The sequence below is a fragment of the Anomalospiza imberbis genome, chromosome 2 (genome assembly GCF_031753505.1).
Source record: "Anomalospiza imberbis isolate Cuckoo-Finch-1a 21T00152 chromosome 2, ASM3175350v1, whole genome shotgun sequence".
NCBI classification, from domain to species: domain Eukaryota; kingdom Metazoa; phylum Chordata; class Aves; order Passeriformes; family Viduidae; genus Anomalospiza; species Anomalospiza imberbis.
The window spans coordinates 101035464-101107552 of record NC_089682.1 but is presented as its reverse complement, the minus strand read 5'-3'; the positions used below and the strand labels follow the sequence as shown (position 1 = coordinate 101107552).

At 35.5% G+C, this 72089-nt stretch overlaps 2 long non-coding RNA genes across 2 annotated transcripts; one reads left to right on the top strand and one right to left on the bottom strand.

Annotated features, from left to right (window-relative positions):
• Window positions 1–45339: 45339 nt before the first annotated feature.
• On the bottom strand, window positions 45340–53646 carry LOC137467182 (uncharacterized). The gene is made up of 2 exons (XR_010995434.1): window positions 53530–53646; window positions 45340–45711 (listed from the first exon to the last, which is right to left on the bottom strand). It is a non-coding gene; the product is annotated as an uncharacterized lncRNA (long non-coding RNA).
• Window positions 53647–58409: 4763 nt separating this feature from the next.
• LOC137467174 (uncharacterized) lies at window positions 58410–59691 on the top strand. The gene is made up of 2 exons (XR_010995433.1): window positions 58410–58770; window positions 59393–59691. It is a non-coding gene; the product is annotated as an uncharacterized lncRNA (long non-coding RNA).
• The last annotated feature ends 12398 nt before the right edge of the window (window positions 59692–72089 follow it).

Sequence of the window (72089 nt, the reverse complement as noted above, 5' to 3'; positions counted from 1 at the left end):
GAGTATGTGCTAGTGAAAAACTGCTACTAACTGAGAAGACCAGTTTCTTTATGTCCTTTATTGTCACTGGTAACTGAAATCACTAAAGAGAATTCAAGTAGAATCCTAATTTATTTGTTCTACAATCATTTTTTTCGCATGGTGCTCAGTGCATATGATGAAGTCTGGAGAGTTTAGGGTTAAGTTAGTATCTGCCTTGAGTTTGTGTGGCTGCCTTGATTTCATAGCTGGGGGCCTATAGGCTGGCTTCTGTGTGAAGCTACCAAAATCTTCCACCATGAGCAGCAGAGTCCCTGTCAGCTCCAAAATGAATGTGCTGCTGGCCAAGGCTGGGCCAACTAAAAATGACAGTAACTCCTCTGTGGTAACATATTTAAGAAAAAAAAAAGTTATTGAGCAGGTATAATCAGAGAAGAGCAGAATAAGAATGTGCAAGAGGAACAACTCTGCAGACACCAAGGTCAGTGAAGGAGGGACAGGACATGCTCCAGGTTCCAGAGCTGAGATTCACCTGCAGCCCCTGGGGCAGACTGTGGTGGAACAGCTGTATCTCTTCAGCCCACGGAGGGCCATGGGGATGCAGTGATCCACCTGCAGACCATGGAGGATACCCATGCCAGAGAAGGTGGGTGCTTGAGAGCAGGCTGCGATCCTGTGGGAGGCCCATACTGGAATAGGCTCCTGGCAGGGACCTGCAGACATGTGGAGATAGAAGCCCAAGCTGGAGTGATTTTCTGGTAGGACTTGTGACCCCATGGGGGACCCATGCTTTAAGGAGAAGCCTGTCCTTAAAGTGCTTCACCCCGTGAAAGAGTGACCCACACTGCAGAGGATTGAGGGGTACTCTTGTCCTTGGAATAGACTCATGCTGCAGGTGATTGCAGAGAGCAGTTACTCTGAGATGGACTCACATTGGAGAAGTCCGTGGAGGACTCTCTTCTGTGGGAGGAATCCCACATTGGAGCAGGGGAACTAATTGTCTCCCTGAGCAGGGGAAGGAACAACAGATGATTAACCATAATCCCAATTCCCTATCTCTCTGAACTGCTGGGGGAGGAGGTAGAGCTGGGAAGGATGGAGGAATGGGAGGAAAGGTGTTTTTAATGTCTGTTTTTACTTCTCATTATCCTGCTCTTATTTTGTTAGTAATGAATTCACTTCATCTCTCTAATTTAAGCCTGTTTTGTCTGTGACTATATTTGATGAGTGATCTCTCCTAGTCCTTATCTCAACCCATGAAAATTCTGTTATATTTTCTCTCTCCTGTCCAGTTGTGGAGAGGAATGAGAGAGAGGTGGATGGGTGCCTGATATCCAGCCAGGGTCAACCCACTACATTATCTCTTATTATCGTCTATAAATCTAATTGGTGCAATAATTGAAGTAGCATGAAATGGGGAAAGGAAGCTTGAGAGAAAGAATTCCCTTTCTGTGCTCATGATCCAACATTTAGCATATGTGGTATAAACTTGAGAGGCTTAATATCTTTTGAATAACTGGGGTTTAGTTTACAATTTTGTACTGCATATCTTCTCAGTGTTCTGAATGTATACTATTAAAAAAATAATGCTAGTAAATGAATAAGGAGACAAAGCTGCTACATCAGTGCATCCATAGTGGTGGAACAATTCAGATGACAAAGCAAATACGTACATCTTGCTTTGAAACTGTGCATTTCTTTAATTACAAAAAATTAAGTAGCTTTGTGAGTTCTTCAGAAACATCATTTTCTATACATTATTCATGCAATTTTTATTTGGAACATTGCAGTAAATTTCTTTCATAATAGACAAAAAAATATTCTTAATTGGGAGATTACTATTTCTTTGAGGCTTTAGGTCTGTGTTTCAGATGAAACCACACTGAAATTAAAGACCTATGTGCAAAGAAATTAACTGCCTATTTTTAATTCTTAACAGTTAAAGGAATTCTAATAAGTTTACATCTAAACTACTAGATAGTACCCTTTGTGCTTTGACCAATAATCCTGGTCTCATAATCATGCTGATCAAATGCCCTTTTGTTGTGAACCCTTTCTCTCTCCTTCCTTGGTCTAGTTTTTCTTCTGATGAGTTTTATGTACAATAAGAATATGTAAGTGTTTTTATGTCAATCATGAAATTTACAACTGGTCAAGATGCAGACCTGGATTTACAAGATGGGAACTGCTCCATCAGGTCAAAGTCTTGTGTCTTCCAGCAATTACTTTGCCTATATCAAACTTCTCTTTAATAATAATAAAAAAATTCTGTTATTCTGAGAAGAAATTGTCACTAATATGATATATATATATATAGAAGAGGTACTTCAGAATCTTACAGGAGAAAATGTTGTTTGTATTCATGGATAGATTGGTTATACTGAAAATATATTCAGCCATTTCTAGAGGGAACCAGAAAACGGTAATCAAAGCCACTGTTGAAGACAGTTTGTATATAAAAAACAGAAGAATCTGGTGGAGCAATGGAAGTCAAAGGAAATCTTGATATGGGTGAATTTAATTTTATATTTAGAAATAAAAGTAAGTTTAAAGCTTTGTTTTTGAAAATATCTTTCCATCATAGATAATTGACTTAGAGTTTTAGTTAATTTTTAATGCAGAATTTATTTGCTACATTTTTATTGTTTGGGGTTTTTTTTCCTAATTTACCATATTTTTTTAGAATACTTTGAAGATTCTAGTCAAGCTGTTCAGGTTTTAGGGGACTGTGAGTGTAACCTTCAAAAAGATTTTGAAGTGTCCATTAAAATCAATGTTAAAAAATGTTGTGACATTATATTCTAAAGAGAAGACATTCTATGTAACAACATCACTAAGTTTAAAATTGGCTAAATGACACATTCTTTTCTTAATGATTCATTCACTTCACAGAATCTCCCAGAAATCTTTATGTTCTCTTTAGCTTCAGAATTAAATGAATCACAGGTTTTGCCACATAAGACTGCAGGCATTTATAGAATGCAGTCATTTATAAATATTTATTTCTGAAAAAAGAAGGAAAATCTTTTAATGAATATCTCTCAAATAGGTGTTATTTTGGGAAAGAAAGCTCTTGGGTTTTTTTTAACCAATATTAAATAGAGAAAATCCAAAATGTTATCTTGTCATTTTTCTTCTATAATTCACACCAGCAGTGATGAGACCTTAGTCTTCAGTAGTCCTCTTACCTGTGTAAACTGCAATGAATTCAAAAGAGAAATTTTGGAGAAATTTTTAAAGTTTGTGCAAACAAACATAAAGTCATGCATTATGATGAAACTATGATTACTGTTTACAAGGAGAATTGAATGAGACAAATAACAGTAAAAAAGTTTAAAGAAGGAAGGCTGATATTGAGCAACAATGCTGAAAGATACAAGTGCCTTTTAGAAGCATGGATAAGTGGGAAGAAGTTGACTTATGAGTAATTCTGCACTGACTATTTAATATCAACAAGCCTTGCTACAGATGTTCACTGGAAGGTCAAAATTTCAATATTGCATAATGCTGAACATTGGTAGGAGTGCAGGACTAAATCTGCCAACATGTAAAGTGAGGCAATTCTGCACTTTAAGTTGCCTACCTCCACTTTATACCACCACCTTCTGGAAGTCCTTAAAGCCAGACTGGTGACTTGGAAAACAACTTGTGAGAACACATAGTGTGGAAAGAGAAACAAACCAAAGCTGTGGGAATACTGAATAAATCAGGAAAGAAACGAATGTTTAAGAGTGATCTCATGCTTGGAGAGGATTCATGCTTGGTTAGAAGTAGGCTGTCTCTTGGCCATAAGAAGGAGTGCAATACAGAGACAGGAGCAGAGCCTACATTCACATTCCTGAGAAAAACTGTATCATAAAGCTATTCTTGGTCAACAGGCCAAGATTTTCAGAGTAGATTGTGCACCCTGAACATCATCCTGTTTAGGTCATCTCTGCGAGATTTTCAGTTCTATTCTACAAGCTTAAAATACTCTGAGAGTCATGTTGGGCTTTACCATGGTAGTGATTTCACGGTATGATGGCAAAGCTATTTGTTGCATGTCACAGCAGTGTGTCAGTGCTCAGTGGTCCACAGTCTGAGTGTGCACTGTGGTGGAGGGCTGTGAAAGCCAGAGTCAGTCAAGTCTGACGCATGATATGTACACTGTGGCTGAAAGAACATGTAATACCCAAAACTGCGACCAGATTTAGACTTGAAGGAAGTCAATTGCTTCATCCAAAGAGCAGACCTGTAATGAAGTAGTACACATGATTTTTCAGAATGGAATTTCAGTTCACTAATTAAATTATTTTCAAGATATTGGTAGGTTTCAAACACACAGTTTACCTACATTTTCTCAACTCTATTTTTATTTCCTTACAACTTCTACTTCAGCTCACCCAGCCTGAAGATATTTGAGCTTCAGAACTTTTTTCCCTAATTTCCTTTTCTTCTTCATATTTATTTTGAAGAATAAATGTCTAACTAAAAATGTTCAAAATTTGCATTAGCATTCAGAATACATGTATAAATGTTACTCCACATTTATACTGAATAGATTAATCTCACTTCCAAAACAGTTAAAACTGGTGAGAATAAGTAACTTAACAGTAACAAAAACATGCATAACTAATCTTTTTACAGCACGGAATGTAAGAGAATGAAAACAACAGAAGCAACAGTCATGTAATCCAGTTTTGAATTTTTGATTTATTGAGAAGTTTGGGATTAGCTGAAAAAAATACCTATTAATTTAAAGGGAAAAAAAATTAATCTGTTAATAAATGCCAGGGTATTGAATCAGAATAGCATATCGACACCAATTACAAATGGTATCTTAGTTATGGTGAGAGACACACAGTTTGCTACATATGAGTAAGAACAAATTCCTGCATTTTAAAAAGTGAACAAATATTTTGTGCAGTTAATATGTCATCTTTCCTTTGAAAGTATTGGGTTTGAAAGTGTTCTTTTGGGATAGCTTCAATTTCAGTGAAAGAGACAATCGTATCACATTCTAAAATGTAAATACTTAGTACAGAGCAAATTAATTTAGTTTCTTTTACATTAACTTTTTTCCCATAGATATACTCTGAAGTAAAATGTCAGATTACTTGACTTGGATTGCATGAACACCCTCAGAAACCCACTATAGCCTGCTCAGTTCAGAGTTGTTAACTTGAGAAGGTGGCAGAACTAAGAACAGTTCTAACACTGTGGTTCATGTGTCCAAACTTAAGCAGAAGGAAACCCAAATTCCCTAAAAAAGTTTAGGTATCACTGAACATGCTTTCCAGAGCTTGACATGAAATGACTTACTTCACCATATGCTATTATTGAGGTATTGCAACTGTTTCTGCATTTGTCAATACATGATGATAAAAAGAGGCAAAAAAATGCTGTCTTTATGCTATATTACATTTAAATATACTGTAAATTAATTATATGCTCATTTGTATATAAATGTAATGCTTTATATTTATATAATATCTGCTTTGCAATGTAGTCAAACCCAAAGGTTTCGGACTCACAGAAACACAGAATGGTTGAGGTTTGAAGGGACTTCTAGAAATCTTTTGGTCCAAGCACACTGCTGGAACAGGGACACCTAGATCCAGTTATTCAGGAGCATATCCAGATGGCTTTTGAATATCTCCAAGTAGAGACATTTCCCAACCTCTTTATGAAACCTGTGCCAATGCTCAGCTACCACAGAGTAAAGTTCCCCCTCTTATCTACTGGCAGCACCTTCCTTAAGGCAGCCCAGGATAGCATCCACAGTCTTTGCTGCACACACTTTCTTGTTTGTCTTTGAATCGGGAATCAGGGAAAAAAGTAGTAAACCTTGTGAGTTGGTATAAGAACAGTTTAATAATTGAAACAAAGTAAATAATAATATTGATAATACTAATTATAGTAACACCACCAATATTAATCTTAGTAATGAAAAGGAAAGAGAGAGAAGAAGAACCCAAGAAAAACAAGTGATGCATAATACAATTGCTCACCACCTGCCAACCAGTGCCCAGCTTGCCTCCAAACAGTGATCAGTGACTCCTGCCCAACTCCCCCAGTTTATATACTGAGCACAATATTCTGTGGTGTGGAATATACCTTTGACCAGTTCAGGTGAGCTGTCCTGTCCATGTTCACCCTCCAAATTCCTCTGCACCTGCTCAGTGGCAGAGCATGGGAAACTACAAAGTCCTTGATTTAGGGTAAGAGCAGCTTAGCAACAACCCAAGCACCAGTATGTTATCAACATTATTCTCACCCTAAATCCAAAACACAGCACTGTACCAACTACAAGGAAGAAAATTATTCCATCTGAAACCAGGACACAAGATCAAAATCACAGAATCACAGAACAGAATATGCTGAGTTGGAAGGGACCCACAAGAATCATCAAGTCCAACTCCTGGTCCTGCACAGCATCATAGCCAAGAGCCACGCCATGTGCCTGAGAGTACTGTCCAAATGTTTCTTGAACTCTGTCAGGCTTGATGTTGTGAACACTTCCCTGGGGATCCCATTCCAGTCATCAACCACCCTCTGGGTGAAGAACCTTTTTCTAATATCCAAACCTACTCTATCACAGTTTCAGTCCTTTTCCTCAGGTCCTGTCACTTGTCACCACAGAAGAGAAGCGATCAGTGTCTGCCTCTCCTCTTCCCCTCACAAGGAAATTGTAGACTGCAATGAGGTCTGTCCCCAATCTCTTCCAGGCTGAGCAGACCAAGTGACCCCAACTACTACTCACACATCTTCCCCTCAAGGCTCTGTATCTATGTTGATCATTGGAAGAAAAATCTGCTTCAGTAGGCAGGACAAAATAGCATCTCCACTTTTCATCAAAGGTCTGTTGTTCTTTGTTGTGGAAAGAACATACATGGAAAATCTGTTCACCAGAGTGAGATCTTGGAGTTTTCATTAACCTCACAAAGAACACCCTCATTCACAGTTCCCTCAAACATCAGTACACCTCTGCCCAGCACCCCTGCCTAGATGGTGGGTCTTCTTAACTACTGCACAGGTTCCCTACCTGCCAAGTGGTCTAGCTTGGTGCTCTCTTGGAACAAATAGCACTCGCATGCTTGCCACACATGCCCTTTACATACAAGTCCGCCTGGCACACCAGCATGAAACCTTGCCTTTCTGAATACTCCATGACGGACCCAGGCCCACCACTACTTGCTGGCTGTTCTGGCTTGAAGCTTGCTGCCAGATAAACATGCACACCCAATGCACACCAGGTGTGGGGAAAGTACAGACATTTTCCCCTACCAGTCAGCACCAGGCCTATGGGCTTTTACACATGGTCCTACCTATTCCCCCAGCAGTAAATGAGCACCTCACTAGCCTTGCTCATCCTGGTCCCTCTCAGTAGCTGAACCTGAGACCTCCACTCATTCCAGCAGTTGATAGTACAGTCCAGGGGCACCTATAGTGTTAATGGATGTTATACTGTTAATATACTTTCTGTTACAACACATATTAGCGCTCTGTAGTTAGTGCATTTATCACTGGCAATCCTGAACCTACTCCCCTGTTGTTTCAATAAACTGTGCTATACATTACTCTGGATGTGTAAATTTTTATTGAACTTGGTCAGACCTATAGTATTGGCTTGGCAAATCACACTGTTCATCATCACTATTCAATCTGGGATCACACAAGTATGTATTGAATGCCACCAGATCTATAGTGTTGAAACTGCATTATTTGTGGATCTGTTCTCATGGAACTTCTTATTGAACATGGCCAGACTTATATTGCTGAATTGGCTATAATCAGAATTAAGCCCAGCCACAGCCTATCCCTCTCATTTCCTAGGACTAGCTGGAATGCAACAAGGCTTATCTCCTGCCAAAGTTCTATGCCCTTAATGCAACAATGTCCAGGGAGAAGCTTTGGCATCTCCAACTACAGAAGCTGAGAACCACTTTGTTCCTGTTGCATGCGCCACAGGCCTGGGATTACCTACATTTCCTGTCTGACTCCTGTTGATGTTCCATATCCACTCACATTGGTCTCCTACGTGGCTAGCACTTAGTCCAAAAAGCACTCCCACACAAACCAAGTAGAGAATGAGATTATACAGACAGCTAAGAGATGTAATAAGAAGACAGGAAAGACTGCAGTGATTATGTGGAAGACTAAAAGACAAACTGACTGGCTACAGTGTGACTGGCATGTTATACCCCTTTTTGCCTTTTCCCCAATTTGATTTTTCCCCAGTCCCATTAATCTAAACATTCACTTTTAAGTTTTGCACAGGCCCACAGCTGCCCCCATCAAGTATCCTCATGTTTATTTTTTTTTTTTCCTTCCTTCATTCTTATCAATTGCAAAATCACCTTTGTCCCCTCCAAAGCTGTGTCTGCAGTTTCTTTACAGCTCATCAATTACTGGGTGGAGACTTTTGGCCTTTCATATTGTCTACATTATCCCTTGTCTTTCAGCTCTCTATCTCTCCATGGTTTTGCTTATCCATTTACTTATTATCCCCTTTGTATTGAATGGTCCTTGATTGGATAATCTCAGTGAAGCAGACAGTCTCACTTTCCACACATCCTTATGGATCACGGCCTCTGACATTGCCAGCTCTCTCAGCACCTGTGTGTGACCAAAAGCAGGTCTCCTGGACTTGTGCACATCCAGTCTGTAGAGACGTATGCTGTCTTGAACCTTCTTGATTGAGAAGCAATGTTTTCATTACTTCAGGATTTTCTACAGCAAAGATGAATTTTATCAGTGAAGACCAAGGAAAAGAAGGCATTGACTGCTTTGGCACTGGTCTTTGTCACCAGATCCCTCATCCTATTCAGCAGGAGGCCCATATTTTCCTTTGTCTTCTTTTTTCTACTGATTTACTTGCAAAAGCTGTTGCTGCCTTTCACATTCTTTGCCAGATTCAGCTTCACATGGGTTTTGGCTTTTCTTACCCCCTCCTTGTGCATGCAAACTGTCTACACCTATCCCAGGTCACTTGGCCCTTCTACCTTTTTCATGTTTCCTTTTTTCCTAGTTTTTATATGCTGAATGCTGACATGTTGAGCATCCCCAATTACAAGGAAGGAATCTGTGGGTTGAAGCCAGCTCAAGTCCTTTGCTTTTTTCAGAGTTGATTTTGATTTTGCTGTTTAGATAATCTGTGTTGGGCTGGGATGTATACGCATTTTCCCAATGCTGGTATAACCAGCTCAGGAAGACAATCAAACGTTTTTGGTTTTGGTTCAGGAAGATAATCAAACATTTCCTCAGGGAAGGCCATTTAAAAAACCAGCAAATCCACACTTCTGATATAGCAGGCTATCTGAAATATAGGCCACCATCTCTTTTGTGTTGGGAAGAATTAAATTTTCTTTGCAATGGTCAGTCATTCCCTACTTCCCTGAGTTTCATGAGTACATGTCTTTTGTCCTCTGCCTTCTTGTTTGTTCATATTCACTTGACAAATCTTCTCCATCATTAGAAAGGCTTCTGAAAGAAGAAAGGTTTTTCTTCTTCAAGTGTTTTCACAGCCTTTCATAAAGAAGGTGAAATTTTTTGAGAGTTTGAGAAATACTGCCTTGGAGAGGGGAAGATACATGACACGCAGTAAGCTGTTCCGAGTAGCCTGCTGAGTCTAAGATGTTCTAAGATGTTTTTCTCATAAAAAGAGTAAGCAATTTTGTTTTTTAGCAATTTCCCACTTTTTTTTCTTTTTCTTTTTTTTTTTTTTTGTGGAATAAATTTATATTTTTGTGGAATATATTTCAGCCATGCCTTCCTGTGCTGTGAAAGCAGCTCTGTCAAGTGGTGAACTATGATGCATGGAAGACACCTTGTAATACTACTTTTGTAGCAGTGATGTCTGCCTATTAGAGGATAAATATTACATATAAAAATTAAGGGAATAATTTTGTTATACTTCTTTTAAGTAAAAACCATCCTGATTAAAAATTTCTTATTTTCTTTCTCAGCATGTCAAGAGTAATTATAATGAACACAACACTAATGATGAACAATATAAGGAAAAATGAGGTCAGGAACATGGAACTTAAAAATGAACTTGCTTTGCAAAATGAAAGAATATGTCTGTGCAGGCTATAATATTTTTGGCTGTTTTTTACCAAATATTTTAAATTAATATAGTTATAAACTTTTTACATCTTTTCTGTTTGGGTTTTTACCCCAAGCATGACCAAGGCATACCAAATCCATTAATACTTTGACCAAATGAAATTCCACAATATATATATGACCATTTTTGAATTGTTTTTGTGTGAACATGAATTCAACTGTCTCTACCAATTAGAAAACTGAAAGAGAAAATTTTAAAAAAATTAAAAATTACACTAGACAAAAAAAATGCTAACAACAAAATACCAAAGGCAAAGACAGACCAAAATAACCAAACCAAATAAAAAGGAAAAATGTCTCAAATATTCAATTCAATGTTAGTTATTGTAAGACAATATTTGGAGCTTTTTTCTATGATGATTAGTCACATATTGAAATGCATTTCTGTATTGAAACAGAAATTTGAATTTATATATTTTTCTTAATTTTATTTTCATTTACATATTTTTAAGGATAGTTCCTACACAATATTTTACATTTTTACTGAAAAGACTTTACATTTTTACAAAACTTCATTCGTATTCATGGATAAGAGATAAACCCATGCAAATGAAATTTAATCTTTCGCTGATTTAATCTTGTGCTGGTCTAATTCCATATAGCAGCATTTCTATACAGCCTGAAGTCTCACATGGATTGATAAAAATGTCTTGCTGACAAAGGATTACAGTAGAAATACTTTATAAGATGGAGACCTGAACTAAAGGTTCTGTATGTGTTAGGGATGATAATAATAGGGCTGCCTCGATACAGATGTAGAAGAAAGGAGAGAAAAAACAAAGCAACAAACAGGCAATCTTTCCTTAAAATGCTAGCAGTGGATCATTGCAAACACTAAGAAGTACATGAATATACATGCACTTCTGCCTTTGATATTAAATAACAAAATACTACCCTTACAATTCTCAATGGAACTTATTATGCACACAGGAAAACAATTAAAAGCTGTGCATCAAAACAGATCCAAAAATTTGCTAGGTTGCTCTTTGACAACTTTGCAAATAGTGTTACTTAGGTGAAAGAAATATAATACCTGTGATGCCAATTATATGCAGTGTTTATTTTGCCTTACCACATATTAAAATAATATAGATGAGAATAATTAAGGTCAATGGAAAAGCAGTGAGATGAAGATCACAGGTAGAACTCACTTAGAAGTTTAAGTTAGCATCCAAAAGAAAGGGTTATCTCACAATTTCCAGGGCACTGAGGACAACACATATCATTCTCCCTGATGAATCTCAGCTGGGGCACCTCTTCTGCTCAAGGCCAGGACCCTGCTTTGTCTCTCTAGAACCAGAGTCTGGCCCTGGTGATGATGTGATGGCACTTGTTCCTGTCCCTTGTGAGGAGTTAATTTCTGGATAAGCCTGTCAAGGGCAGCTTCCCCCTTGATAAAACAATCAATGGACCCTGTAGCTGGCAGAAGCCCTGCTCAACTCATTGAGCAGTGGGGGAACAGGCCTAACCTCCACAGCATGAATGACCTTGGAGGTTGTTCTGAACATCCTAGTTAGTAGTCCTCATAGAGTTTTTAAAATCTGCCTCAAGAAGTTAATGGAAATTCAGTGGATTTCAGCAATTTTGAAAATGTTATCTATTAATATGAAAATGTTTCAATTGCATTTGCATTCAAAGTAGGGAGAACAACTGGGGTCTTACAAGTTTACAACAGAGAATGTTGCAAAATTGTAGCTCTTGATACATGGCAGTATGTTTGGGGACTTTTTCCCCCTCATATAGCATGTTTATTAATTTCGTAATACCCTGTACTCAAAGTAATAATTTTATATTCTGAGATAGTTTGCTTCGCCATCCTCCACGTTTTCCTCTGCTTTAGAGCCAAAGTTGGAGAACTTTTCCTGCTCCTAGTACGAGGCTAACAAGTCATCAGACCAGAAATTTCAAATTAACAAAACAAGTCATTTTAGACAGAATTCATAGAGTCTGCCTGGACCCAAATGAAGTACCCAGGCTAGTTGCTCTCAGAATTCCAGTTAAATGCTGCAGAACCAGGGAAAATATGACTGTTATTAGGTGACCAAAAGATCACAACTATTAAATAACTGTTAAAGCTTTTCTGTTTTCCTCTTGAAGTTTGTGTGGGAGTTTAATCAAAAATTGCTGCTTAATGCTTTCCTCCTCAAATTTTCCCAGAAACTTAAAAAAAAAAAAAAATTGGAATCAGTATTCCCAGAATTTTCATCATGTTTATTTCTCACATTTCACCTGCTGAAATAAAACAAAATAAATAACACCTAATTTCGGGGTTGTTTTCTCTAACAATTAGTTTCCTTCTCTTTTTTTTTCCCTTCCTTAATTAGTTTTTCACAACATTATTACTAAGAAAATGGAATATGCAATAAAAAAATGTACAAAGACCCCTTTTCCATTTTTTTGATGACATTCATTTTAATTGCAGCAGGAACAAAGTTTCTAAATTTATGTAATACCTAAGCAATAAATAAAGATGCTGATTTGCTATTTTAGAAAAAATAAAGATGTACACCAATTACTACTACTATCTCTGGAAGATTAATAAGCATAATTTTCATACTAAAAATACATACACGATCAAATTATTTTTGGAATCTTTGACAACATTTTGTATAATGGGAAACAGCAGAAAAAAAAATGGCGTTTTTAGATTTTGGATTATTTATACACTTTTTGCATATTTTTTAGTGAAGAGAGAAACTGATTTACAGACAAAGCTGGTACTAGGCTCCTTTTCTTTTTTTCCTTCTTCTTTGAATTGTTGATTCCAGGTGTGGTTGCCTCAGGTTAGAATGAACTTCACATTGTTTCTGTTAATGTTTTACTTTTGTGCTTCTTCTACATATGAGATATGTTAGAAATAGGATTCATTTACAAGAAAAATAAAAGTAATCTAGTTACCTCACTCCTTGTTTTCATAAGTATTCTTAATAATCTTCCAAAGATTACTTTTTCCCAATAGGCCACATTGCAAGATTGCTTTGATATGTTGTCAGTAACTTTATGTTTTGATTCTCTTATGTTACGAGAAGGAAGCTTCTGATCATACACAGTCTTCTTTGATACTGCCCTAAGGAACTGGGGGATTTTAAAGGAGCTCAATAACCAAGAAAAAGAAATAAAAGTGGGTTGTGGTGTGGAGGGGGTGGCAGGAATTCAGCAGCAATGTTGTTTGTATAGAAAATAAAGGGGGATATAGATAGTAAAATGATAATGGCAGAACAGTTCCAACACTGGTGAAATTAAAATCCAGGGAAGCGCAGACATTTCTAGTTTACCTTGAATATCATTAAGGGAATATCATGTTAGTAAGGAAGAAGAAAATAGAAATAAAAAAAAATTAAAACCCTTTAGAATGGGAATGGTCAACTGTCCACAGGAAGATTTGAAAAAGGCACCAGAAAGCACTGCAAAGTCTTGGCATAAATATAACCAAAGGAAAAAATGGGGAAGAAAGAAATTATATTTTTTTTACAACCAATATAACAGCTTGTCTGTTGCAAAGAGTTAGTGAGAAACAGCATGTTTCTTTTCTTTTTAAGCAAGCCTCTTAAAATAATTAGAATAGTTATTCAGAGTAATCAAATAGTGAAAGGTTATTTAGAATGATTAAGCAATTTTAAAAGTGAGAGTGTGTCTAGTGAAAAAACCTAGTGAAAGCATTAAAATATCTATTTTAAAATATCTGGGAACATATCTGTAAAATGAGTCTAATTAATGAATATGTAAATCTGAGACAAGAATTAACATACTTTGCATAGGAGTTAACTCTCCCATGCCTTCTGGAGTTGAGCAAGAACAGATGCTGGTTAGCATCTCCCCATAAATGTAAATGTGCTTGTATTTATATAATTAAGAATATACATATATATGGGTTGGGGTTTTTTTCAGGTCTAGAAAGGCTAATTCTTTTGAAAAGGTCAATTCATTTCTATCAATGATTCCAACAGGGACAATATTTTACTTCTAATAACCTACCACTGAGCAACCAAAGTCTTGGCTCAGAGAAAGCACATGAAATTGCATTTCTGACCTCCAACCTTCTGTCTACAATAGTGGAATTCTTGTGTGTTATCAAGCAGTCATGCACATTTTGTAAAAATCTTTGAAAAATTTCTCCCTGAAAAAAAAAGATGAAATCTTCTTTAAGAGAAAGAGACAGATATTTTTCATATATACAAAAGGGGAGAAAACTCAAAATATAAATACTAAGCAAAGATGACTTGAGTGAATTTCCTGCTGATAGGTAAATACAATTATGCAACATTATGAACTGTAAATGATTCTGCAGTGGAACACCTAGAATCAAAAAAGGAGAAATTCTTTTATTATCATGCCTAAGAAAAAGGACATCATACTTTTTACATTAAGAAAAAAGATGAGAAAATTAATTCCAAATTATTTGCATAAAATAGTGCAATATATAAGTATCTTACAGTATGCATTGTGTGCATAAAGTAGTTGGTAAGAGAAAGATAACATACATTAACAAAAAGACTTTTAGTCTTCATATGAAAACTTCTGAGCGAGAATCTTGTGATTATGATATAAGTAAATTAACAGAAGATTTTAAAAATATATAATTATTATATTACATACCAATAAGAAATTATGTACATTCTTCCCCCACTTAGTGATGAATTAATAATTGAGGAGAAATGGTCTTTTAGGAAGTGCTGATGGTTACATAGAAATAACATATGCATTCTTTTCCACATTAAAAAGACAGAAAAGAAAAAGTCACATTAACATGTTCGATATCCTGAAGGAAAAGGAGGTGTGTGAGTGTTAAATAGATAGCAGAAATATCACACTGATAAAGCAAAGCATGATAATTCTCAGAAAAGGTTTAGTTTAGTAACATCAAGCAAAGTCCTTCCCATCTGCAACACATTAAGAGATCCCTGAGGATAGTTTAATGTTCAGCTATCACACAGAAGACATGCATGAACTGGAAGGGTACAAAACCTGAGGCCCTTCTGCTTTAGGATCACAGTTTTCTGCCCACCCCAGCTTCCCCCATAATAATAGCTGACTGGAATGATAAATGTCATCTTAAAAGGGGAATGATCATGTTTATAAACATATATTTCCATGTCTACTGCATCGCTGTTGCACAGGAATTTGACCATGAAATACAACATATTAGCTATGAAATTTGAAATTGTTTGTATTTTGAACAACTTTTGATGATATTGTGATATCAATAATTATTCCTTGAAGAATCAATATCTTGAAAACTTGATTAATTGATGACTATCATTTCCTCTGTTTTATTTTCCAAAATATTCCATGTTGTAAAGAATAGCAAAAACAAAGTAGTGTTTTATTTCTACTACAGATTTCACCTAAAATAAGGTGTGGTATCAATGAAAATTTAAAATATACAGTCTGTTTTACCCAAAACAAAATTTTTCTTATGTTTTTAGAAAAAAACCCCAGTAATACATACGGTAATATTAAGCCCCAGCTCAGGTGAGTTTAAGGGGAAGATAATTAGATTGACTCTGGCAGTGCATGAGAGAAGCAGCAAAATTCTCAAGGTGTTGAATAACAATTTTTAACTTGTAAAATTTAGAACATTAACATAGTATAAGGTGCTTGGAAAATCTTAAACCAATAACCAGATGCAGTGAGGCGCTTACCAAACTTCATCTTAGCAAACTTAAACTTATCCAACTTTAAATTATCCAGACACAACAAGGCACTTCCTAAGGCACTGACCGAGATATTTTAGTCTGGTTTACAAGATATTTCAGGAAGAGGAAGCTAGGAGGAGAAAGAGAGAGAGAAAAAAGATATGTATGTGTAGTCACTGTCTCAGATCCAGCATGGTCTCAGCTGGTTTTAATTCCAAGGCAGTGAAATGCACTGTCCAACACTTGTATTGCTGTCTTTTTACCTGCTCTGGTGTCTTGGGGTTCTCTCTCAGGTGTGTGCCTGCAATTTAATATTTCCCCCAGGACCCATGCAGTCAGCTGGCAATATAATATGGCTTTCAGTGCACCACATGCTTGGCAGCTGTTCTGGGATAAGACCATAGGCTCCACGAGGCAGGATGTGGAGCAGTGCACTGTCTCACCTACACAGAAATTGCCCTACAATACCCCTCTCCCCAGACTTTCCACCTGGTTGTTTGGAACCAGTCAGCCATTCTTACAGTCTCCTACAAGCATAATATTAAGCTTATTTTGGCACATATGTATTTGCAACAGAAGTGTACATTAATAATAATTGAACTCTTAGAAATATTGAAAAATACCAATTCAACAATCCACAAAAAATATTCCACTCTCTTTATCACTGGTAAAGCACACTTAAGTGCAGCTTTTACCCGCTATGGCCTCAAGCAGCTGGAAAGCCCAGCTAGAGCTGCCCTTGCAGAGACCGTAGCTGCCACGTGGACGGGCACTCCAGGGCTATGGCATTTGCCTCCCTGCTAGTGCTGAGTGCTCCGGCGCGAGTATGCAGCTTCGGTAGCTTCACACTGACAGGAAGTGAAGGCACGAGAGAGGCGCACTTTGCCGGCGAGCCTGAGAACTTTTATTTCCTGCGTGGTCGCCGCGGTGGTTGGAGTGGCCGTTCTCAGCGCGGTGCAAGGCAAAATGGTGCTGGGACAAAGAAAGCATTGGGTTAAATAGGGGGTGGGTGGACAGGGGTGGAAAAACCCCTCGCCCAATGGGGACACACAACAGGGGAGTGACATAGAACATAACAACCTATGGGAACATAACAGAGGTGGGTACAGTGTTTTGGGACAAATAGCATTGCAAAGGTAGGGTGATTGACACAGAACTTTCTGTGAGGAAGCAGGGAGTGGTTACAAGATTGACATGTAAGAGCTCCCGTGGTACACAGCCTGGAGCAGACCATTGTGAGGGGAAATAGGGTTGGTTGCAGAGAACCAACCTAACTAACATTTATTAAAATTCCTAACTAAACCAACCCAACCTACAACATTCAAGCATCTCTCAAGCCTCTATCATCTAAGTACCTTCTATAGTGAAGCAGAATTTGCCAAATAGAGGTAATTACAAATGATATAAGATACAGAAGAGATGGCAAAGTGCTGACTTCTTATAGTGGATTCTCTACCCATTTGTTTGGTTTTTAACATTGATTGATTTTCAATTGCAGACAGATCTCTCCCTGACAAGGTATGAGGTAAGACCTTGATTTCACATTCTGTCTTCAAAGGAGAGATTCAACATCACATTCTTCATCAATATGATTTTCCATCATTCAGCCAAAACCAGCTTATTCAAGATACATTCGTAAATATCAATGTAAAAAAAATCTTACCAGATTTTCTACAAAACGAGAGGTTAGAATAACATTAACTTCTAACTCAAATACACAAACCCAAAGATAAATTTAATTTCACAGAAGACCCATTTGCATAATCCCTGTGAATAAAAGAATCATCAAATGGATTTTACTTTTTCAGGTGGAATGAAAAGTAACTGTATGGAGAGGAGGGTGTTTAATTTTTTTTTTTTTTATTTTCTGTGGCATACCTCTTCTACAGACTGAAGTACCCTCCCTATGGCTGGTAATTAACCAGACTTCTTTCAGATCATAACATATGGCTGACATGACAACTGACATCTGAACTGATTCGTTTCCTAAATCATTTGAAGCATAAATTAATTAGTTTAGTTCTATGCCTTTGGAATTTGGTTCAATGATTGCATAGGATGTTTCACCATAACAAGCCTTGCAAGATGAAAGAGCAACTGTTCTGTTTGTCATTTTAATCCTACAGTATGAATGAAAAGATTACTTCCATAAAAGTTATTTTATATCAAACTGTCCTAGCAACATGGACCAATAAGTCATTTTGAGGACTAGTAAAGTATTATACAATCATTCATGTAAATCTTTATATTATGTTTATTACAGGTCTTTAACTCTTGTATCCTTCTGTGCTAAAACTCGAGTTACCTATCATGAACCTTGCAAAGAGAAAGCACAACTTCAATTTTTTTTCTTCTTAACGAGTATCTAATCAGAGGACACTTACTTATTTGTGGAAAGACAGGGCAAGATTTCTAGTTTCCTTAAGATCTAATATGTTTTATCTATGTTACAAAATTGGTCATTCAATAATGACCAGGTGGCTGCTGTCCAGGTGACTAGTTTAAACTTAACTGTGTGAATATGTAAGTAAAATAAGCAGGATCCATATGTCCAGATGTCATTTGATATGTACCCTGTTGTTAACTACGCTATACACAAGCAGTAGCTGGGATTCAACACCAAGAAAATATATTAGGAGAAAGAGAAATAAAAATAAAAAATAAATTAGGAGAAGCTATTTCCTGGAGAAAGGAGATGGCATTCTTAAAACATTCTGCATTCTACATATGTACAGGTAGGATTTGTTTTGAATTTTTCTCAATGCCTGTTTTGCAGAGAATGGAATCCAGGTCATACAGTAGTAGCTGGAGCACCACCTGAATGTAAGCTTACATCCAAGTCTTAAACCAGAGAAATCCTTGATAACTTTCTCATAATTTGTCACATTCAACACAGGAAAGGAGGTGTTCTTCGTTCTTATGTCCTATAATCTAGAAGTTAGGATGCTGTAATGCTAAGTGGAAATTTTTAGTAGGATAAAAACAAAGAAACCTGGTGACTCATTTTCTGTCTTTGCTTTGGGAAGCTTAAAGTGTAGAATATTATTTAAAAAGAAAAATAAATTTTATATAAGTCTTAATATATTTGTATGAAGTAATATAATACTTGATTTATTTAGCTGATAGAAGAACACAAAAATATAGTCAAAACTTTGTTAAGACATGTTGTGTTGTGAAACATTTCTTACCTAAAGTAATGTGTGAACATGTTTATGTAGTCAATTTGGTTAGAAATTCTAATGACACTTTATGTATTGCAAATTTGAATTACTTTTCTAGCACTGTATTGAGGATTTCCTACCTGTAAAATGTGTCCTTTCACTCTATCCATGCCTATTTTGCACTTTTTCACATCCATTCTAGTAATTTTTATTTTCTTGTAAATTATTATTCAGATATGATCCAAAAACAAATAACAGGTCTCCAAGAAAATCAGATGTTCTGTCAAATAACTGAAATTTCACAGCCAAAAGGTCATTTAGCAGAAATTACTATATACTTTTTGCATTATGTTCAATACACTTCTTTTTTTAGCTGAAGTCAAATTAGATTAGATATTATTTTATTTACCTAGAAAGAGGCAAAACATTAGCATGGTATTTTCTTTAGCATTAACAATTGCTAGACAGACAATTTTCACAATATCTTTAAAATGTTTTGTTGCAGCCTTTTTTTTCCAGTCTCAATTTATTGTCTCATTTGATCTATGTTATTACTAATGCATATGGTTTACAGAAGGAACATGCAGTAGAATTAAGTGTTCATACAAATCATTAGCAAAATATTTACTTCAGCTCTCAGGAGACTTCACAAAGCACATAATGACTGTTTCTGGGAAAAGTCTGGAGAACCTTTAGTAAAAAGAAGCATCTTTAAGGTAGATACTCTCTTTTGTTTGTTTTTTTTTTTTCCTCTCCTCTCCTCTCCTCTCCTCTCCTCTCCTCTCCTCTCCTCTCCTCTCCTCTCCTCTCCTCTCCTCTCCTCTCCTCGCCTCGCCTCGCCTCGCCTCGCCTCGCCTCGCCTCGCCTCTCCTCGCCTCGCCTCTCCTCGCCTCTCCTCTCCCCTTCCCCCTGTTACTGGTAATTGTACACCGTGATTTATCTTATATTCCATTATACAATTAAAATTAAATTGTTTTCTTCATTGTACATTTGCTCTTTTAAAGATATTGACATTTGTGAAGTCAATATTTTTGTTGTGTTGATACATGCCTCTTCATGAGCATCTAATGCATATGATGAAATTATTATTTAGCTATTATTCAGTTATTTAAAAAATAGGAAATTGTTTCTAGTGAATTAAAACTTTGAGATAAGTAGAAGCAATATCTCTACAGATAGACTGCTCATAAATAGTGGAAACCATCTTTCTGATGGGCACAGTATCTATGTATTTGAAAAATATTTGTAGCTAGATATTCACCCTCTGACTTCCCAAGAAGAACAGAGAAGATTATTGAGCTTATTCACATAGCAACCTAGTCTAAAAAAGCATCTTGCTGATTAGTCCTGCTTTCTTCACAGCACTTTGAATAGCAGAGGAACACTGCTGGGTTCTCCTTCCCATTAAAGAAAAGTCCTACATTTCTTTTTATCTATTACAGATTAGATTTTACACTGATCTAGCCAATTACTTTCTAAAATGAACACTAAAAATCTTTCCTCACTAGGCTTATGTTATATAAGTTAGTGCAAGAGAAATATAAATAGTCCTTTTTCTCCCCTGATATCTTTTGTTGTGCTTAGAAACTGAGCTGCAGAAATTTCAACTGTGGCTCCTAGATAATATTTTATCTCTTAATTTATTTATTTATTTGAAAGTTGATGTTATATATAGTTATGGGCATATAGAAAGTTATGGTTCATATATATAAAAAACAAAACAGAATATGTCTGAAAAGTCATTAAAATGGTATTGAATAACTTACCACTCTAAAATTAAATTTTGAGGTGAAGGAATTTTACTTTTTTCTAAAATTTATATACTTTGATTAGATATGTGCCCATTTTTTCTTATATTTTATAATTTTTTTTTTTTTTTTTTTTTTTTTTTTTTTTTTTTTTTTTTTTTTGGTGCTTAGGAATGAGAGGAACATCAATGAAATTGATTCAGGAGTCCTCCACTGCACACACAGACATATATGCACTATGTTAATTATGTACTTTTATAAGCTATAGAACACTGCAAAAATAGTACATCAGAGATAGAATTCACCTCACAGACCTCCACTATCCTACAGTATAGAATCCCCATCTGAGTTGGCAGTTTAGCCCTCCATTTAATTTGGCCTATTTTTGTTATCTATTTTAAGACAATATGAACTAAGTCAGTTACCTTGAAGAACATATTAGAGGTACACAGGAAAGCAGACATTCAGCTGAGGCAAACCAGCCAAAAATTAGGGAAAGAAAAATGAGGGGCAAGTGCATGCATTGCCTTAAAAGAGCTAGGATGTTTGCCACACAGGATGACTTAGGAAATATCTTGCTTAGTTTTACATTAAAAAATGAATTAAATATGCCTCTCTCTGTCCCCTCAAATTTGCATTTTAATAAAATCTTATGCAGGTTCTGTAACTTTAATTAGGATAGTTAGTTTTCTGTCTGTATTTTGGACAGGTTTGTTTTTCAGATTTTTTTTTTTTAATATACATAATAGAAAAATGTTGCAATCAATGCTGTCCAGGGTAACTGGGGAATACAGGAGTTCTTATGATATCCCAGAGAAGACTCTTCAAGGAGCGTTTTTGTCCTGAATTTTTCATCTCAGGAAGATGTTAAATGCCTCTACTTTCCTTATGTGTGCTCAATCCTGCTTCTAGCTCCAATCTTTTAGTCCATCTTTGATCATTGCAAAAAGCAAAAAACATTTAATGTCTTCTTCATTGTGCTTGAAGATGTAACATAATCCTCAGTAGTCAGCCCTAGGTGGCACATATCTGACACTTAACAGAAGAATGTATATGCTTATTATATATTTTTTATATAAGAGATCTATCCATGGCGATGGATTAGTTGAATAATAAATACATATCATCACTTTGGTCTGTTTCCTCTCCTTTTGTTAACTGTAGATATATTTTCTAGCATTTATGTAAAGTTCCTACCCAAGAGAACATGAATTTAGCAAAATATTGATGATGATATATTACTATTGGTGTTCATGTCACACTTATCTTTGGAAAAAAGTCTCATTTGAGGGGTGGGAGGATTAGTTTAGCTGACTTTCACTGCTGAAGGTGGATGACTTTTATAGAAGTCATTTAGAGTGGGTTGAATTACTTTCCAAAGGTAGTTATATTTCTTTATCACCTATAAAGACGTCTAAAGTGACTTGCATTATCCAGACTCCGACCTTTTAGGTCATTAAAATTTGCTTTAAATGAGTTTCACTTAAACACTGCTCTTATGTAGGCAATAATTGTTCCTGCTTATGTTTAGTAAGTTTCAAGTATGATTTTAATGCAACTGCTGAATGAAATAAATAATGTGATAGCTCATTTTTATATTTATTGTTATTATTATAAAATATAAATATAAATTTGGACAAGTTTCAGTAGTGCATAAAATACATATTTAAAAAAAGTGTTGAATGACGGGTATATTTGATGTAAATAAAAAAAGTTTTGTAATTAATTGTGTATTTTTATTCATCGGTTAATATACAGGGATTTCACAGATGACCTATCATTTTTGTATACAAAAAAACCCAGAGAAACTTTAACTGTTTGTGGTGGTCTTAGCTTTGGCCAACAGACACATTTCCACCCAGTTTCTCCTTCCTTTCCTCTCCTCAGTATGGCAGATGGAGAAAATCAAATAGCAAAGGTCATATGTTGACTTTTACAATTGCCCTCATAGGTAAAACAGAATAAAAATGGGGAAAATAAATTTAATTTATTGTCTATTACAATATCTTTAGGTAGGGGGAGACAAAAGGAGATATATCAATGACACATTTCCCCTTTCCCTTTCCCATTCTTGACTTTTCTTCCAACACCTCTTCCAACAGAGGCTACTCCTGCAGACCCCCACTGAAAACATCTTGACATCTCCACCCAATTTATTGGTTTTTTTCAATCCCTGTTTTGTTTCCCTACTTTTATTCTTCTCAATCTATAAAAAGTTAAAGATCTTCTGGCAAATAGGAGTAGATGCTTCTATTTTAATATGTATAGTATATAGAAATGCAAAAAAAATCTGAAAATAACAGTAGTAGAAAATCACTTCTCTTGTTTTATAATTTTGGCTCAGCACTGTGAATTTTATGAAGATTAATACGAGCTCCTGATAGTGTCTTTGATGTGCATGTGCAGCTTCAGGAAATCCTTGAGCACTTACAAGAAAAGATATTTTATTCCTAAGAAGGAATAAAAAAGTAATAGAGATATTTCTGTATTTATATTCAAGCATGAGGGATGTATGACAAGTTCACTAACGAAGACCAGTATTCTGAATATTATTCCCCAAAGTATTGAGAAAGTATTTTTATACTGCATGCATGGAAAGCATCATCAGATTGAGACCATTCTCATGTTTTCTTACTTTGGTCTCCTTAGTATTTGAGAGTTGTTGACTTTTCTTTCCATTAGCCTCACGCCTTTTATTTATTTATTGTTCTGATGTTATATGTCATCAGAAGTCTTTATTATTCCCAGGATGATGATGCAGTAAACTGAACTTGAAATAAAAGCTCTAACTTTGAATTCCAAAGTTTAGACTGATCTAGTAATATAGCTTTTATTTCTAAAGCTTAAAATTTTACTGTGTGTTTTGTAGGGATGTTGAGGCTACTTACTTTAGACAAAAAGTCAGGCCTGTTATTCAAATGTCATATATCATTTCCCAGCATGGGTTTAAAGAAAGAGAAATACAAAAACAGTCAATACTGTCTTAATTTTGGAAATTTGAAAAATTTCAACTGCAGTTATTACCAATAATATTTTCAAATGTAAAACTTCCATTGGGGGTTCATTCATTCAAAAGGGCCAATCAAGGAATGCCACGTAGCCTACGTCATATCCACCTACTTCACATGCGCTTCTGGGTCACGTACGTCACGCTGGGTCACGTGACTTCCGGTTCCACTTACGTCATCAATACGCATCTCCACAGTGACTACATATGCCTAAGTGGCGGCCACATGTGTAAGCTTTATAATGTTGCAATGTCACAATTCTAATGTATTTGACAGAATTTTTTATGGGGAAAAGGGGTTTTTCCCTGCCTAAATTACACAACAACATAAGAGTGCATAGTTATTTAAATGCTTAATGCTTTATCAAAATAATACTGAAATCAAATAAAATATATGAGGAAATGGAGATAAGTTTAAAAGGAATTTGCAAAGAGGGTACATAGTAAACATCTTGTGGCGTTGGGATTTTCACTGCCCAGGTTCCGGGCAGCTGGGGGTGCCTGGCTGGCACACTGCTTTTTGGCGAGACCAGGGCCACCGCGTGTGTGCGGAGCTCTAGGGCTGAGCCTCTGTGTGGGTCTGCCGCACCATAGCCTTACACTGAGGCGAGACAAAGGGTTAGAGAGAAGGCGCACCCTGCCCGTGTGGATGAGAACTGTTTATTTCTCGCGTGGCTGCAGCGGTGGACAAAGCAGCTGTTCCCAAGCCTGCATGGGCAAAATGGCACTTTGGACACAGGGAGCATGGGGTTAAATAGGGGGCAGGCCGACAGGGGTGGAACCCCCCTCACCCAATGGGGACAGACAACAGGGGAGTGACACGGACCATGGCAACCTATGGAAACATAACAGGGATGTGTACAGCATTCTGGGACAAATGGGATTACAGAGGTGGGGTGATTGATGCAGAACTTTCTGTGGGGAAGAAGGGAGTGCTTACAAGATTGCCAGGTGAAAGCTTCTATAGCAGACAGCCTGGAGCAAACCATTTTAAGGGAAAAATGGGGGTACATAAAACTGACCTAACTAACATTTGCTAAAACCCCTAACTGAACCAACCCAGCATGCAACACATATACAGAAAAATGTTCATAAAAATATACTCTTAAAATATGTTATTCAGTCATGAAAAAATTTGATTTAATTGTTAAACTGATGTGATGTAGGTTTTCAGATTCTAACTAAATGTTGATACATTTTTTCTAAATAAAAATTAGTGATAGAAAATAAAGTCCTTTGATATCTGTAAAAATGAACTTTTTTTAATATTCCAAACCTAAAAGGAAAATATTTTGTACATGCAATATTTCTGGATTGTTGGCTCAGGATTTCAGATAATCCTCATCATTATGTATCACATTTATTTAGCCTGATTTAAAATTTCCTTTGAAACTAAACTTCTAGTAGAGGTAATCAAATTGGAGCTTGAGTAAGTTGTTCAGGACTGGGATGATCACAGTTTACTGCCAGAGGTTTTAAATTGTGCAAGCAATAGAATGATAAAATATAATCTGTACCAGAGAATGAATGTGTGCTGCTTCCTTTTACCTGTCTCCAAGATAAACCTTCAAATGCAAGGAAAAAGGCACAGCTCCCTGAGGACTGCAGTGAGTTATAAGTAGCAAGACTGAAAGAGGAAAACAATCCGTTTGGAATACAAAAGTTTAAAGACCTTATTATGTCACCCTTCAAGGTGGGAAAATAATTTGCACATAAAAATAAGGACATATCAGGAACTAAGTTAATTTAAGTGTGATAAAACTCAAGTGAACAAGTAGGAAAAAAAAAACATCAAGGAGAAACTGAAAGAATTTTTTTATTAGTTTATATAGAGTGATCGATTATATCTGCATTTTACATGAAAATCATCTTGAGTTTATCTCCCTGAACAGATTCACTTTGCATTTTCACAGCCTAGCTTTAGGCATTCAAGCACACTACCTGGAGTATTTTAAAGTTCTCTTAGGCAAACAGACTTCTCAGGATAGCATACCATTGAACATACCAGATGGATTGTCCCCAGGCTGCCTATGAGTAGTGTACTGATGAGAAACAGTCATTGAGATAGGATGTGATCACAAGGCAGGTGGAAATACTTGAAATTCTTACTGCTGTTGGTTTGAAAAATACTATTCAACTGAGCACAATTGTGTACCTGCTCCTGAGGTTGCCATAACAGGACACAAAATAATTGTATTTTGACTTTGATCTTAAAAGAAATGAACTAAGAGAATTTTTGTTACTTTGGAAAAAATGGAATTTGGATTTCAATTTGTACACAATTTATGACAGTATAACAGCATATCATAGGGATTAACTGCATCATTGCATAACAGCTAGATGATAATTAATTTAGAATTGTGAAATGCAAAGCTCACATAACCTGGAGTGTCATCAGCTGATGCCTTACTTGCCTTATCTCTTTGCTTTCCAAAGAATGTACACTGATTTCTGAAAACACTTTCAGACATATTGTGTTGGTGTTGTTTATGCCCTTTGTCAGCTTATGATATTCCCTGAGTGTTTGCTATCATTGCTGCAATTTTGTTTGACAGCAGTGATGTGTGCTTCTCATGGAGCACGCAGCCGGTCCAGGAAGATGTACCACAGGTCAAATCCCCAGTGCTCTCACTTAGCTCTAGTTTTAGATGTAATCCAAGAAAAATTTGTCTCAGTCAAGATTTACTAAAATACTGAACACTAAGTTTTAGTTTGTGGTGGTCAGTTCTTCAACAGCTTCTTACCTTAAACTTACCTGATGATATTTTCATAAGAGCACTGAAAAATGGCAATATTTTAGAAGTAGCTATAGATGGATTCATTTTACCTCTTCTTAAAAAATTATTTATGGAATAATCACCTATCTTCAGTATAAAAATCCCATTAAAAATCTCTCATTAATAGACAGCATAGTCCAGCTTCACTAATGAAAATAGAAAGTATTTTCTGTACTGTTTTTCTGTCTTATCTACCCTAGATAACCAAAGGTTTACCCACACCATATGTATGATGTCCTGCTCAGGAAGAAAATCTGGGGAAAGTGGGGACATTTGGAGATATGGTCTTTGTTAGCACAGATTGCCACTATTCATGAAGGAGTCTTGATTTACTGAAAATTCATGAACACCTGTCTACTGATGGGGAGTAATTAATTCATTTCCTTTTTTTTTTTCTTCTTGCATGTGCACCTTTTGCTTTACTTATCATATTGTCTTTATCTCAACTCACAAGTTTTTCCACTTTCTCCCCTCTAATTCTCTCTTCCATCCTGCTTTGGGACAATGACTGGGTAACTGTGAGGGTCTTAACTGCCTACTGGGATTAAACCACAACAACTAAAAAAGGGTTTTGTTCAGTTGCATAAAAATAGTTTAGCACTGGCAGGGTTTAATGTGGTGAAGGACAATATTTGAGATTCTCTGTAGTAATAAGATGGATATATTGATTATTGCCATAAGGTTATACATTTGCTTTAGCTGAAATGTCATTGCCCTCTGCAAGATGCCTGCCTTTGAGCAACTTGTCAGAATGCATGACATGAAAATGTTATTTATATATTCAAATAGAGACTTGTTTTAGTCTGTAATATGCTCAAAGAGTTCTGTTGAAATAAGAACTTTAAAAAATGCGCAGTGACCAAAAGTAAACACCTCAGACTGTTACAGCTCTTGCTATAGATGGAGGAGTTTACACGACCATGTCTTGGCACTACAAACTTGCCAGAGGCAAATTTGGATTCAGCAGTTATTATAATGTCTGAAAAGGGAGCTATGACAATTGCCAAGTAACCAGTGCTTGCCTGGAAATGTGCAAATGTAATGTCTAAAAGTAGTATGAAAAAGCAAATAACTGGAGATTAGGACCTGAAAATAACAGGAGAAAGGAACAAGAACAGAAGATGAATGGGGTATTGAAATAATTCAAAGTAATATTTAATTGCAAAGCCCACATAGCTCTCAGACCAAAACACCAAGGAAATTAAACTGTCATGGTAAATCAGAGTTGATGTATGCATTAAGGATGTTTGTGAGAGAGAAAAAGATGGTGAGTGAGATGTGTGACAGTAAATTGGGATTCTCCAAAAGGCCTGTAGAATCAGGTGCCAACATTCTGAGTCCTTTGCAGAATGACTGCACCAGAGAAGGAGAACTTACCCCACATGAAGAGCCCCATGTGTTCTGTTGTTATTCATAAGTTGCTTTTTGCGGTTTCTGTTTGCTCAGAAAATTAGTGACTTTCTACAAAAGGGTTACAGCATTGGTGGATGAAGAGGGACACCATATACCTGGACTTGTGCAAAGCATTATACACTGTTCCATGCAACATGGTTGTCTCTAAAATTGAGACACAGGACTTTACAGGTCAACCATTTCATGTACAGTGAATCTTCTGGGCAGTGATATGCAAAGATTTGTAGTCAGTAGCCTGATATCTGGCTGGAGAATTGTGACAAGCATCATCCCTTGGGTTTGGCATTGGGACCAGTATTATTTAATGTCTTTGTCAGGGATGTGAACAGTGAGATTGGGTGCACCCTCAGCAAGTTTGATGATGACATGAAGCTTGGTGCTGCAATTAATGAACTTGAGTGAAGAGATGCTATCCATTGAGATCTTGACAAGCTTGAGAAGTGGGCCCATGGGAGCCTCATGAGGTTCAACAGGGCCAAGTGCAGGTCCTGCTCCTGAGTAAAGGCAATCAAAAACAGGTTATATGATGAGTGGATTGAAAGCAGCGCTGCAAAAAAGCACTTGGGAGTATTGATGGGTGAGGAGCTCAAGATGTCCCGGCAAAGTGTTCTTGCAGCCCAGAAAGCCCACTGCATACTGGGCTGCACCAAAAGCAGTGTGGCTGACAGGTTGAAGGCAGTGATTCTCTCCCTCTATACTCTGTTCTTGTGAGAGTCCTGGAGTTCTGTGTCCAATTCTGTGGTCTCCAACATAAGAAAGACATGGAACTGCTAGGGCAGGTCCGGAGGAGGGCCATTAAAATGGAGCACCTCTGCTATGAAGACAGGTTGATCAGCCTGAGAAGACCTTCTAGCAACCTTTAGGTACCTAAATGGGGTTGATAGGGTTGATAGGAATGGGGAAGAACTCCTTATCAGGGAGTGTAGTAGCAGGATGAGGGGTTAAAGTTTTAAACTGAAAGATTTCAATTAGAAATCAGATATAAGGAAAAAATTCTTTACTGTGAGGGAGGTAAGACACTGGAATGGGTTACCCAGAGAAATTGTGGATTGCCCATTTGGGGAAGTGTTTAAGGCCAGTTTGAACAGGGCCCTGATCGACCTGATCTCATGAAAGGCATCTCTGCCCGTGGCAGGCAATTAGGGCTCATCTATTTTCCTACAATAAGCATACCCACAGTAACTGATGAAACATCACAGCCCCTATGCGACAGAAAAAGACATTGGAGGGATTGATAGACAGCATCATGGCTATCATGGACAGGGTCACTATAAACAAAAATATCTTTTAAGTAAAAAGAGCATAAGGGTACAAGTATGCTGTTTCTTCAGACAAGTCTACTGTGTAATCTAAGATAGGCTTGAGTGTCTAAGAACTTCAAGGTAATAGAGAAAAAACCTTTTTCATTTTCACTCCATAGTTCAAAAGCTGGAATTTGCTGGTTATCTTCATCATCTGCTCTTTATATTGTTGCAAGACAGACTCAGCAATAAGGATATTTTTCAGAAAAAAACCAGAAGCTGGCATCATGAATTCTGGTTCAGATTTCTTGGCATGCAGGAAGGAAAAACAGTAAGTTATGAAACAAATATATTATGAATCAAGGACAGCTGCTATGCAACTGACTATCACAGTTGCTAAAACCTTCTGTAGGTGCAGAGTGACAAAGCTCATCACTGACGTAGTAAGGCAGAGCCAGTATTAATGAAAAAAACAGCACTAACTTGAAAATCTTTAAAATGGTTGCAAAAATATGCCTACAGCTCAAGTGCATAGTGCAAAGCCTTGTGAAAGTGTTGTAGAAGCCTTTTACTTTGCACCAGTGTTCCAGGCTATGAAATGGATCATCTAAGATAAAAATAATGGGATTTTTACTTGGGTCTTTTTTATTTTTTCAGTCTGCACTGTACAATTTGCTCTCTATACAAGAAAGATGAAGCAGATGGTGGCAGAAGTATCTTAGATCACCACAGTTTCATTTTTTTTGGGCTTAAGATACTACTATTACCATGTGTAATCTTCCTTCCCTTGTGGTAAGTTTGGCTTAAATTTCAGTTGTTGTGGTTCTGTAGTTTCATGCAAGTAATAAAAATTTAATCAGTAAGGATGATAAATTCCATTGTTTTTTCAGCATTTCTGCAAAGCCAAATTATCATCATAATTTTATGATCATGTCCTCTTGCAGTCATGTTTATTAGATAATTTTAATATTTCAAACTACAGTATGGCACACATAAAACTCAGACCTTCCAACATACTATCCAAGTCTTAATTCTATTGTCTCACTGGAATTTTTTTGATTGATAGCATGTTATTCGTAACATATAGACCCAGAAGTGTGGTGCAGGACTATGGCTTCTATTCTGGGTAACTTCTCAAGAATACATACATGCTTTCGATCATATACTAAGCCCAGGGTCTACTTATATTTGCAACTAGTGAAAGACCCAGATTCTTATTGTCTGATCAGTGCTTCAGCTTTCCTCTTGTTTTCTGAATCTGTGACATGAAACAGAGCTAGAGGTGAGTTCTCAGGACACACCAAGGAAAAGAGATAAATTGCCAGTGTTACAAAGGGGGAATGGTCAACAGATCTATACTACCTGCAGAGGAATCTCTTCCAGGTCTGTTCAAAAATTGTAAGCATTTTGGGGCTTTCTAGCTTTAATTACAATTACATCTGTCAGCAGTTCCCATAATTAATAAACCTTAATTAAAAGACAAATATACTTTAGAAGTGTGTAATCCACCTTACAAAAAATGGGTATCTCCAATTAAATGTATAGATCGGTGCTGGATACCTTAGACACCACTTGTCCCCCTTCTTTAAGCAACTGTATGTTCATGAAGCTTTAATATATTTTCTATGAAAAATTGTAATTTTTTTTTTACTTTTAAAAGCCTACCAGTAAGCAAAACTGCCTAAAACCCCATAAAACCAGAACATTTACAATGAGAAGCATTTATGCTTGAAAGTATTTCTGTATCAGTATATGGTCACAATTTTCTGCATGTTTTCTGATGGTGGTAAACTTACTTTTTCATTTGGCAATGGTATTTTCCTCTCACATGAGTAGTGCAACTGAGAAAGTTATGAGCCATCCATTTTGGCTCAATACCAAGACTTGCGTCTTTGTGCTGTATGTCTGACAGCTTTTAATAGAAGTTGGATTTAATCCAATTTTATAGACTAAAAAGAAAAATGGATTTTTTTTTTGCTAGAGTTAGCAATCACAAAAGCACTGTGTGAGCATTATGGTCGACATTATTGGCCAGTGACTTCTTAATTTTAGCCATACATCCAAGAGCCAGCAGCAATTCCAGTTTTGCTATTTGGCCCAGAGTCTATTCTGGAGACAAAAATAAAAAGTTCATACAACCCAGTGATGCTGATCTATCTCAAGGGTATTGAACACATGGTCTCTTTTATGAAATTGTTAATAGGAAGATGCTGTATCAACAACTCAAATAAATTTCAGGTTATATAGCTCCACCAATAACACTTCCTTCATTGCCAACTCCCAATTTTAATCTAAAAATTAACCATGTTGGCTTTTTTTTTTTTTGGTGGCAGCTCACTCTTCGACAGGTGGTTTGTAAGAAATAAATGTGATGCAAGATCCAGAGAGCAAAAGTATTTCTGCACATGATACAGCAAATTAACAGAATGTTAATATTGTTTCAAGCTTCTGTACAACTTTTAAACATTGCACTGTATTAAGGTGATGGAGAGGCAAGGAGTGCATGGAAAATAATGACAGAATTATGAAAAATACTCAGAAATAAATGTCTATTTAAAATAAATATATAGGTTACAGATTTTTTCAAAACAGATTTATAGAAACTGCACCTCTGTCTTTGAGTCTTCGTGTCAAATAGAAATGTATTTCATTCAAATACAAACACCAGTTCATCGTTTTCCCCTCCCTTCTGGTATCTGTCTAATTTGTATCAACTACTTCAGTCTTTTCAGTTTCCAAACTTGATTGAGAAATAAGGACCAGACATTTAAAGACATTTGAATGGGAGCTGAACTATCACAATAAATTTTATAATCTGACCTAAGAGCAATAAGAAAAAAAAGATGATTATGACAGAGTAATGATCACAAGATTAACTCCTTAGCTGAAAATGACATTCAACAACAAAGTCATAAACATTCTCTTTTACTTAGTAAAAAGTTGTCATTCCCACATGATATCCTTATCTCCAAGTTGGAGAAGCATGAGTTTGAAGGGTGGACTACTGGATGGATAAAGAATTTAGTAGATGGGAACAACCAGAGAGTTATGATCAATTTCCAGTGTCTCGGTGGTGAATGGTGTTCTTAAGGGCTCTGTCTTGGGACCAGTGCTGTCTAGTATCTTTATCAATTACTAGAACAGCACAGCAAGATTAAGTGCACTGCCATCAAATTTGCAGATGACACCAAGCTGAGGGGTGAATTTAAATGTGAGCAACAGGTGGAAGGAGGTGATAAAACAAAGGTTAATGGCTTTAAACTAGAAGAGGGTAGGTTTAGTTTAGGTATTATGATGAAATTCTTTGCAATGAGGCTGGTGACAGGCTGGAACAGGTTGCCCAGAGACATTGTAGATGCCCCTTTTGCAGAAATACTTACTTAAAGGCCAGATTGAATGGGGCATTAAGCAGTCTGGTCTAGTGAAATGTGCCCCTTCCTACAGGAAGGTTGGAACTAGATGATTTTTAAGGTCTCTTCCATCCTGAGCTGTTTTATGATCCTACGATTCTGTGATTAGTCTCTCCTTTCTCATTATACTCTTTTCTTTTCCCTTTCTTAACTTTCCATTTTCCTTTCCACTTTCTCCTGTTAAGTTGTACTATGGGATGGATTAAAAAGGAATTCAAATTATAACTGCACAGCTTGTGATTGAGGACTTATATGGCACAACGGACAAGAAGTCCCAACTATAGAAAGAGTTAAACTGTCAGACAGCAGGAATGCCAGACAAAGTAGGCCTTCCTGAAAAGAAGGGTAATTTCCCTTGGTGATGGGGTAAGTAACACCCCAAACATTGTCTTGTAGCCAAAGTGGAATGGAATGACTCAGAGGCCACCTTTGGGTAGTAGAGCTGGTGCTGAGGTGTGGACTTCTAATGGAACACTCACTGTATCAGTGCTGGTGTAACTTTATAAGGAATTGGCTCTTGGCACATCTTTGCAGACTCCTTGAAGAGCTGCTTATGGAAGTAGGACTGCATGCAATCCACTGGGGGGTTTTGTTTATTTTGTTAAATATACAGTTAACCACAAACCTGTGCTTAATTTACCTCAAGAGGTACAATAAAATTCCTCTGATATGTGTCTTTTTTTCCTCTGTCTCCCTGATTCTTCCTATTTCCTCTCTGTTTTTCTGTTAGATTGTTATTCTGAACCAGGATGCTAGAAGTAAATAATAGCTCTCCCTTCAAATTTTATCAAAGCCTGTGTTTGTCCCAAAGTTAGTTCTGTCTTTGAAAAGGTCTAATATTGATCACAATCATAATAAAAAGTGTTTTTCATAGTGATGTTTGATTTCAGACATAAAAATTTACTTATTTGTATTGGGCTTCAAAACCATTTAATTATGACATATTATTAGTTAACTCACTTTGTGGATTTTTTTTTTCTTAATTTAAGATTATTTGATTGAAAATGTTATGAAATTATAAAAGGATTGCATTGAGAACAGATAAATAATTTGTTATGGTTTATGCTACAGAAATACAAAAAACTCCTAAAAACACCCTGAAATGTGTTTACTGTGTCATATGTTCTCCCTCTGTTCTTTCCTGTAGTTGTAATTCTAGAGAATTTTAATATCATTGAATCTGAATACTCTGATCCTCAGATTTTAATGATTTACTCTACATTATTTAGATATCTACCTATTTTTTTGTAATTTTCATATGATGTTAAAAAAACCCCAAAAAATGCCCAAAAAACTCCAAAACATTCTGTATGCAGATACAACATTTTTCCTGCAGTTGACCAGTGAAATACTGATCTGTTTTCCTCAGGAAACCAACTGTTATAGCATGATGTGTTAAGAATGTTATGGGCTAACTGTTAATCTCTTTTCTTTTCTTCTTTTTTTTTTCACTTTTTTGTGTATGAGTGATGTTCTTCCATAATTTTTAGCTGTGTTTGTCTATACATCTGGGTGATAATGACTCAATTCATCAGTCATTCTCGAAGTAAAATTATATATTCTGAAAATATCCTTTTTATTATACCTGTTATTCAAAAGATAGACTTGGTTTAGTCTATTGCACTTATAAATAGGAAAATTTAACTAATAAATGTTTAATTTGGTAGTACTGAGTTTAATCTTATTACTTCAAAAGCAATTTAAAAAATCTAGATATTGCTCATTGTTTGCACAGTGGATAAACCAGAAAGATTGAGATTTCTAAAGTTATGCAAACAACATGCTTTATCACATTTATTATGTTTGTGCTGTCCAATCATGCGTGCACATTTGTTCAAGCCTTCTGAACACTCACAAATTACAAATCAAAGTGCTATACCAGGGCACACAAACTGTGGGGACTAAGCACTTCAGTTCTTGCTTCTTTTCACAGCTGTCTACTCCAAAATAAGTTCATACATGCAGGTTCAGAATAATGACACTTATCTCATGTTTTATTTTCTTTAGTCATTTTCCAGTTCTATATTTTCACCTGAGCTTTAAGATATCGCTGAAAAAAATATACTTTTTAAAATTTATTATAACCTTGATCTGGATGGTTTGTTTGCATAGCATCTTAATATGTATGACAATAGCATTACCAACAGTGACTTCATCTTCTTTTCTGCTGTTAGTCATAAATACAGTGGGAAAATAATAGTTGCACATTTCTTTTGGTTACATAAGGTGGCTGGAAGAGCAGAGATTTATACTCAGTGTTATGAAGTTACAATGATGAACAATAGTGAATTTAGTGGTATTGGAATTCTTTAAAATCTTAAAGGCATTTAATTCCTTGCAATTATGCAAATGCAAACTTTTGTATGTGTATATCATAATTATCAGAGTGAGTATAGTTTATCATAATTTGCTTATGATGCTGCAGTTCTTGTGGACAGGAGAAAGGTATGGGCTGGTCAATAAAGGGTTCTTCTGTTAATTTGGTGAGTTTAAAATAGTAATTTAAGCTTCAGCTGTTCATATTCTCCAGCAAATATGACAGATAACAGAAAGTCATATTCAGCAGATTTAGCTTTTATTTTTGATTCAGCATTTTAAATCTCTGTGAATGACTACACCATAGCTTCCTAAAAATTCTTTCATTTGTTCCAATTTATGACAATTAAGGAAAGGGCTTTATAGCTTACAACATTATCTGAAAGCTGCATTTGGATCCATAGTAATCTGCCTTGGCATTTTAAAGTTTCATAGTTGTAGAGAATTTCTTTTGTGTTGAAGTGGTAAAACTGTATGGTAATTGGTCATTGTTTGCACTGCTGTACTTAGAAACATTTCACTGCTGCCATTATAATCTTAGTATTTCTAAGGCTGTATAATTTATCCATGAAAATTTGCTTTGGGTTAAAACTTGGCATGCAAATTGTGTATCCATTTTTAGATTACATGAGCTTCAAATAAATTACAGCTGTTATACACTTTTTTTTTTCCTTTTACTTCATGACTAAAAATTAGTCAAATCCTGACATTTAGAAAACTGAAATGAAGTTGTGGCTCTGGGATCAAATCCCATGAAGGGATGCAACTGAAGCTCTATATTTGCAAGAAGACATGCATATGCAAGTTTACACCCATTATTAAATACAGTTCCAATTGGGCGAAAAATAGACTCAGTCCACACATGATGCTGCATGCAAATATGACTGGTAAGTGTATAAACAGTCCTCTGGCTATTTGAATACTTGAGTCTTTATTTGCAGCACTCTATAATACTAGCTAAAGATTTCTAGTACTATTGCTATAAAAGTGCATAATAACAAAGAAATCAGCAAGGTACTGGTGTTAAAAATCAGTTATGGCAGAGTTGCAACATTAGAAAACTCATTTCATACTGATGCTAAATCAGCAACTTCCTAACACCACATCAGCTCGTATTTTATGTCAAATATTCTAGTTTTCTAGAAAACGTCACAGTATCTTCTAAATCCATATCACAATGAAGAAAGTGGAAAACAAAAAAGCGTTTGAATAGTGAAATCAACCATTTGTTAAACTACTGCAGAAATTTCTGTACTCAGTTGTCCTCCAAACATCAGTGCTACCAATGCAGGACCACTCTGTCCTGCAGCTACTTCAAGAGCAAAATATCAAATTTACCTGATTAGATAATATCCTTCAAATTGGTCTTTTATCTCAAACAGTAACCATAAGCAGATGGCTAAGGAAGAACAATGATGAAACAAGCAAATATTGTTGTGATCATTCTTCCAGTCTCATATCAAGCCCAGTATCCTGGGCTGCAGATCAAGGGAGGTGACTCTTCCCCTCTCCTCAGACCTTGTGAGACCTCACTTGAAATACCCTGTTTATATTTGTGTTTCCCGGCATAAGAAAGGCATAGACCTGCTCAGTCAGGTCCAGAGGAGGAAGACATGAAGGTCACCAGAGGGCTGAAGCATCTCTCCTATGAGAATGCCTGAGACAATTGGGGTTGCTCAGCCTGAGGAAGAGAAGACTCTAAGGACACCTTACAGCAGCCTTACTGTATTTAAAGAATGCCTAAAGAATATATGGGAAGGGACTTTTATGTGGGAGTGTAGAAATAGGACAATGAGGGATGGTTTTAAACTGAAAGAAGGAAGGTTTAAATTAGATGTTAGAGTAAACTCTTTTCTGTGAGCCTGGTGAGACACTGGAACAACTTGCCCAGAGAAGCTGTGGATGCCCCATTCCTGGAAGTGCTGATAGGCAATTTGGATGGAGCTTTGAGCAACCTGATGTACTGGAAAGTGTCCCTACCCATGACAGGTGGGTTGGAATGAATCCTTAAGATTTCTTCCAGTGTAAATCATTCTACAGTTCTATGATTCTACATACCACTATAAGGATTAGGTCATTTTTCAGTTATCTGCTGGAATTATTTTGACAATTCAGTAAATTGAATCCTTCAAAAGTACTTGAGGACAGTTCCTTTAACATCTACTAATTTATAAGCATGTACTTTTATTCTTTGATTGTTTAATATTTCTTCCCAATCTGAAAATTAATTAATTAAATATATAGCTGAAAAGTGCTCCAATAATTGAAAAAAAAAATTAAGAGACAATTTAAAAGTACTGAAGCACCTTATAAACTCTTTATTTTTGAAGTGATCACTTTTAGGAAAAAGAAGTGAGATTAAATTGAATTATGCTACTTTACATTTATAGGAGTATAGTGAAAATTAAATACACATAATATTACACAGAATCACTGAATCCATGAACAGGTGAAGCAAGGTCACTAGAACTAGTTGCCCAGGTCCATGTATTTTGAATATGTCCAGGGAGGGAGACTCTACAAGCCCTCTGAGGAATCTGTTCCAGTACTCAGTCACCCTTACAGTAAAAAAGCTTTCCTGATGTTCAGATGAAGCCTCCGTTGCTTTACTGTGTGACCATTGTCTCAGATCCTGTCATTGGCAACCTCTGAAAAGAGCTTGGCTCCATCTTCTTTGAACCCTATGTTAACATACTGATAGACATTTATAAGATCCCTCTAAACCTTGTCTAGGCTAAACAGTTCCAGCTTCTCAGCCTTTCCTCAAAGAGGTGTACCTTTCCCTTTGTCATTTTTGTGGCCATTTGCTGGACTTTCTCCTGTACATGCATGTCTCTCTTGTACTGAGGAGTCAAGAGACTGACATAGGACCAGGCCAGACATTTCATCACAGAAGTTTACCAAGTTGGTCAGGCATGACCTCCCCTTGCTGAAGCAGTGCTGGCTACTCCTGATGACTTTCTTGTTTTTACCATCCTTGGAAGTGTTTTCCAGGATTAGATGCTCAATCACCTTCCCAGGGATTGAGATAAGGCTGACTGGCTTGTAGTTGCCTGGGTTTTCATTCCTGTATATCTTGAAGAGAGGAGTGGTATTTGCCCTCAGCATTACTTGACAGTAGCTGTACAATGACATGTATCATCTCCCTCGATACTTGTGTGTGTTTCTCTATAGGGTTTGGCTGGCCTGCTAGGGCCCATGGACACATTTATGTCCAGGATGTTCAAGTATCCTGTGACTTGATCCTCCTTTACTAAGGGTACATCTTCCTTACATCAGTAATTCCATATGGCCATTGGGATCTATGATTCCTGAAGACTGGTCTGCTAGTAAAGACCACCAAAGAAGACATTCTGTAAGTCAGCCTTTTCTATATTCCATGTGACCAGGTCCTCCACTTTTCTGGGCAATGGACCTGCATTTTCCTCAGTTTCCTCTTCTCTCCTATGTACTTGCAGAAACACTTCCCGTTTCTATATCACTGTTTATATAGAAGTACTGTATTTCACTCCTGGTAAAAAAAAAAGAATGAAATGTAGACCAGAAACTCATTGGAAATTAGCCATAACTCTAATTGTATTGTCACAATAACAACTACAATCCCTACAAAAGATTGAAAGTAGCTGTTATTACTCATACAAGTTAGGTTGTGAATCTGTAATTTTAAAAAAATATTTTAAATGTTACTCAAATTTCACCTTCTTTTATTGTGGGATAAAAACAGTACAGAGGATGAAATAAGTAGTTTATCCTTTAGTCTGAGTGACGTATGTCATATAAGGTGGTGATCAGAGAGTATCCTGTGTAATTTGTGCTATCCTGGAAATACTCAGTATATTATTTTATTGTCAGGACGAACAAAAAAACCCCAAACCCACCACTACAACCATAACCACTAAAAACTTTTAATTTTAACATCATAGCATATTGTAGTTGTAACAATTTTTTTAATATGTCTTCAATGTAAGAGATATTTTAAAGACCAATTAAGTCAAGGATTTGTTCAAAACCCCATGTGAATCCATTATTAACAAAATATATATAATCATTACTCTTTTACAATACAACACAAATTGGGAAAATACATCATTAGAAAGATGGTAATTTTAGCAAGTTAGAAGCAATGAAGGTTTCTGTATTCCTAGATCAGCTTTACCGACAAAAGACCAGATATACTTCAACAATTCAGCCTACATTTTATGCTCTAGTCTTGTTAAAAGATCTGATAGTGGTTCAAAATGCTTATATTCTTTTGTTCATAACTGTATATTCTATATAGTCCATTCAAAAATGGATTAAAAAATATTTGTGCATCTCCTGTAAGATATCTGGTTCAGAGGAGACCAAACTGTTTTTGCTGTTTTATGGGTGAAAATAGAAAATGAATCCAGAGTGTCCCACTACATCACCTAGCTTCGAGACTTGAACATGAAAATTCCAACCTAATAACACACTTAAATGTAGATTTCTATTAAACAGATAAGCCATTCTACATGTGAGGAGAAATGAGTGATATTACTTGAAGGGCAGAATGATCACATATCTGTTTATTTTAAGACCACTCGGAGTCATCACAGGTGGTGCTGGATCTAAACACAGAAAAATTTCATGACTGGAACCTTAATCAAGAACTTCTAGACAATGCAACAAATCAAAGATACTAGATTTCTGTAGGTTACAAAATAGTATCTATTAGAAAAATGGTTTTATCCTATTTTCAGACGGCTTTTTTAAATGTTTATTTTCTGATACTATTTTTAATACTTTCTATCTCAATACCTTCTTCCTCTCTAAATGGTAAGCCTATTATAATAAATACCTAAATAATTTGTGAGGGTTGTATCTTATAAACAGTTTAACTGAAATAGAGATAATGAGCTGTGTCTAACATTAGCCTAATCACAGGGCTATAAAAATGCAGCTGTACCTTTTTCTGGTTATATTTGGGCTTGGAAGTTCTTCTAGTTATTTTGGATTGGATAGTGGCCATCTTATTAAATTCTGCTGGACCAAAGTAATCTCCATACAACACTACCTGAAGGCTGAAAAGCACAGTAACAGTTGCTGCATTGTGGTCCCCTGTAGTTACAGCTATAATCTTGAAAGCTGTTCAGTATTAATGTTAGACTGGGTTTATCTGTGTGCTAGCCTAACGATCCCTGCTTAGAAGATGCAGTATGGAGTCATCTGAGCAATTGTACTTAGTCCAGGTTGTGTTTAAGAAGGGTTACAAATGTCAGCTCAAAGACAGAGACAGCTATAATAGACCCACAACTGCAACACATCCATGAGTTTCAGTACTAGGAGGCTAATTTAATTCTGTGGCTCTACTTCAAAAAATGGGAACTGACCATATCAAAATGAATTGAAATACAGTTTGTGTGTTGTTACTGAAAATGAAGTCATTCCTCTCTCTTTCAATGCTGCACAATGCTTACAATTTCTAGTGATATTTAATGCAATGTTAAATGTGTATGGTAAACTGAATGTAAATAATCTACTCACATTGTAATTGCTATAACAATTCTTTGTTCACAGTAAAATTAGCAGAAAGTAATATTAAATCCAAAGTGAATATCAAAGCAATAAACAAAACTTTATTAAGTATTTAAATGTACCTCTCTATACTTGTAGAAATTAGAGCCTATGAACACAGACAATGGGTAATGAAGGTATCTATTGCTCTTTCGTTGTACAGTTCAATACTTTAATTTATGTCTGTAGAGATACAAAGTGATTTATAAATCTTAAGCTTTGCAATTCCAGAAAAGCCTATTTGACTGCTAAAATCTGTTCTGTTTGACTTTATACATTACAGATCCCCACTAAATTTGCTCTAACAAGCCTGTATCAAACAGCCAGTGAAGTAGCTCCTATCAGCTTCAATAAGGTTTGTGTTAGGTTTAAAGTTGTTTTGTTTATGTGGTTTTCTTCATGACCCTGAGACCTGACCAGTGCTTTAAGGGATGTTTATTAAAATTGCAGGGAGAAAAAAAAAAAAAAAGTACAATCTTAATAATCTAAAAAAGTTAAAGAAATTCAAAATATATTACTAGAGAAAATTCTTTAAAGCAGAAAGAGAAATTTCATCTTTGCAGAAATAGACAAAATAACAAAGATAGAAATTACATATTTAAAAGAGAGTACTTGGCATTCCATCCACAATTGCATGTCTACTACAGATGAAAAAAAACTGAGAAAACAAACAATTGAAAAATTCTCAGGGCAAGGAATCACTTCCTACAGGAATAGTACTTTAGACTTTCAGATGTACTGTAAAAACAGTAAAATAAAAAACCAAACCAACCAACAAAATAAACAAACAAAAAGCATACAAAAAACCCCAAAAAACCAAACAAACAGAAAAAAAACCACACATAAAATTAGAAAAGGAAAAAAACTAGTAGACAGTATGAAAAAAGTGAAAAAGAAGATGGTGGATCTGAGCAAGATAGAATAAATTACCTAAGTTTTTAATGTGTGACTATACAAAAATTTGTACCCTTATCATACAGCCTCCTTACATATCTGTCAGTAATTTTCTGCCATATATTCAGACTCTAGAATGATGAGTCTTGTAGTCTTTGCCTGGGGTTCTCCTACTTGCTATGTTCTGGGCCATCTTGCCTGCAAGGTCTGTCTCCTCCCCAGCGCTTCTTTAGCTGAGATCTTCTTATAGTCACAACACAAACAGCAATTTTGTGAAGGTAAAGAGAATAAGTTAACACTTTGAGAGCTGCCCAAAGTGTTGATAAATAAATAGTGTTGATTTGAGGTATGATTTAGGGACTTATTATACAGTGCTACTCTGAGAAATGTTTGAAAGAAATTGACAGCTTCAAAGAGAAGATCCTGAATAGGCTCCTCTTCAAAAACAAGGTGGTCACAGTCATATAATCACATGTGAGTCATGTTGCTGCATCTATGATTGTCTAAGGATAATAGATAAGCCAGACCTTGTAAGGAGAGGTAATATGTTTATTATACTAGAAAATATACTTGGAAAAAGCAGAGCTGCTTGTCAGTTGAAATCCCTCCTAATGTTGTTATATATATATGACACAATTATGGATATATACCTGCAATGGGGCTTTTGTGCATGAGAACTTTCTGTTTTCTGCTAGTGGAAAACTTGCTCTAACAAACAGCATCACCTCTCTATAAACCTGCATAATAAAATCATTGACTTTGTAATTGAATAAAATGACCTGTTTATTTATTCTGTTTCCTGAAGGCCAAAGATGTCTCTCAAAATTTTACTATCAAATATTCTTTTTAATTTAATCTAAGATTACAGATAGTTGTAAAATGGCCATAAGAACAAGGTCTTTATATTTTTATAATCCTCGTTTTGATAAATGGCTCAAAGAAAATACTAGGTAGAATTAAATCCTCCACAATTTAGAAAAAGGAGTGTCTATTCAGAGGACTATTCACCTATCATTATCAGTGACTCATTGCCATCAAAAGCAGAGCCATATGGAAATTATACAGTACATACTAAAATAAACACATTAGAAATAGAGTTCAACATTGAAGCAGCTAGGCAACAAAAATCTGTGAAGAAAAATAACCCCTCTCTCTGAGAGCAAAGAAAAATAAGTGCACAGCATTGTTACATACATAGAGAGAATTTGTAAGGCTAAGAATTTTGTTGTGACAGCACAAACAACAGCTCTCTGCTTCTTAAACCTTTATATGATGTTTCAAAATGGTGTACACCTAGTTATTAGAGCTTCAGAATAAACTAATTAAGCACTTCATGGCTCCTCTACACTCATGAATGCCACAGAAACAGTCACCGATGAAAAGCGTATTATTTACTCATGTTCGTAACTGAGTTTTAATGTGTGTTAAACATGAAAATCCATGCATGCTGAAAAGAGAATGTACTCCACAGAGTGACATTCAGCAAGTGCAGTCAAAAGGCCCAAGCTTTTCAAATGTTTGTGGACTCAAATATAAGAATGGCATCCCTGGAAAACCAACTAGTTGTCTTAGTCTTACATATTTTTCTGCTACATAGATGAGAAATTTGTTCTCTATCAAAAAGAAAGGAAGGTCTGGGGTAAAAAAAAGCAAACAGGACACTAACCACAAACCAAAAAAAATCCAAACAAAATCCTCACAAACAAACAACCCACAACCAAACCCACCCAGAACCAAACTTGACTTTTGGCTAAACTTTGTTTTCATCAGTAGATTAAAGCTCATTTTCTGCCTTAGTTTTTTATTCACACATTAAAGAAGTATTACTTTGGTGCAATGCCAAGCCACTGTCTTCCAATTCAGAGAAAGCAGGGTAGAAAGCTGTATCAGGAAGACAATGGAAGAAAAAAGGAGAGGAAGAGAATTCCACAAGTTTTCCCAGTTCTATCTGCAAGGGTAGGTGGAAAGAGAATGTTTGCTTCTTCAAGGATACATTATAAAAAGAGCCATGAATCAGAATATGTGGAGAAAAAACTGACTAAGAAATTATAAGGGAGGTCATGAGAAGGAAAAACCTGATCAGCCACACTAATTGGTAAGATGTGCAGTGTGAAAATGTTTATGTCTTCAACCAGGAGGATAAGGATAGGAAAGGAAACAACATTTCCCTCCTCAATCCAAACAATGAACATTAAAAAAAATAACCAGAAACAAACGTTTAAGCAGGAGTGCCAAAAGGGCAGAGCAGTCCTAATGGTGCTCAGAAGATCCACACACGTGCCCATTCTTGTAAACCTGTCTAAAGGTCTTTGCTCAATCTTCTGACATGCTTGAAAAAAATTCTACTCTAATGCCAGTCAAAGTGTTTCCAACTTTACAAAAGTATTTCCAGATTTAACACTGTCAAAAAGTAAATGCTTCACACTTCAGAATATTTTCTGACATGCATTATTTTTTTTTAAACATTAGGAGAGAGATGCAGTATTTGTAGACAATAGAAAAAATAATCTTTTTCTACCTCAGTGCTGACTTCTATTTTTCACCAGTCTATTTTCAGATGTACTGTTAGTTATTTCTAAAATTTTGATATGGCTTACAGATCTAAATTTAGTTTTTTGAAAACTATTGATTTTTTTTTCCTGGGACATATGAGTTAAAAGGTATTTAAAATCCCCTAAAAAATGTTTTTCTTTCTCTCTATTTTCATTTCCTTCGGTATCTTGTAATTATTACTGTTTAGGTGAAATCTAGATATATTTAAGAAAGACATTAGCTTTCAGGGAGTTTAATACTTTCCTTAAATAATCTCCTTATAACAGGATTTGTTTGATTTTTCATTTCTTTCATTTTTCACTGAAAGAAAATGGTGGTCTTGTGAAAATGAGGCACTGCATGATTGTATATAAATGATCTGTCAGAATATAGCATCAACCAATGTGAAATGTTTCGAGTATGCTTTTAACTGCTACATAATGATTGCTTTCTAAGTTTGCCAAAGAGAAAGGAAATACTGCCAGCTGCCTCCTCAGTATAAAATATTAAATTAAATGTTTTTGCACAATAAAATAGATTAGTTTGCCTGTAACCACCTTACTGCTGGGGTTATGAAGAAATTATGATTAGAAATTGTTGTTGCTAAACTTTGCAGTCACTGATTTCAAAAAGCTTCACTATCCTTTCAATGAAGGAATCTACCCCAGTGCTAAAATACCAGCACTGCTCACCTAACTGCATGCCTTCTAAAACCAGATCTAATCAGATTGCTTGGAGGAAAGCAGGTCAAAGGTGAATTTATTTAATTTATGTATAACAAGTTGTTTTCTTCATTGAATGTGTAATACAATGCATTATCTATATAGAATTTGATATATTGAATATAAAAAGATACCTTAAAAAAGATCAAGTTTATTGAGTTATGTATTTAGAAGTCAGGAAATACTTCAATGTCAGTTATAATAATGTCATAATAGTGTCATCTGAAGTGTTTTCTCTGCTGCATATATTCATATTTATATATAAGTAAACATTATTTTGTGAAATACCATTTAGTACACTGTGTACCACTGTTTAATACACTGGAATTTGGGTCACTAGAAAAATATTTTAATATACCATGAGGGATTATTGTACCCCTGTTTTAACTATGCACAATTGTTGTATTTATTCCCTTGTTGTGACAACCTATTTGGACCATAATGTAACCTGTAGAGAAGCTTTCATTTGTCTGTTGTTTCCCATCATGTAAGTGGATAGGAAGGAAAATTAGAAGGGACAGTGAGATGCTAGCCACAATTTTTTTTTTATACTTGCCAGATAGAATGTTTATGGGGAAAATTAGGACTTTCATTCTGGGAAAAGAATGTAAAAAGAAATAATTTGGAATCTAAAACATATTTTATCCACCGTGATTTTATTTTTATCCATCCTCTTGAACACATCCTGACTATAAGTTCTTTATAAAAAGACAATTTTACTTGCCTTCTTAAGGTTTATGACCACTGTTTCCCTTGTGCTGGCTCTGGTTTTGTTATTGACCTGCTGGGAGCTACATCAGGTAAATAATTTGGCTGGAAATTAACCCTGCTGCCCACTTCCCTAAAGGATCAGTTTTTAGCAGCAGCAGCAGCATATATTTTACACTGAAATGAGTCTGTGGAACCCAGAGGATCATACCTGAATGCTTGCAATCACAGTTTAGCTAACACATTTGGAGTGAATATGTTCCTCTTTTTGCACTACACCATTAAACTCAAATTAAGAAAACCATCCTCACTTTATCAAGGAAATGTAGTATGTGGGAGAAACAACACTGGATTATAAAAAGGAAAACTATTACAGCTGACTGCCTAAAAAGATTGCAGAAAATGATGTCCTGCTCTTTAATTAGCACCAATACACCAACATCCTCCAACTTAGTCCTTACTTACAGCTTTTGCTCTTGGTTGACCTGGGCAAATATATTATGCCACTGTTTTCATCTTCCTCCTCTGTATTAGAAAAAAAAAATAACGGAAAAGAAAAATCCTATTTTATAGTAGAAGATGATCTATATGCAATGTGTAGGCAGAGAGGAATAGTGAAAAGTCAACCAAGCAGTTATTATAATTTTTAGCATCAGCTACCTTAAGTTCATAGAGAGGGGTGGCACAAATAAGGCCTTTCCACAGTTGCTTCTTGATATTAGCAAGGGAGAGTGTGCAGCATCCCAATGAACTCAGAAAGAGAGATCAATTTCTTTAAAGTACCAGTCATCAGAATCAAGCTCACTCAAGAAGGGATGTAGAATACAACTGTAAAATGCCTTCCTAGATTTTTTCCCCCCTTGAATAAGAAGCACAGCTGTGACCTATGCTGAGGGTGTTTTGGTTCCCAGTCCTTGATCACTCCATCATAGCTCTGTTCTGTAATCCTCAGGGTACAGGAGTTTTACTTGGAACATCTTGTAGCTCAGTTTATGTTTAAAAATTGTAAAAAAAATTACATGGAGGACTACTCACAGAAACTGAGGTCAGTTCCATTCCTGCCATGGAAGGATCATTGTTCATAATTCAGTTTTCCTAACCTCCAAAGCAGGCTGGCTGCATCCAGAATTATCTGTTTCAAATGGTCCCTGACCCAGAGATTTTTTGGGAGAGTATTAGTTGGCCTAGACAAAATAGATGACAGGGACTGCTCTAAGAATTAAACAGTGCAATGATCTAGTCCCATGCCTGGAAATGTCCTCTGCCATCACTTACTTTCTTTACATAGGTACAGCATGTAATTTGAACTGCCTCTTTGGGGAAACCTTGCAAAACTGATGCTCTGTGGTACTCAGAAACCCAGAACACGAGCCTGTCTGCAACAGTAATTCAGCTCCTGGTTAACATCAGAAAGTCTGGACACCCTTGAACATCTGCAGATCCAGGATATCCAGAGGTTGCAAACTCCAGGACTTAGATTTGCTGTACATTTACAGTAAATCTGAAAACTGTTTAACTGGTAAAAATTAACTGCGTTCCTGGCAACCTACATAATGAAGGTGTCCAAAAGTTATTAGGCTCAGTTTCCATTGTTCTACTACACTTCTACAGACATAAATATATTGTCAAAAATACAGTCAAAAATACAAAAAAGTTACAGTGAACCTTGCATACATACGATGTAAAGCTACCCCAACTTTGACAATACTTTGGGCACTGACTCCTGGAAGATGTGAGACTGTACAAGAAGGCAGATTATTTGATACTCTTTACACATTTATACTTCCCATTTTCCATTTCCATCTTCTTCTTCAGACATTGTTCAGAAATAGATTTCTGGTTTTATCTTCTTTCATTTGAGCTTTGTACTGCCACTTACAGAAGTAGGAATGTCAAGGGTTTTTTTATGCCTTATTTACAGTCTAATTTTAGATCTGCTCTAACAAAGGAATGAAACAAGCAGTAAGGAATGGAGGAACTGATGAAAGACAAAAGATACTGAGAAAACACAGCTGTTCAATTAAAAAAGTGCACATCTGGATATCTCCATTTAACATTAAAAAAATATGTATTTAGAAACTAACAACAATGGTAAAAATCAAAATAATTTCTCAGCACCTCATTCTCATTTAGCACATTGTAGAAGACAAAAAATATACAGATTATTTTATACAAAAAATTCAATTCTCTTCTGAGCTTTTTCAGAATTTCAGATCATCAGATGGTGATGAATGATGAGTGCTTTTTGTCAAATTATTTTTGTCAAATTACTTTCATTTAAAAACATAAATCTGAAAAAATCCTGTGAATTTATACCCAACTATATGACAGGATCTCAACTAGTTGTTAAAACCAAGTTAAACTATATCAGATTATTACATGGCACACGACAAACTAGGAAATTTGAAAAACAGGAGTCTGAGGAATAATTTAGCATATTTTCTTTTTTGCATGTCTGTTCTTTTCTTAATGAAGTAATACATTATTTGTATTTCCTGTCATTACCTTCTTATCTTTTCAAATGAACAGAGATCTCTTCAAGTTTTTTTAAAGACTTCTCCACATCCTTCCTCTTCACTGATGAAAAAATGATGACTGAACTGTCAGAAAATATGTATTTAATATCTCTAGTACAACTTTCCATTATAGACCCCTACTATCAGGTGCTTCAAAGTGTGCCAGACTTTCAGAGCTAAACCTTTTAACTCCTATAAGAGGTTTAGATAAACTACATTTATTTTCTCATTTAAAAAAATCTGTATAATCACTTTGATGAGATTTATTTTATGAAAAAAAAAAATTAGAAATTATATCACCCTCAGGTTAAAGAACAACGTTATCTGTCCCTATAAGAAAAACCTATCCATGTCTGGCCTATACTTTCCTCAAATTCGATTTTTTTTACAATTAAGAGAGTCTGACATTAATATCAAGGTTACTGTCCTTATGAATAATGTCTCCAAAGCTAGAACTGCAGTGGTAGGCAGAAAAGGAAGAAATAACAAGATGGGAAACAGTGTATGGTAAACCAAGGTAATGATGCAGTGAACAAATACAGGATATGCTAGCAAGAGGAAAAAACAGAACAGTGACTGACCTTAGTGTACATTTAAGAGGGACACAGAATTCTTCCAAATCTAAAATACAAAGCAGAAAGCTTTATCTAGAAGTCTCACTCTGCAGAAAGTAATATTTTAGTAGGATGTGTTTTCTGCTTTATAGAGTATATTAACTAGTAATGAAAAGATGATCAGTCATACTATATAATATCTTAAATACAGCAACAGAAGTTGTCTTCTGAGCACTCAGTAAAAATTTAAGCACAAGTCTAAGGAATAGTGGTCCAAGTCTTTTAGATGTCTAAAATTAGTGCCACTAGTAAAACTATTTTTCTAGGCTATATTCATCCTTAACTAGAGGAATAGGAATGTAGAAAAACTGTTGTAAGCATCAATGTTAAGATAAGGTGCATTACACTTTGAAAATGTAACTCCTATGGAGTGTGTGGGAGATGGAAATCTACATATAAATGTTTATCTATTCATCTGCTCTGCTGTGATTTTATAATTTTCTTTAATGAGAAAATCCACATTTTCTTTAAACCCCCATTTTTCTTTGTTATGGGTTGCTAAATCCTGCAGCCCAATAGACACCTGACTGCTGCTGCTCTTTGCCTCCACATGCGACCAGCCACAAGTGTGAGCATATATTTCCAACAGGTACATATGCAAGCACACTAATACAATATGTATGTAAATATACAAAACATTTCTTCTGAAGATCATTTCACACAGCAACCTTCAGCAGTCAAGGAAACAGGAAACACTGAACAATTCACTGTGTTCCCCACTCTGACAGAGCTGTATGTGTCCAAAAGTGAGAAATATATGCTTCTGTAAATACATATATATGAATCATTCAATAACTTATCTGAAACAATGAGTCTATCTAGTAGCTGGGCCTGGATCATTTCATGTCTAGTTGCCTCACACTATCTCTCAGTCAACCCTCAGATCCTACAGTCCCTCTAAAAGTTGGTCTGGACATGCTAGTCCCTCCAGTAGACAAGTTTTCCATCTGTCTCACTCAGAGATTACACACATCTCTGGTCCCAAACTGTGGCCATCCAAGTTTGACATTTCCAAGCCCTTTCTTTTACTTGTTGGGTAGTCCAGATTGATATTCACCAGTGATTATATACTGACTTGATAACCCTACCTTCCCTGGCTACAAGCCCTGGAATCACCTGGGCACCTGTCATCCCCAGACTTACTATGGGTACTGGCATTCGGATGTCCACATGCATGCATATGCACCCACAAATACTCATGCACACATGGAACAAACAGCCCCCGTAAAAGGAAAAAAGTAATTCAGTAAGAAGGTAGAACAGTCTCTGATAACCAGGCGCAAGGAAAGAAGCATTATAATCATCAGCCTGTGTGCGTGCAACTGTCCCTTTTATTCACCTGTCCATCCATTCCAATGGTAGTTCTTCCCCCAAAACTACCTTGATCCCTCCCTTTACCTGCCTTAAAGATACCATAACAAATCTTGTGCAATCCAAGGATGATATCCTCCTTGTCCCATGAATTCTACACTCTGGGCAGTAACCCCCCTTAGTCTGAAAGGTGATCCAGAGAAGTGCTTCATGACTAATCCTTTTTCATACCCAGACCATGAGGGTGATGGCCTTCCTGTGACAGTCATGAGAGTAGCAGGGAGCATGGCTGCTCACATCTGTGATTAGTTTATTCCGATTCCTCTGCCTGCGACAGTTCATGACCAGAGGTAAGCTTTTTATCATATAATGATGTCCAGTACACAGACATATTTCTGAATTAATAGATTGTGTAGATGCCCCCAATACTCATTCGGCGAATATCTGGTTTTGATAAGCTGAGTGCCATCCTAAGCACAGGAAAGTAGGCAAAGTTTTCCTGCCTCCTGTTTCTGGAACTTTAGTCTGTAAATCTTATCTAACTGGAATTCAGGTGAAAAACTTGCTTATAGAGTGCCCATGCAATTCCTGCCCTTGCAAATTTGTTTTGAAAATACTTAGTAGAATGTGTTCTGCTATTGGCATCCACAATGTGCACAACTACATGCAGCATTGTATGAAGAACAAAAGCTGCTATTGCATATTTCAACAAATTCCTGAAAAAAGTGCATCATACAGTTTAATACATGTTATTCAACAACAGTCTCTGATGACTTTCACTCCATTTTTCCTACACCATCATGTTCAACCGGTTCACTGAACCATATTCAACAAAAAGGTTAGATTTTCAATGTTCAGCATACAATTACAGATGAATGCAGCCTGCCCCTTTGTACATCCACAAGTTTATTTACTTCTGTGGCACTATTTAGAAAAAAAAAAGATTTTTTAAATGAGGTTCATCCATGCTGACCATAGTTAAAGCCAGTTGTTGCACTAAAAAGCAGTTTAGTCGTGAATTTTGCTTTATTTAAATATTTTCTTTAAAACCCCATTAGAATCCAATAAATTTGGACACAGAAATAGTTCATTGGTTATTACTTTTTCCTCAATTTTGTACATGTAAAGCATTTCCGGTGACTGTATCTATTTGAATGCATCTCTTTTTATTTCTGAAAATGAACTGAGATATAATACAGAATTTCTGACAGATCTGAGCTGCAGTAGCTTCATAAGAGCTCATGATAAAATCAGGTCATGTAGATTAGAGGGGCGTGTTATGTTCAGGGTGTCTCTTCTTATTTTTCATGTTTTCCCTCATCATGTATGGAAAATGCTAAAAAGGGAATGTATGCCCATCAAATACCTTCCAAGAGATCATCTTTGATAAGATGGTCACATAGCTCTGGGACAATAATTTGAATATCTAATATTATGTCGTACATAGCTACAACAACATCCAATATTCACAACTTTCGTTTTTTTACAACTATTGCATGTGTGACACACTACTGCCTGTGATATGAAATAAAGAACAAAAATTATGTATTACACAAGAGTTAATTTTAGAACAGTAGAAGCTCCTGTCAGAGAAAATGTTATCATCAAGGAGAAAAGTGGTAGCAGATTCAAAGTGCAGAATGATCAATACTCAAAAAAAGAAATAAAAGGCAAGCTCTATACTGATTACCTTTCCTGTAACAAATGCAAGAAGAAAAGCCCAGAATAACTGAAGGCATGATTTTTCTGCATCAGGACTCTCTCTGTGTCTATAATGTGTAAAGGAAAATGGTTTACAAAAGCACACTACTAAAGAATAGAGTAATATGTTATGCTATTTGGGAATTAATATATGATTTTTTTTTACTGCAATGAGAATAATAAAAGAAGACACAAACAAGAAAATATGTAATAAAATATTTGTAAGATGATCAGAACACCAATATTCAAATTTTCAGTTCCTTAAAAAATTGAATGAATCACAGCTGTGGTATCTCTAGTTACAGATGTATGAATCAAGCACTAGAAAAGCTTTTTATGTTTTCATTTTCTTTAAGCAACTAGAGGAATAGATTGTTTGAACTTCTTTCCAATAAATGAACAGCCACTTTATATGACAGCATCATTCAGTGATGAAAATGCCAGTAGTCTAAAAGCTGTAAACGGAAGTTACGCAGTATGTAGGCTGGGCTTTAAACTACAGTGTTAAATCAGTGATATACTAAGTAAATTAAACTGGTTGAAAATGTTATACTTCTCGAGCTGTCTAACTTTCTAATTCAGAAAGACAGAAACAACTTCTAGTGCGTGTTTTGGAAGAAAAGAGGCAAAAAATGTTTCTAGTACATTAGTGTTGTCAATCCTTCAGCACAGAGGATAGACTTAACTGCCACAAAGGCACACAGTTCAAGAAAATTCATGTCTGAGTTTCTGGCTGAGGAGATCAGCTATTTGTAGCTCAATTCAGTTGTGTAATCATAGGTCTTTAATGTCTCTTCACACATTCCAGAATAACCTGCTTGGCCTTCTGCTGCTGACCATCTAAGATCTATGTTTTTGTAAGAGAAAAATAAAGCAAGATCTATGTGGTTGTAAGAGAAAAATAAAGCTGTCACTATATTTTCTGCGAGAGAGAAATAGGATTTCACACTGATGTGGAAACAAAGAAAATCCAAATTGTAGTGCCTTGTAATTTGTTCACCATTAATTCTTTGATAGCACAGCTTGAAAAAAAACAAATTAATCTTCTGTGATTCATTAATATCATTCATACAGAAAGGCAGTAATTTAGGTAAATAAATAATTAGAAATTTACCTATACATAGTGTTAGATAAGTAATAAACTTCAAGAAAAAACAAATGCATAGCAGACATCTTTTTTATATTTTATAAATGTCTTTACGACTCAATGAAGGGAGCAATTAAAAAAAGAAAACACTGAATCTGGATTATTATTTGTTATTAAATTGGTAGAAGCAAAATTTCTAGGAGTAAGGAAGAATTGTAACATAATAACTTGAAAAAAACCTTAGAGTACTATAGTTATGGTAAATAGCTGTAGAGTCAGTTATATTCACAGCCATCTGAAATCTTTAAAGCTATTTTAAGAGTGCAAATTTGGAAAACTACATCTTGATTAACACAAAAAAAATTGTGGTTTTTTTTGCTTTATCATTTCAAAGTAATGGTCATCTTATTAATTTTTCAGAGCTCAGTGTTAATCAAGCTGCCAGAATGTTGAAGATGTGCAATAAACATTTTTTGATAAGATTTTTAAGAGATCACTTGTGAGTAGTCCATATCAGAAGCTAACATTTCATGTCTTTGGATCATCTTGAAAGAGAAAAAAAAGGCTGATGAAATGGGCTATATATTGGCTGAAGCACAGAGAAGTTACAGTAAGTAAGAACTAAAATATGTTCAGTATACCATAAGAAGTATCACATAAGAAAGTCAATATCTGCTTTACTAAAGGAAAGCACATTGAAATTAGACAATATACTGTTAACCTCTGCATTGTGTAATCACTAAAAAACAAAATCCTTAGTGTTACATACTGCTAAATAGCTTTGATACACCTGCTTCTACCTTCCTGGCTTTGTCTTATTTTGCGTGACCTTGCTGTATTGGACCCTGCACTATTATATAGCACAACTATACCACAATTAGCTTATTTTTCATTTCTTTTCTATAAGCATGGAACGGCTACTGGTCTTTCCACACCAACAGGGAGAAGAACTGGAAATCCTGAATATGTCCCTCTGTTCTTCCTAGCCCCAGCTGCAATATTTCTTCTTTTCCCTGGCAAAATGTTGGAACAAAACAGAGCACTGGGAAATCAGTGTGAAATCAATAGATTTCAGGAGAGAAATTAATCTGTAATTGCATAGTGTTTCTCATACCAAAATAATTCCCTTTGGGGAGATTTTCATGTTTCTGTGTAATAGTCCACAGCAAGAGAGTAACAATCCTCAGGGGAAGATCCAAGCTCCCAGTCTTGAAAAAAGATCAAATTATCTCTGCAGAAAAAGAGAAAGCAAGCAGGAGAGTGTTAATAAAAAAAAAAAAAAGAGAGAGAAAGGCATCCTCCCACTCTCACACTACCCTAAATCCTTCCAATTCTTTGCCTTACAGCTTTGTGGCATTTTGAAACTATATGATATTAGGACATCAAAGATTGACCAATATTTGAAAGAATTAAAGGATCTCCACTGCAGTAAGTATCTCACATACACCAAATTAAGAATTTCTGTAGTTGGGAAAAATAAGTGGTGATTGATAAGGACTAATAAAAAAGTTAAATACGGAGACATTTTTCAGTATTTAGCTACATGGTTCAAATTACAACAGATGATGCAATTGATTTTATGACTGCCACAGAAAATAATGATATAAGATAATACATCTATTGTGAATGAAATAGAATATGACACATAAAGATTTAATTTTATTTCCTAGATTTCTGTACTGTTAAATCAAATAATAATATCTAGATAATACAATTGAACAATCAATACTACTTAGATTTGAAGTATAGGAAATATATGTGTAAAAAACTCAATAGTTTTATATGAATTTATGAACTGATCTATGAGGTAATATTTTACATTCAACAAAAAACATATATTAGCAAGTTTTCTTTGCCCTAGTCTCTTCCTCCAACAGAATCAAGTTAGAAACCTAAATTTCAGACTCTGATGTTAAATGATGTGATAATATTATCCTATTAACTGTCATAAAAGTAGGAATGATTCCTGGAATTCTGCCAGTTCTAAAATTAATAATTTTTTAGACAAAATAGTAAGAAAGACTGTAATAAATGATGATGAAAGCTCATAACTGGAACTGCAAGACTGAACATTGCATCTCTAGATCAAATTGGAAAGAGAAAAAATGAAATTTATTCTTACACTCAGATTAAGAAATTCTATTTCATTTGGAAAGTGAGTAATATTTTCTCTGTAACACACAAATGTATGCCTCTGTACTTTCATGTTGTGGTTGTGGGGTTCTTTTTAATCTAAAAATTGTAATTGAAATTTTTTTTCCAAGAAGATGTAATATTACATGATTGTCCTTCTAAGGAGGACATATATATTAGATAATTCAAAAAACCCAAACAAGCAAACCAGAAAATGTGTATATGAACTTAGAAACAAAAAAAACCATTAGATATCTGCATGTGTTCTGTTGGAATAAAGCTGTGCCATAACCTGCTGAGGCAATAACTGCCAATTTAACTACTGCTTCACTATTTGCGTACTACAGGCATATTTTAGTACTAAGATCAGATATTTCAAATAAATCTTGCTTTGTGCATTTCACAGACCAATACGCAACAACTCACAGCATTCTCTTTGGTTCTTGTAGTGTAACATCTGTGGAAACAACAAATTATCAGTAAAAAACTGCTAAAATAGGAAAATTATGGGAAATAAAACAGTATTGCTAAGGAAAAAAAATCCAATAAAGTATTTGGATATGAACATGATTACATAAAGGGTTGTAGAACCAGTTCATGGAGGTGGGTTTTCTAGAGAAATGCCCTGGAGGTCCTAGATTGTATTTGACAGTTTTTTCTAGTGAAAAACTAAATATCAGAAAGAAACAGTAATATATTGATATGCCTATTTTTAGTGAATAGAGTCATAAACTGGGATGAGATCTGACCTTGAAATTAGAACAGTGAATTCTAGACACTGAAACAAAGAAACACAGGGGGTCAGGGTTAAAATTTAAAAAAAAAAAAAAAAGTGGATTTCATATTCTGCCCTGATTGTTACTATTAAAGAGATGCTTTATAGTGAAATTGAGAACATGATGTGCTTCAGGGGTTGGAATTGGGCCAATGCTGTTCAACATCTTTGCTGACAGCATGGACAGAGGGATCTAGTACATTCACTGCAAGCTTGCTGACAGCACAAAGCTCTGGGGTTCAGTCAACAAGCTGGAGGGAAGGGATGCCACCCAGAGGCACCTCAACAGTCTGGATTGGTGGGCTTGTGTAAATCTCATTAAGTTCAGCATGGCCAAATACTAGGTCTTGTACATGAATCAGGACAATCCCAAGCACAAGAACAGGCTGGGAGGAAAATAGGTTGAAAGGTGTCATGTGAAGAAGGAATTGAGGGCGTTGGTTGATGAGAGGCCAAACATGACCCTGCACTGTGCAATTGTAGTTCAGAAAGCCAATTGTACCCCAGACTGGATCGAAATCAGTGTGGTCCGCAGGTTGAGGGAGCGTGGTTCTTCTCTTCTGCACTGCTCTGGTGAGACACCACCTGCATCCAGCTCCAGGGCCCTCAACATAAGAAGGTCATGAAACTGATGGAGTGTGCAGGTGGGTCACAAAGTGGGTCAGAGGGCAGGAGCACCTCACCTATGAAGACAGGCTGAGAGATTTGAGGTTGTTCATCACGGAGAAGACAGGGTCTAGGAAGATCATATAGCAGCCTTCCAGCATCTAAATGGGGTTCCCGATGGAGCTGGAGAGGACATTCTACAAAATCATGTAACAACAGAACAAGTGGGAATGTCTTTAAACTAAAAGAGGGTAGGTTTAAATTGAATTTTAGAAACAAATTTGTTACTGTGAGGCCAGTGACACACACACAATGCCCAGAGACATTGTAGATGCTCGTTTTGTGGAAGTATTTACCTACAAGGCCAGCTTGCATGAGGCTTTGAGCACTCTACTCTCGTGAAAGGTGTCCCTGCCCAAGGCAGGAGGGTTGGAACTAGATGACCTTTGAAGTTGCTTCAAATCCAAACCATTCGATGATCCTATGAAATTCTGTAAGATCAATGAGTGACAAAGCATAAAATCTAAGTTTTGTGATAAGAAATTTAATAAATTTTACTTATTTTAGCTTTATAATATTAACCATTCAGGATAATATCCCTCAAATTTGAAAATAAAGTCAATCAGGATTAATAAATTTTAATATCTACCACTCTGATAATTACAACTACCACCACTTCTTTTCTTTTGTATCCTAGATTTTTTTCCCTGAATTTATACAGTACCCTGCATTTACTGGAGTAATTTGCAAAGCAAAGCAGTTTCTTTAATGATGTGCTGCGCATAAGATTTTGAAAAGCCTGGAATAAAGTTGTTCTGTTGGGTTTTATTTTTTGTTTGGTTGTGGGGATTTTTTTTGGTTTTGTTTTGTTTTGAAATATATTTTGGAGTTTCTTTACAGCAGTTTCATACAGGTGTCACTATGAGCCACAATTATCAATGATTCTTTCCTTCCCTTTCAAGAAGTCCTTGTGGAAATTTAACAGCAGCAATTCAGAAATAACCTATATGAGCTTTCAGAGCAATCCTGTCTTTGAAGTATGATTTTTCCTTTAGTCAACATTTACAAAGTCATAAAGATTTCTTTCCATTCTATATACTGGGATATATGTTTGCAACATATAATGCAGTTAGCTGCTATATTAGGAACTTTCTCTACCTTTCATTCCGGCCTTTTGTTCTGAAAATTTAATGGTGTCCTCTGTAAAGGATACTGGACTGAGCTGTGAAATTGGCAGTTGAATTATTTTCAGGAAAAGGAGAAAGAAACTTTTGGCCTTGACCACATAAGGAGTTTCTAAATTAAACCAAGCCAGAGCTTCAAAAAGCAAACAGTAGGGCACAGGTCATGTGTGCATGTTTGAAGTCTGTCCTGTAGTGTGTCCTCATCACCCTAGACTTTCTTAAGCATACTAGTAATTAAATAGTGCCTGTCACCACAAGACAGTCATGAATCCATTCTGTGACATGAGTTATTTGCCAAATGCAAGTCTCTAAGGCATCAAGCACCCTGTATAGTGCTAATAGGTAGCTGCTGTATCATTATCTCACAGTAATTTTGGATATGAAATATGTCTTGCTGTTATGTTACCAAAATATGTGACCTTTTGGTCAGGAATTGTGAAATATGAAGACATTCATCCAATATCCTGTTTTGGTGGGTTGTTTTGTGGTGTTTTGTTTGTTTGATTTGTTGTCGTTGTTTTTGGTTTTGGGGGTTTGTTTGTTTTTGTTTTTTGTTTTTGTTTTTGTTTGTATGTTGTTTGTTTTGGTTTTGTTTTTTTTTTAAACCACAAATACACAATAGGATTTAGAATGAAACCATCACATCAGTTCTTTGTGTTCTAAGCATGTATGTTATATGTACTAATGATGCTCTTAAAGAATTTACTGTGTATCAAAGCAAATAATGGTATGACTTTATGCTGCTTTTTCCATTCTTGCATCTATAGCCTTTTTATAATGAGTTAGTTAGGATGCTTCCACTAGAAATAGTGGGTTTTTAACATTCTTCCATGTAAATTTTTTTTCATGCTATCCACTGCTGAATTTCCACCAAATTGTATACAAGACTAGATTTGATATTCAGTCTTTCTGTTTAATATGTAGAACATAAGGAAATTCTGTTTTACAAATAGAAATAAAGTGCCTGGAAATAAAGGCACTTCAATGATTTCAGAGGATCTTAAGACAATTTGTTTTCTTCCTACTTGTCACAGGGGTTTTAAAAAGATTTGATAACTTTCTCATTTTTCAGGCCTTGAACACAAAGGAGAGAAATAAGTTCTTAATGATTCTCTTTAAGTTCATCTATAAAAATAGTTTGGTGCAGTTTCAGTAAAGCAATGGGACTTGATAACTTTTTTTCCACAGACCTGTATCCCCATAGAGAGAAAGACGATTAAGCTAAACAATTAGTTTACATTGAAAGAAACCCCAAAGAAACAGAAGGCGAAAACAGATAAATACAGAGAAGGGAGGACAGGGGGATGCTAAGAAATGCTATTTGTAATTTGAGATAAAATATTTTTTCAAATTGATGCATTATAAATTCCTTCAACTTTCAGTGCAATGAAGCTGTGTAATGTAATGCTTATGGTTACAGTAATTTTGGAATATAAACATACAGACATACAGATATAAAAACTGGTCATTCTGTATAGAATGACTTCTCCATGACTCTGAAGTGAAAACTCGAGCAAAGAAGATGATATGAGGGGCCGTAAAAGTCCAGGCACATGATGATATTAGAGGCCTCAGGGCTATATTTGTCAATTATAATTTCCAGACAGGTACAAAGTGAGGACCTAGAGCCAGTTTTGGAGATAATAGGATGAACAAGGTAGGAACCAAAAAAATCTGAAGGCACAAATCTTGCTACCACTGCATAAGCTTGTTTTAATATTGCTGCTTTGAGGAATCTATTATAGATATTAGGAAATGATATAGCTATTTTTCTGTACATGAATATTTGGTTTCTACACTTATGTAGTGAAAAAGGTAGTTGCAGTAACTATGGATATATACTATACACCTACCTCAATTAATGTGCGTGTCTGTGCCTGTGTGCATGTGTGCATCTGTGTGTCTAGAAAGCATATTTGAACTAAGTGTGGGTCAACCAATAGTCTTGACTAACATTATTAACTAGAATATGATTTCTCTTCTGCTTCTCCCCTCCCCATACTTGATTTGAGGGTGTATAATTTACTTTTTAACTTGGATATAAAAAATTGTTAAGAAAACTGCATGTATCATATCATCCAAATTATCCCAATAATATTATTTTCCTGAGACATTTTCTCCACATATTATACAAATAAGTATGAGTACTGCTAAGATTATAATATCAGGAAGTATAATATTTTTTTTTTGTGTGTGTGTGTGTCTAACTCAAAGGTTAGTGGTATTTATGTGAAGAAAAATATTTACCAGTGTTGCTTATTTCTTTGACCTACTGTCAGCAGATGGAAGAGGCCATGCACACACAATCAACAGAAATTGCAAGAACAGAAGTGAAGCCAATGGTGCTGGAATGGCACTCATGGGGACACTAAATACAAGCCTGGAATTACAAGAGCGATGTTTTCAGAACAGCAGCTTGTGCTTGCAATTTTTTTTTTCTTTCTGGCAACAGTGTTAAAATATTAGCTTTGAAAAAAATCCAAGAAGATTTTGGAACAGAAAAAAACACACTCACAGAGAAATTCTCTCTCCTACTATATTCAGACTTAAAAATACTACAGAGATCATTTACTATTTTACTCAATCCATTTTTCATTATTTTTTTTCTCCAAGCTACAGCTATACAGATAGGAAAAATAAAGGAAAATGAAAATATGACAATAACAGAAATAATTACTATTAGCAATAATGTGTTAAAAGAAATATACAAAGGAGAGAGAGAAATTATATTCGTTTTGACCAATAGGACAGATAGTTTATATATCCCTTTCTCTGAGAAGAAGTAATCTGCTTGAGAGGTAAATACATGTTTTGGTTTTTTTCCTTGTTCAATCATATGTTTAAAAAGAAATACGTATGACCACACATATATTAAAAGGCAATGAAACAGAAAACCAGACAAAAAGTTAACATATTTAAATGCATCTCAGACTATGTTCCCTATATATTTATAATTTATATGCTGGAATGTGACATCCCATCTTTCCTTTTGTACAACACAATGCAATAACAGGTGTTTTTTTTTTTTTTTCCTAAATTATGCTTTTGCAATTTATTCATATTTTCCCAATGGAGATAATGTCACTTGAAATGTGCCCTTGTTCAGAGTCAGGATCTAACTATCAGAAATATGCCATGTAATAGCTGTTATGCCCAAATATTCTGTGGGAATAGAGATGTAAATTTCAAAATTTACTAGACAAGGTAGGGAGAAACACTAAGGATAAATTTACATCTGAGTCTGGAGATATACAGCTGTTTCTATCCAATAATCAATTATGGTATTAAAAGGACTCCCTCTATCCTTGATAGAGATGTAAAACCCCAATGTTTTCAGGCAGTAGTGCTGTAAGAGATTGAGGGTATGGTGGCACTTTTAGATGGACCTGGATACCTAACTGTATTTCTGGATTGTCTGTGGACCAGACTTCCAAATTTATTTGTTTTCTGGTTCTGATATGTTACTTCTTTACTTACAAAGGGAGAGAACTTAATAAATTAGGAGTAAACTTTTTCAATTTTTCTGACAGTTTTATAACAACAATATAGTCTAATGACATTTTCAAGATTTTCTGTAGGTACACCAAGTTATTTTCAAATAATCTATTAATAATATGATTACCAAGAGGAACCCTTGCACTCTGTGTAACCCCCACATCCTTGGCAGTCATAAGAAAATAAATGTTCTCTTTTGGGAGAGGCTCCAGTGTATTATGAGTGTAGGCAGGAAAATAGTAGCAGGTTACTTGGTTACCTCTGCTGCTACTTATGTCCAAAATATTTATGCATCAATTGAAAAGAAGTGCATCCTAAATCTTGGAAGACTGGTCCCTCCCCTCCTTCCTTTAGCTTTTATATTTGAGTTGATGTCGTATGGAAAATCCCTTTGGTTAATTTGGGTCGGCTGACATGGTTGTGTCCCCTCCCAGGACCTTGCCCTCCCCCTTGGTGGGGAGGAAAGGTGGGGAGACAGTGCTGATGCTGTGTCAGCCCTGCTCAGCAGTAGCCAAAGCCCTGGGGTGTTGCCAATGCAAAGCACATCACTGTGAGGGCTGCTAAGGCAAAATGAGCTCCATCCCAGCCAGATGCAGCACACGTGGTTCCTTTGTTCATGTGTAGATATTTATTTGATTAAAGAGTCTCCAAAGGTGATATATAGTGATGTGTGTAGATACAGTATTTTTAAAAAAATATAACTGGGAAATGTCTTCAAGCTGTTTAGTAGTAGCTGTTAAAGGTGGTCAAGGGTTCTGCTGATAGTGCTCAATTATATTTGTTAGCTGTCATCAGGGGGTATGTGCACAGCTTCTCTTATACTTTTATCATCAGTTGTAAATTACTAGAAGAATTGTACATCCAGAGAAAACCTAATATTTTTTTTCTCCAGATGTTTTAAAAGCAGAATAGCTTTGAGAGATATAAATGCCTCTCTTTCTATATATAGATACACACACATATATATTTGCAAACCTAAAGGGTATTTTATGTTCCTCCATTTCTTCTGTATTTGACTAACTCAATATTTCTATACCCCAACCTAGCTAGAGGCAGCACATAAAAACATAATAAAATCTCAACATTAATCTGTAGAAAAGAGTTTATATCTCAGTCACCATCCCAAACACTGCTATGATGTTAGAGGAACCTATGGTCTTTGATATTTTATCATTTGCTGAGGTTTTCCCCTTGAGAAGAAATCAAAAAAGATGTAATAGTAAACAGAATGAGAGGCAAAGAGGCATAAAAAACATAGTGTCTTACTTTTGGGAGTCTAGTTCTTGTTCTAGTGGAGATAACAGAGAGCATGGACACTTCTGACAAAAAATATGAAGGAAGAAATGTTCAGGTTTGATTTAATGATGATGAAGCCCAAATGGTATTTGAAATTTTTCAGTGATAAAGTTTTGGAAAACTTTCTATAAAAATATTTCTAGCAAAGCCTATAATGGGTTAGGTAACATACGATGCTGCATTCAGAGTAATGTAGAGAGTTTAATATTTTGAGGTCTTTAGCACTATTTATGTTATACCCTAGATATAATGCTCCTGACTCTGTACTTCCACTAGACTTGATTTCATAGTTGCGTTCTTTTTGTTTCTAGTATCAGAGTGTCTTCTCTGATCAAGGCAATATAAATACTGTCTCTTTCAGTCTCTTCAAAGTATTTTGTGGCTATCTACATGGACATTTATCCACACTTTCCCTTTCACCCTACAAATCCTCTTAATGAGTCCCTGTTTTCCCTTTCGTAGAACTTCTAACGGTATTCTTTTATACCTTATTGTAGCTCAGTCCTGCTGTTCACTACAGGTTATCAAGTGCTAGCTCTAATCAATCAGACCAGACACTGATTCAAAAGGCTCTTTTAAATTGATTCCATTATTCATAGACCACCATTAAGACCATCTGTGGCACCTTAAGGAGTCACTCTATAAAATTTTTCAGAAGAATTTTTCCATCTAAAATTCCTCCAAGGAACTTTGAATTAACCACATTAAGGTAGGCTTATGAGTCTTTTGTTGTCATTCATGGAGGAAGGAAGAGGAGGATAAAAATATTTGTGAATTACTAAATTGCCAAATCCTGGATCAAAGGCCTGAAAGAGCCTGTAAGGGGGGGAACAATAGAACTTTGTTTTATAGGACTGGATTACTTGTATCTGTTTGTTACATTTTAATGAGACTAGTAAAATTGCAATTACTGCAAATGATAAATCGAAGTAATATCTACATTATATCCATTCCTTCCCATTATAGGATTTACACAATTTTCAGTTTAGTGTGTGTTCTATTCAGTACATTCTCACATTGCTGTCTTCTAAATTTTAATCCCTTTGTGTTTGTGGCAAACATGTTTTTGTCCTTGTTTGATTTGGATTATGATTTGAAATTGGTTAGACACATTGGTCTAGTGAATTAACTGAGGCTAAAGAATTGTAGAATTAGCTGTAGCAGCTAAATCATGAGGGCCTGGTGTTCTCTCTTACTTCATGATTTAATATTACAACATGAGACACTAAACATGAAGTAGATATCTGATTTTGAAAATAACAGTAGAAGATGATTAAAGCTGATATTTTCAAAGCTGAAATTCAACAGAATTTCCAGAAATGGTCCATTGTAAGTTCCTGCCTTACTTGCATGTAACTTGGATGATTTTTTAAATGTACATTGCAGCTAAAAGTTAAATATTTAATAAATTTAATTCATTCAGAATGAAAGAATGAAAATGAAAAAGATTCAGAACAATTTTATTTAAGAATTTTCATATGATGTTACAAGGATCTGAAATGAAACAAGAATTCAGATTAAAATAAAATATATGCTACAGCATAACTTATAGAAATTGCAACACTTTCAAAAATGACAGCGATCATTCAATATATTCTATATTAGTAGCTATAGTCACTGAAGAATCTGTGCTTCTGATCATACCCAAATTTTTACTAGTTCCTGAACTTTGTGAGACTGTTGATATGACGGACCAAAAATTAGGTCGTTTCTTTTTCGCTTATGGCTCATATGGGAGTCTGAATTGTGTGTACATCATTCTCTTTCTTAAATTTTATTTGAAAGTATACAACTGGTAAAGAGAAGGTTTTATGACTGATTTCCAGAGAACAGTGGTGAGAAAGAGGAAAAACCACATCAGAACATAAATTAACATTCTGTTCTTGAAAAGAGGTTGTCCTAATGCTCTGTAGTACATTAAGTTATTTTCTGTTCCATGGCCATGTGTTGTCACCTGCAGTTATAATGCTTTTCTCTCTTAGCTGCAAAACCAGGCTGAGGAAAAGCCATCCGAATCACAGAATCACAGAATGGGTCAGGATGGAAGGAACCCTAGAGGGTCATATGGTGCAACCTCCCTGCTCAAGCAGGGTCATCCTAGAGCACAGGGCACAGGGTTTTGTACAGATGGTTCTTGAGTATCTTCAGTGAGGGAGACTTCAGAAGCCACAGTGCAGGTGAGGAAGGACTACTGCACATGGAATCAGTCTTCACAGTACCATCAGTGACTGAGAAGTCCTTTTGCTTCATAGAGCAATCTTTTAAATCCAGGGGGTGTTTCCACCGTACCCCTTTTGTACGTCCAACAACTGTTTCTTTTATTCAACCACTAAAAGATTTTGAGATCCTCCCCAAGTCCTCACAACTTCGTTAAATTACCACTGATTGGATTTCTTTCAATGGATCAAGATTTTTTTTCTGCTCCTTGTGACTCTGCCTTCATTTGTCCCTGTGGTATTCTGTCTCAGATATTACATTTTCTTTCTTATTTCCAGACCAATTGAATAGACATTTGAGCAGAATAGAATAGTCTTCTCCATTTCCTGTGTTGTCTCACTTTCTTCTGGTCTTCCCTTTACAGGCAGCAGCAACATAACTGAAATACAGTTTGCCCTATAATTATAAAAAAAAAAAAAAAAAAAAAAAAGAATTTTTTCAAGTCATGTTTTTCTCCCTACCCACTAGAAACAAAGTCCATTACTGACTAATTTAGGCATAAGTGCACCGAAGTTTTAAAAATTTTCCTCTTCTAATTTTCATAAGTGTATCCTCTCTTAATTTCTCATAACCTTCCTAGACACTTCCTTCAGATCTTTCTTTCTCCCCAAAGCATATATAAACAACTAGACATAATTTTGGTGTCTGAGTGTGACGTAAAAAAATTCCTTTCTATGCACCCATGGATAATACTAGTGGAAAATCAACTTTTAGATTTACACAGGAAAGAGTTTTCCTTACAATTAAATTTCTATAATTTTTTATTGATTTGTTTGTTCTACAAACACATTGATTTGACTGTATGTTCAACAAATTGTTAATTTGATTATTCTACAAAGTGCATTTCCTTCCACAGACAAAAAAGTAAGAACACAGAAGACCCAATATCTTGTAGACTAGAGTACCAGATTATAGTATCTTAATTGCTGAGATACTAGCCTGACTACATGCACTTTGTCTAATTTTTTTTTTTTTTTTTTGGGGAATTTTCCACTTTGTACAAGTAAAAAATGCTAAATGGATAAAGACCTGTGCTGTTTTCAGCCACTCAGAGTAAATATCACAACTACCAGTCTCTTCAAAAGTGGTACCTTCCTATGAATAGCTGTGATGTCAACATTTGGTATTGACACTGATAATTTTGAAGCAGCACAAAACTTTACGGAAATCATCTTTATGAAGCAGTCATGAGACATATACTGGTTCATCAAATCATTCCTTGGGAAAACATAGATCTACAAATAATTCTGAGAATAACTGGCTGTTAGTAAGTCTGTATTCATTTTGTTCACTGTACCAATCCACTCTATTTGCACCATACCAATGGAACCTGGAGTAGAGGGAAGTGTAGTCATGAGCAGTCTCAGCTCTGTACTCTGTTTCCCATGAAATGTTTCATATGGAGTGTTTGGTGTCTGAAGGTAGCCAAAGGAAACCTCTGACATTTTTGCTTTTAACGTAACCAAAAAAGTTAGCACTTTTTTCACCATTAACAGTGGCGGGGGAAAAACCACAAAACAAAACCAAAAGGCCAAACTGATCACTTGTACAAAAGAGATTCTTTAACATTACCAAAACCACAGGTGTTACTTAGAAATTTATTTTTTTTTTTTAAAGACAAATCAAGCAACCAGGAAGAGAAATTAAACACATGAGAAATAGAAAAGTTGTTAAAAGATAAAGTATTCAAGAAAATAAGGAAATAGCCAAAGTAGAAATTGTTGGCTTTAAATCTCTGGGAAAATATTTCTCACCTATGATATTGCCTACATGTATAATAAAGTCATTATTATTTGCTTAGCAGATCCCCTCACTTACAGTATTATGGAATGGTAAGGATGAAAAAATATTACTAAATTGAACTTCAGTACATGAAATAACAAATAATGTTTTTTATTATTTTTGATTTTAATTATTTTGATTACATGAAATAAAAAATATTATTTTTTCACTGAATTTTATAAAGGAATTTTTAACTAAAAACTTTTCAGCCTGAAGAAAGTGCTAAAACAATCCATATATGTTTATTTCTTTAAAAGTTTGAGATGAAACAAAACTAAAATGTGCTTCAGTGATATCTATGAGAATTGAATGTCTTACATGCATTTTCAGAGCTGCCAAAATCATTATTTCAAGAAATGATATTTTTATGCCAAATAATAATTTAAACTGCATGGCAAGACTCAGTACTTTCTCAGTACTTTAGTTAGAGCACTCAGTGCCATGTAACACATGATGCAAATGTGTCTGAAAAAAACACATTATCTAAAGGATTATTTTGCAGTCAGTAAACTGAAAAGTGATTTGGGGATAATCTTTCATTGAGTCAGGTATTCATACAAATGCATAAATGAATAAACATGGCTTCCACTGAAAATTTAATTAATTGATTATATCTTACCAGCTGTAAATGATGAGAGTGATACTTCCTTTTTTCTGACATTAGATTGTACTGCTCTTTTGGTTACAAGCTTTTAAGGCTGAAAGAAATTTTCTAGCAGAATGGTGTGTGTAGCAAGTATCTAATGTTGGCAACAGTCCCTGGGTTTTGCTATAAATGCAATATGCTTTTTGGATGAAAGGGAATATGCGTAGAGCAAGTTAAAGTGAATTTTGATGAAGAATTTAATGCAAATCAAAATATTTCCATAAACAATGAAGATCACCAAATGACCAATTCTGAGAGATGTGGTTGTATTTGTGTGCTTTGTTCTTACATCTGATGCAAGATCTTCCCCATCTACTCGACCCTTGTGAGACCCTACCTGAAGTACTGTGCACTGTTCTGGTGTTCCCACCATAGCAAGGACATGGAACTATTGGAGCAAGTCCTGAGGGGGAGACATAAAGTTCATAAGAGGACTGGACTATCTCTCCTGTGAAGACAGGCTGAAACAGGCTGGGATTGTCCAGCCTGGAGAAGGTTGCGTGGAGACCTCATAGTAACTTTCCAGTATCTGAAGGGGGCTTACAGGGAAAGGCAGAGAGGGGCTCTTCATCAGGAGCTGTAGTGATAGAACAAGGCGTAATAGGGACAAATTGAAAGAGAGCAAATTTAGGTTAGACATTAGGAATAAATTCTTTACACTGAGGGTGGCGAGACAGTGAAACAGGTTGCCCAGAAAGGTTGTGGATGCCTCAAGCCTGGTGGTGTTCAAGGCCTGGATAAGCCCTTGAGCAACCTGGTCCAGTGGGAGGTGTCCCTACCCTTGGCATGAGGGCTTGAGACTAGCTGGTCTTTAAGGTCCATTCCAATCCTTTAACATTCTGCAACCAAGGCAGTTCATTGCTCCAGAAACTTTACTTTCTTTTGCTTCAACAAAAGCATGCTAACTGAAAAGCCATGACAATGTTTGAAGCATATAGGTCATTTGCAATCATGATAACTTTCATCACTATGAGAAGTACCTTGATTACAACAGAATGAGAAAAAATAAAGTCTTGCTGGGGAAAAATATGAAAAAAAAAAAAAAGAAGTAATAATTTTACTTTCAAATTCTCATTTTTGAAAGGAATAAAAAACCCTACAGCATAAAGAAGCTGTCTGAACTGTCAACATTATTAAAATACCCCTTTCTTATTCTGTGTATGGCTGCCTCAGGACAGTAACTGAAGAGCATCAATATTTATAACACTTTTTCATGACACTGATAATAATGTCACTTGCATGAAAACAAAGAAATATTTAGGTTCAGATTCCGAACCTTTTCTAATTATAAAGAGATTGTCAACCCAAGGATTTTTGATAGATATCTGACATTTTTGAGAATAACTCTGGTAGGTTTTTAGTAGACATCCCATCCTCTGCTAAAGGATACACAACACAAAGCATAAACCTTTTCAAAACAGTTAAAACACTTCAACTAAAGTCTTAAGGCATTAAGTCTAAAAGTAAAAGTACTCTTTTTTTGTGTCATCCTATTAGTACATCATTTGGTGTCCATTAGGAATTTTTTGTTTACTTAATTTTGTTACTACTGTGTTACTACTTTGGTGAATTATATAAAGTTAAAACACATGACATAAGAAAAAAAATCAAGACAATAGATAACATAATATAATATGAAGTGTTGGATCTGGATAAAAGAATAAAAAAGAAATGAAAGTAAACATGGTCTTGGAAACACAGAAATCTGCAAATGGCTACTACTTAGTGCATTCAAATTTGTTTACATTGGACTGTAATTATAAGTTTGTTTCTCTGAACATTTTGAATAGGTTTTGACTGTTCTTTCTAATATTCCTCTCTAACGTGAACAATTTTTTAGCCAACACCAAAATGCATGGCTGTGGTCTTCCAGTTTTAGGTAACAGATTCTGAGCTAATAGAGAGTTGACTGTCAATCAGGCTTCTGAGAAAAAATGTCCACAATTACAAGGTTAGGTGATCTATCAGCTTTCTGAATAAGTCATTCTTCTTTTGTTAAGTATACTAAAAATTAAAAAAAAAATCAGAACGTGGATACAGCAAGGACAGTGTTTTACACTATGGTTTAGCCCTGTCAACATTTTCAATGATACTAAAAATCGAAATGTATCTGTTTGCAATGTAATTTTTATACATAAACTTGGATGCTTAATTCAATTGCCAAAACTTAAATGTGTAGAACCATTTGAAAAATTCTGTGCTATGCAAAACATCAACACAGGGCTTGAAAATATCACATGGAACTTCTTCTTGCTTTGCCCCAAACTACTAGACTCACTAGAGGTTAGGTCAGTCATCTCCAGTTCCACTAAAATTTTTTTTGTTCTTGCAAGTGAATCGAGTTTCTAGTCAATGTAGCAAACAATGTGTAGAGGGATCGTCATCCATCCAAGCAGAGATATCTAATTGAGGGTGAACTGAAGTTTTCCTCATTCTGATTATGCTTTCTTTCTCAGCTCTGTGTTTCTACAAATACTCTGACAGTTGCTGATGGTGTAACTGTTGGGAGTCTTACTGTAAACCAGATCAGTGAAACAAACCACATTACAAAACAAGAAAGAACATATATTTTCATTTCCAGAGGAGAAAATGAATACAAGACAACATTATCAGTCACATTGTTCTGATGATTGCTCCTTTGTCTGCATTATCTCTGTGATACAATGGTAGCAAACAGTACAAAAATTTCCTCCCTACAGTGACTTAATTAAGCAGGCAGGAAATAAAAAAAAAGAAAAAGCTAATCCAAAACTGTACACATTGCTAATTAATTTTCTGAGAGATGTAGAAAACAGGTAAGTAAACCCTTCTAACATGTATTCAAACTAAATTTCTTTAATCTAAATGAACCATATATGGGTTTTATTACAATTAAGCTCATTCATTGGATAGAGTTGATGATCCAAATGGAAAGATAGATGGTAGTCTGAGGCAGAGCTTAAAAACAGACATGTCAGTAATACATATTAGTAGCCAATGGGTAAATACTATAGAAGATATAGGCTCAGTGGTAAAAAAAGTGAAAGGATCTATGACATTGGAAGCACAAGTGTAATGGAAGGAGACAGGAGGAATAAAGAAACAGAGATAAAGATGTCGTGGGAGAAGACCCCACACATCACTGGCTGGGAAAATCCCTAGTGGCTGCAGAGTGGCATTCTTCTCCCAAAGAAAGCATTGTTCTCCTTGTACAGCCCAATGCAGAGCCTTGGTTTCCCCATCTATCCACCTTCCCACTGAAGTCAGACATATCAAATCCATCTTGAATACACTCTGCCTGCCTCATCTGCATTACCACATTCACAATCTCCAATAAACTGGGAAAAAAGTCTTATCCTCTCAGTCTACATTCTCATTTTGATTTTGGATGTGACTTTTAGCACAGCTGGGACTTGGTGATTCATTCCCAAACAAATGCAAAAGATCTCATACTCACCTCATAAGAAAGGTTTCTCAGAAATATCTCTAGGCTAAGGTGTCTGTGTTGTAGACATCTTCCTGAGAAGTTCTTTTTCATGTGTGGCAAAGAGGGAAAAGGACAGGGATAGTGGTAGGTGACTGAAAACATGTATGGAAGCTGTCTGTTCTTCTTTGTCTTTTTTCTGTTTTTTTTTTTTTTTTTTTTTTTTAAGTAAGCTTGTTTTCTTCTTTTTTTAAGAAGAAAATACTGAAAGGGCACAAATCATATAGTCTGATGCTACATACACTTAAAATACAGTCTTGTGGATGTTTAAGAATTGATCCAAGACTTACTGATGAACCTTAACCAATTAATAGTCACTTCTATAATAGATGGAATAGATAAAGATTTTGTACTTCATATGCACACTGAGCATCTATATTATTTTTCTTTTAGATTTATTAAATGAAGGCTTTTATAGCTGCAATTCAGTGGAAGACTTTAATGCTCCAGATAAAAATAAAAGGTAGCTGAATATACTGAAGTATTTATTAACTGAGTCTTGTTCTCTGAGGGTTTGTATCAGCAAGATCCACTGACTGAGCTGAAAAATTTGTTCTGCTATATTATGGCACAAAACGTTTTTCCTGGATAGACCTTCTAAGATTTATTTTCAAAGCCTCCTGCAGTCTGCCATTCAAGGTAGCAATATTTAAAAGACACAAAGAACTAGGAGGTGCTCAGTTAAATGAACTACCTCATCCCATCTTTTTCTCTCAATCATAATAAATCATATTTGCTGTTAATACATTTTTAAAAGCACTGAAAAAAGAAAACAAAATGTTCTTCTATATTTTTGCTGCTTCTTGGCAATAGAAAGTCCACTCTAAATTTCTCTTGCTGTAAGATTTTGGTCACATATCTGTGGCATGAAACAGATCAAGCGAAATGTCATGTTCAGGCTAATACCAAATAACAAAAAGTAGCAAGCTTTAGATGAAAGAAAATAATTTTGAAAGAGGAATGAAAAAAGAGATTATTGGGTCCTGTATATTTTGTAACCCCAAAATTCTAACCCAAGAGACAAGACCTAATTAGTTCTTACACTAACTAATGGAAGAAAAGGTAGCCATGGCTTTTTCTCTTTACTTCCAGTGTGTTAGGGTTGATCATAAAATTCCTATGAAATTCTTACTGTTCCTTTATCCTATGATAAGGTGAGAATATGAGGATGCATGACTGTTGCTCATCTATCTCGCAACAAGAATACTACTCTAAGACAATTATTCATGTTTGAGCTACCATTAGTAAAAAAATAAGTAATGGGAAACTTGCACCCACTATAATCATGCAGTTGTAAGGACCTATACAGTGCTTCTTACAAAACTGTAATTTTATAGCTTTTGGTTTGGTTTTGGTTGGGATAGAGTTAATTTTCTTCATAGTAGCTGGTACAGTGCTATGTTTTAGATTTGCTTCAAAACCAGGACACTCAACAGTGTGCTTCATGAATAATAAGTGAAAACTTTTCCATAGAAATGCCTACCTCTAGGCAAAAGAGAAACATCTTAGAGCTTCCTATCTGACATTTCAAACAGTATTTGCTTTAGCATTCAAAATCCTTCCACTCCTACTGCTATTATACAGCCACCTCTGCAGTGCTTAGTCATCCTCAGAAGACGTGAGTGGAAGATCTTCAAGGGTAGTTTTCTGTAGTCTTAGCACTCCAAATGGGCAGATTCCCAACTAGATTTCTAATTCTGCTATTACTAAGTAAATATACCATCTCTTAGCACTTTCCATTTCTAACCTTCTGTCATGTTTTTGTTGTGAAGCATTCACCCTTTGAAATAAATTGCAAGCAGCATATTTGGAGTATCAGGAAGAATAAGCAAACTTTCAGACTTGAAAATAATTGCACTTTCTGACAGGCTTTGATGTCTTCTGTATTCACACCTGTCTTTAATAAAAACATCTAAGTAATAACTACCTAAAATAAGTCTTATTCTTCCTTCTTGTCATATTCTTTTTGGCACTCTGAAGTAATACACATAATATTCACATTATTTCTCAAATAAGCAAGGCATACAGGAACAGCAAAAAAACAAAAGTGCAAGATTTTTTTTTACGTTTGAAGAGA